The 63,372-nt window shown below is 34.3% G+C and overlaps 4 protein-coding genes across 9 annotated transcripts; 2 read left to right on the top strand and 2 right to left on the bottom strand.

Annotated features, from left to right (window-relative positions):
- The first annotated feature begins 14,489 nt into the window (after positions 1-14,489).
- On the top strand, positions 14,490-20,904 carry LOC107483640 (type I inositol polyphosphate 5-phosphatase 2-like). 2 transcript variants are annotated; one of them, XM_016104253.3, is made up of 11 exons: positions 14,490-14,655; positions 14,778-14,901; positions 14,975-15,076; positions 15,540-15,627; positions 15,720-15,824; positions 16,430-17,228; positions 18,223-18,407; positions 18,986-19,094; positions 19,293-19,441; positions 19,877-20,131; positions 20,495-20,904. In XM_016104253.3, the coding sequence occupies exons 1-10, from the start codon at positions 14,626-14,628 to the stop codon at positions 20,091-20,093; spliced, it is 1,908 nt and encodes a 635-aa protein (XP_015959739.1). In that variant the 5' UTR covers positions 14,490-14,625; the 3' UTR covers positions 20,094-20,131; positions 20,495-20,904. The 2 variants fall into 2 exon arrangements, with proteins under 2 accessions (XP_015959739.1, XP_015959745.1); XM_016104259.3 differs by having other exon boundaries at positions 20,480-20,904.
- A 751-nt stretch (positions 20,905-21,655) lies between these two features.
- LOC107483663 (nifU-like protein 4, mitochondrial) lies at positions 21,656-25,572 on the bottom strand. The gene is made up of 7 exons (XM_016104274.2): positions 25,310-25,572; positions 23,797-24,104; positions 23,556-23,717; positions 23,301-23,476; positions 22,593-22,696; positions 22,354-22,465; positions 21,656-21,943 (listed from the first exon to the last, which is right to left on the bottom strand). Exons 2-7 carry the CDS (start codon positions 23,996-23,998, stop codon positions 21,875-21,877), a joined length of 825 nt encoding a protein of 274 aa, XP_015959760.1. The 5' UTR covers positions 23,999-24,104; positions 25,310-25,572; the 3' UTR covers positions 21,656-21,874.
- A 10,796-nt stretch (positions 25,573-36,368) lies between these two features.
- On the top strand, positions 36,369-41,234 carry LOC127744911 (uncharacterized). 5 transcript variants are annotated; one of them, XR_008006178.1, is made up of 9 exons: positions 36,369-36,622; positions 37,096-37,159; positions 37,296-37,349; positions 37,557-37,667; positions 37,774-37,875; positions 38,255-38,333; positions 39,319-39,469; positions 39,874-40,042; positions 40,987-41,234. XR_008006178.1 is itself a non-coding variant. In XM_052257762.1 (3 exons), exons 1-3 carry the CDS (start codon positions 39,364-39,366, stop codon positions 41,044-41,046), a joined length of 330 nt encoding a protein of 109 aa, XP_052113722.1. In that variant the 5' UTR covers positions 38,340-39,363; the 3' UTR covers positions 41,047-41,234. The 5 variants fall into 5 exon arrangements, 1 of the variants encoding a protein (XP_052113722.1); XR_008006177.1 differs by having other exon boundaries at positions 37,296-37,667; positions 39,340-39,469; XR_008006176.1 differs by having other exon boundaries at positions 37,296-37,667.
- A 14,773-nt stretch (positions 41,235-56,007) lies between these two features.
- Positions 56,008-62,589, bottom strand: LOC107483631 (protein NRT1/ PTR FAMILY 7.3). The gene is made up of 5 exons (XM_016104246.3): positions 62,426-62,589; positions 62,059-62,179; positions 58,198-58,415; positions 57,457-58,019; positions 56,008-57,284 (listed from the first exon to the last, which is right to left on the bottom strand). Exons 1-5 carry the CDS (start codon positions 62,450-62,452, stop codon positions 56,414-56,416), a joined length of 1,800 nt encoding a protein of 599 aa, XP_015959732.1. The 5' UTR covers positions 62,453-62,589; the 3' UTR covers positions 56,008-56,413.
- Between the last annotated feature and the right edge of the window lie 783 nt (positions 62,590-63,372).

Raw genomic sequence — 63,372 nt, 5'->3', positions numbered from 1 at the left:
GGGGCGTTAGTGACAGATGCAAAAGAATCACTGGATTCTATTCCAACCTGATTGAGAACCGACAGATGATTAGCCGTGCCGTGACAGGGTGCGTTGAACATTTCCACTGAGAGGATGGGAGGTAGCCACTGACAACGGTGAAACCCTTGCTTAAGCTTGCCATGGAAAGGAGTAAGAAGGATTGGATGAAGACAGTAGGAAAGCAGAGAGACGGAAGGGAAGGCATCTTCATACGCTTATCTGAAATTCCTACCAATGAATTACATAAGTATCTCTATCCTTATCTTTATGTTTTATTCGTTTATCACCATACCCATTTGAGTTTGCCTGACTAAGATTTACAAGGTGACCATAGCTTGCTTCATACCAACAATCTCTGTGGGATCGACCCTTACTCGCGTAAGGTTTATTACTTGGACGACCCAGTACACTTGCTGGTTAGTTGTGCGAAGTTGTAGTGATCACAATTTTGTCCACCACGTTGCATGTCACTTTTAAGTTGTTGTGATTACTGTGAAAGTGATCAGGGACTGAGGTATCGATTGCAGTTGGTTTCGGACTGAGAAAAAAGAGTTCTGTTGATGCGCTTGGTTTATAATTTCGGCTTGTCGAGGTAGGGGCTTTTTATAAAAAACTAATTTATTTTAAAGTGGAATTGTTATAAATTGATATGATGAGCGAAATACTTTTTTGATGATTATGTAAGTCTTATGAATTGTCTAATTTGTCTTGGATGAATATGGTTGTTTGTTTGATTGAAATAATGTCTAGTTTTGTTAAAATGGAGATTTCTTATTGGTTTGATTTGAAATGATTTTTATATTTAAAATGATTTTAAAGAAATGAGGTCGGTTGTTTCCCCTAAAGTATTGAGGCTCTGCTGAGGAATTTTATGATCAAATCCTAATTCAGAAAGAATGATTTGAGTCTTTCAGAAGAGATTTGGAAATTAGCATGGTTTTGAAATTGTTTGGAAGTTTTGAAAAGATGTTGTGGAAAATGGCTCTATTTTGAAAAGAAAAATTGACTTGAGAAAAGTGGTTCTTGGCAAGATGTGAACTGAATACGTTTGTTATTTGAAAGTAAATGGGTCAAGAATGATTATTGAAATAAGAGTTTGAGCCTGATTGATTGTGAAAACTACTGAGATTGTTGATAAGTCGCTTGCGTCTGGCAAGGACGGTGGTTAATCCCACTTACGTGTAGATGTGAGGTCGGAGGCAGAGTATCCTGCTCACATCCTTTCGGATCACAGGAGAGTGCCTGGCACTATATCCATGGGGGTTTCCGTAGCTATATTCGTGAAGGCGACATTCCCATGGGAATGTATCAGGTTGGCAGTTGAACCGACAATGTGATATCATAGCCAGTAGGACAGACATTCATCATATACATCTATGTGACATTGTTTGGGTGTGTATATTGTAATTGGTTTGCCTATGTGAATAATTATGTTTAACTGCTAATTGCTATATTTGATGTAATTACTTTGATTGTGTTTGAACAACTTTACTTGTGTTTGTGTCTGAAATTGTTTGGATTGTGGTGTTTTGGATGCTGATTGAGTTGCTTGGGTCTGAGGCCATGACTGGTATGTTTGAGGTCTAGTTCTGTATAAAGTATCTGACTGGTTCAGCATAGACTTAATGAACCTATGCTTGAAACAGGATGATCATTTATACTGCGTACGTAACTTCTTTTATGGTTATGGTCTAGTAAAGTATGAAAAATCAAAATCTTATAGCATAGACTTAATTGAACCCATGCTTGGGACATATTGGTCGTTCATACTCTCTAGGAAAACTTTAAAGATTTTACAAGAACGGAAAAAGATTTTTGATTTTGAGGAATTAACCAAGTCTTCCTTAAAAAGGATTTCTGGATTTTGAATGTGAACCCTTGTTTTTTTGGAAAGGCACATAAAACGAGCAATGATCTCTGTATTTTAAAATAGTTTTATTTTTACGTATCTTATTATAGAAATCCTGTAACCCTATAGTGAGAACCAGTGTAAAATCTGGTCAAACCGTAATTCATTAAATAATAAATTAAATAGGAGTGAATATGGTTAGAAAATTTACCAATTGAAATTTGATAATTTAAATATGATATTTAGACTCAGTGAATTTTTCTGAGTCGAAAAACATAGTTTTCTACATAAAAATGCGCACTGAAAAATTGACCGGCAGTACCAGCTGCGATCTGTTCGGTACTGTGGTTGAGAAAATTAATTAAAAGTGAATAATTTTAAGAAATAAGATTTTATAATTTTGGAATCTAGAAATATTTAAAATACGATTTAAAACTCTAATCTTAAAGGTTTTGGCCCAAAATTGGGCCAACGGGTTAAACCAAGTAAACCGTGTAACACCCTACCACACAGAGTCTTACGCTTAAGGCATAAAACAGAGGTGACGAGGTATTACGACCTCTAAATATAAAATTTAGTACGTATAGTATTGCAAAAATGTTTATAACTAGGAGCCTTGAAGAAAAAGGGAGAAAATCAAAACCGTTAAATCGAAAAGCGCAACACTTCGATCGATAACGTAAACGAACGTATAAGGAGTAAGCTAATGAGAAGAGATATACAAAAGAGTGCCAAAATACATATATCAAGGCTCGGAACTCGGTTTGCGAAGATAACCGGTTGGAGCATATAAAGTATACATACATATATAAGGAACTTCCCAACCTCTAAGAGGAATCAATACAAAATATATATACAGTGGATAATGTGAGTATCTAAGCAAAATACATCAACCAAAATAAAATTCCAAGATACTAAGGATCTTCGCCAAGATAGAAGCCTCCAGAGTGCCTCAGCGAGGAGCCTCACGTCCTGCATCTGGAAATCACAAAATCTGCATGGATAAGAACCAGAGGTTCTCAGCACGGTAACAGTGCCCAAATATCTAACATGTAATGTCTTAGGAAAGCCGAAGGCAATCCTAGAACTTCCAGATATAATCAAAGCATATAAATACAACTAAACCATAGGAAAAATGAAATCAGGTGACTAGCTTAAGGATCTTCAGACTAACTATATATCCCCTTTTCAAATCCTACAAACCTCCCAACCGCCAACAATAACAGAGATGCAAGCACAAGTAAATCAAGCAAGGAATGCACAAGTAAGAAACAGATAAGACAATTAAGCAATTAGCGAGTAATGATGCAATCAATTAGGCAATTCAGACAATTCACATATAATGCATATGATGCATGCCTGTCCTAGTGGCTGATGAGTCTCTTCTGTCGGTTATAAAGCCAGCCCAACAAGTCCTGGTAGCTAACCATTGGACTGTCCTTCTATTGTGCATCCCTAAATCGAGTTATCTCATAACACAAACATCATATATATACATATATCCAACACCCTCACTGGTGTATATTTACAGGGGCGAGCTCATCTGGAACTTTCACAGTGTCCGGCCACACTTACGACATACGGTCAGTAGAGTATCGAGTTTTCACCTGGAGCACGTGGTGGCTAGACACTACTTTCACCCAAGAAAACTCGTATCTCAGATAGGTGGAGTGCAACAATCATAATAATCAACAATTTAGCATATATGCATTTAATCACAGCCATACATTAACATTTATCTCAGCCATTCAGCTCACAATTCATAATTCTATACTCAGCCATAATCATCATCCCACACGGCCATTCGGCTTATATCACACTCAGCCATTTGACTCATATCATATACAGCACCCTACCATCCTCCTCAACAACTTATCACATCATCTTTCATCATATTCATCATATCTTATCACAACATCCCTTTTCTTCCCCCACAAGTTACCCTCTTCCCTAGCTTTCCCTTAATCACTAGGAATTTATATCAACTCAAGGTTTAAGGGATGAAATTGGGGGTTTATAAGCGTGAAATAGCATCTCGTAAGGTTACGAGCTTGTTGGAAATGTGAAGAGCTTGAAAACAAAAGCTTTAAAAGAGAACCGGGTCGCGTGCGTACGTACAGGGGTGTGCATGCGCATGCCCAGAAGTATTTTTAAAAAGTGTGCGTACGCACAGGTCTGTACATATGCACAAAAAGCAAAATCTCCAGGGTTAAGTGCGTGCACAAGCTGTGCTAGCGCCACCACCAGCATGCCATTCCCAATGTATGCATACGCACGGGGACGTGCGTACGCACAGCTTGCAAGACTTCCTTGGCCATGTGTGCGCACAGAGCGTGCTAGCGCTCCCAGCAGCAGCCCCATTTCCATGTGTGCATACGCACGGGGCTGTGCGTACGTACAGGCTCCAAAATTTCAAGGGTTGTGTGTGCGCACAAGGCTATGCGTGCACATACAACCCAGAAATCATAAATTCTGCAGAAGTTGCAGAATTCAAATTTTTGGCCCAAACTTCCAACAATCATATCTTCTTTCCCAAAATTCAGATTTTAACCAAATTTAAGCTATTTTAAAGCTTATGAAATTATCTTTCAATTGATATAAAAATCATCAAATTTCGAAAATAATTGCTCAAGATATGATCCGTTGAAGTTCATCAAAATCCCACTTTTACCAAAACTTATAAACTCCCCATTTTAACACATAAACACTTACCAACTCTCATGTAAAACCATTCAAAACTCCACCACTTCAACATCAAACATTTCCAATTCTCATTTAATCAACAATCCACAATTCTTCAACATTTATCCCAAATCTCAACTCAATGATCCAATTCACAATCAACAATTATATCACAATTCTCAATCAAACATTCAAATTTATCAATCACCATATATACATGCATATATCAATCTCACCCATTCAACTCATGTTCATCAACAAGAGTCTCACCATTATCATCTATTAAACATATCAACTCACATCACATATAACTTTCACATGTTGTACTAACAATTACTATCATTCACAATCACCCAACCACTACTCAAATACTCATCTCAACCCAATTTATTCAATAACTACATCAACATTTCATAATTCAATAAATTTATACACAACAACATAATTCATTTTAATCTGTCAACAACATTAATAATTTAACTCCTATCTTAGGTCTCTAGTCTAAGTTTCACACCACATTACATTTTAGATATAGAAAATCGAAACCATACCTTGACCGATTTTTGTTCCACTCGGAAAACTCTCAAATTCAACTTCTAAGGTCTCCAAAACCTCACAAACAAATCTCCAAGCACAAAAGTTCCTTTCCAAGCTTTCCAAAACCACCAATCAAGCTCCAAAACACATATATACAATGCCTAAGCCACAATATCACACCCAAACACAATAACTCAATCACTAAATCACAAAATTCCAAGTCTTTAGCTTAGGGTTGAGAATCTCACCTTACCCAAGGACCAAGACAGCTAGAACAAGCATTCTCTTCAAGCTAATTTGAGCCTATAACATCCAAACTCAAAAATCTCAACACTTTACCCAAAAAATTTTTAAAATGAGGGCTGAAAATTCTAAGAGTAAACTATAACTTACCTCAAGATTGCTTGGATGGATTTTGTAGAGCTCGACACCGCGGTTGCATGGCCGCAAACGGTGCGTCAATCGGAGCTCCGGATCAAAAGTTATGATCAATTGAATATGGAACAAAGGTTTTGGAACTTCTCCCCTTTCCCTTTCTTAATTTCAGCGTGTTTGTTGTGTTTTGAGGGGCGAGAGAGCTGAGCTTCATTATTGAATGAGGCTTGGCTGGCCCTTAGGCCCAACTTGGGTTCGGTTGGCCCGGTTCGGCCCGTTCGACCCAATTTTGGGCCGATTTCTTTAAATTAGTGTTAAAATTCTCATTTTAAATTTCTCTTTCACATTAAACCATAAAAATCTCATTTTTTCTTTTCTAAAATATATTTTAATTTATGGGTTAATTAGCCATTAATTAACCGGATTTTACAAACCGGGCCCAAGTGGATCCAAGCCCACACTATATCAGAACTCATTTCAGTACAAAACAACCCATTTCTCCCTTTTTGGAGAGAGAAACACGCTGAAATGGTGAATAGAGGAGGAAGAGAGAAACCCTAGCCACCATCAACTTCAAACCATCATAACTTTCTCGCGGGAACTTTGATTAACAAGCCATTTGCGGCCACACATTTCTCTTTCCATCCTCTACAATTCTATCTATGTTTTGTGGTGAGTATTTCATTCTTCTCTGCCCAGTTTTAATTTTTTCCCTCTAAAAATGTGATTGACTATAGGTGTTGAGTGATTTTATGATTTTGGTTGTTTAGGAGTGCTCTAGTATGAGCCATTGGTGAGTTCCATCAACCAATTTTATGGGTTAAGATAAGGAACCCTCTACTCCTTATGATTTATCAATTTCATGAACTCTAGGTTGATTAAAGTGTGAAAATTGATTATGTTAGAGTATTGGGTGATTTTGGTGTAAAATTGGAAGACTGATATTGCTTGTGGGGCCTTGGGAAGGCTTGGAGCTAAGGGTTGGTAGAGACTTCCAAGAAGAAGCTCAATTATTTTGGCTACAAGAGGTACGGCTTAAGTTTCATTTAAGTACTGTGTGATATGATGTGAATTCCTAAGTTAGGTGCTCCTATGATTAAGCTTGAATGGTACGATTGATTAGTATTATATGTGTAATGGATGATATTGATATTGGATAAGGATTGTAGAATTGTATATTTGGTAGAATTGATGTGTATAGATGATGTGCTTGGTAATTTATGAAATTGGATGATAATTTAATGGTGATGCATGATGGTTGTGTGTGGAAAATTGAGTATTTGAGTGATGACAATGCTTTTATGAGATTATGTATTGGATTGGTATATTGGGTCCGAGGCCGTGAATCTTGGGCCAGAGGCTGGAAAGAGGTAAGAAAGGTAAGTTGATGTGTGTATTGTGTGATGATATTAGAGATTGGATCGATTTTAAATATTGAGTGTGTGAATAATTGGTTTGATTTTTGAATAATAAGGTTTGAGGAATTGAGGTGTGGAATTTGATAGTTTTGGGTGAAATTGTGTAGATGAGGTAGGTTTGGTTTTGGTTGAGTGTAATTATTTGAATATGGTTGGGTTGTAGTCATTTGGATGAGTGAAAATGAATTTGGCTTATAAACATTGGAATAATTGGTGATTTCTGTTTCTGGGTAAAAACTGATTTTTGACTAACTTCGGCGGTCCGTACTCAGTTTTCGGAGTTAGGAATTCTTCAAAATCAAATTTTTATGAAAGTTTATTCAACGATCTTTCCAACGGTTAAGAAATGGTTAAAAAAGGAATTTTGTAGAAGAAGTTATGTGGGTCGGAAGTTTGGGGTTTGAAAATGTAATCTTGCACGCGTCACTCACGATTTTCACCAAATCACGCGTGCGCCTAGCCGACTCGTACGCGTCACTGTATTGATGCAGGTGCCCAGTAGAAAATCCAGAGAGTTGTGCTGGTACTGTGCTGGTTTTGTGCGAGGAGCACAAAACACACCCATGCGTACGCGTGGCTGATGTGCACACATCACTCTGCTTTTCCACCTTCCCAGGCGTGCGCATGGGCGATGCTTACGTGTCACCCGCCTTTCTCCACTTCCCATGCGTGCACGTGGGCGATGCGCACACGTGACCCTATTTTCAACAAGAGTTGATTTTTGAGTTTTTAAAACCAAATTTCAGAATTCTAAGCCTCCATTTTCATCCTCTAAGTCCTAAATCTTTATAGTATGCCTAGTAATAAAAAGAAGCTAGAACATGTGGTAACTTGTGGATGAAGTAAAGTGAGAACCAATGATGAATGATGAGTAATGATGATTGTGTGAGTTGCTAAGGATGATGTTGGGAGTGCTGTGTATGCCATGAGCCGAAGGGCTATGTTTGTTAGTGAATTATGGATGGTTGTGTATTATGTTGTGAGCCAGATGGCTGTGATAAAAATTGACTTATGGTGGAGTATGTATATACATATGATTGAATGAGATAGATGTGCCGGGTAAGAGGCGGTGGAAATGACCACTCGCTCCAGGTATATGATTAAGAAGTGTAGAGATGTCTAGAATGTTTGGGAAATGAATTAATGAATTAATGATTATGAAGGAAGTGGAATAATAATGAAAATGAACTTGAATTTGATTGTGATAGGCATCCGGGTAAGACGCAGTGGTGTCATCCACTTGCTGCGGGTAAGAGACAAGGACATCGGGTAAGATGCAGTGATGTTTTCCACTTGCTCCGAGCATGAATTTTGAATGAATTGATGTATGAAAATAAATTGCAATGATAATGAAAATGTGTTTCTGAATGTGACATCGGGTAAGATTCAGTGGTGTTATCCACTTGCTCTGGAAGAGTTTGAGGCTTCGGGTAAGATGCAAGGGCTGTGTTCTGTCGTCGCTTGCTTCGGGTCGAGAACTATAACATCGCCTGGGTAAGAGGCAGTGGTGAGGTCGTCCCCTGCTTCGGGTACGCGGGTAAAATGCAAGGGTTGCGGCGCTGTCCCACTTACTCTGTGTTTGTTGTTCCGTCCACGGTTAGCTATCAGGACCTGTCGGATTAGCTTTGTAACTGACAGATGAGACTCATCGGCCATAGGACAAGCATGCATCATCTGCATATGTTTGATACTGTTTGGGTTTGCTTAATTACTTTGATTTGCCTAATTGTACATGTTTCCTGATTATTTGCTAATTATCTTACTTGCTTTACCTGTGCATTACTTGCCCGTATTATTTGTGTTTGTATAAGAGTTGAATTACTTGAGGGATGATTCTATTCTTGGATTATTTTGTTGGAAGGTAGTGAAAGTATGAAGGATATTGGGTTAGAGATAGAATGCCCTATGATAGTTGGCAAGTTATGGATTAGTGAGGACCTAGGATGAATAATTGATGAAAGGAAGTTAAAACTCTTAGTGAGTTTGTATTATAGCGCATTATATTTATTTGGTACTTTTACCGTACTGGAAACCCATGGGTCGGGGGTTCTCATTCCATATATATCTCTTATTTTTCAGATGCAGGTCCAGGTGCTCAAAAGTGAGCTACGGTTCATCTGAGAGATGGCGAAGGTCTTTATATTCTCTACTTATATTTTTCTTAGAATCTATCCACCTTTATTTTGAAAAGCTTATATTACGAATTGAACTCTTTTGAACTTGCCTATAGAGGCTCTTATGTATCTTTTGGGAGAGATTAGAAAATACTGTTGTCAACTACTTTCATACTGTACCCTAGACGGCCTAAACTTTGTGGGTGACGACTAGTGGCTATTTACTTATGTTATATATCTATATATTGTCCTTCTCTTATTCTCCTTTATGACTTTATCCTTATATCGCTTTCGACTTCACGCTTTATTTTTTGTTGTCGATACGTGAGTGATATGACTTCGCAATTTTATTTTTGCTCTTTTCAGCCTTCTCGATTAATACTCCTTTCAATTTTTTTTGTAATTATGTATTAAAAATCCACTTGAGAGTCGTACCACCTTATTATCATTGATTTATGACTCGAGCATAAGGATTTGAATATTAGGGTGTTACAACTAGCGAGGACGATGTTCTCACTCCCCTACAGGTTTTTTTTCCTTTTTAGGATATGGACGACAAAGTTTCAGAAGAGTTATTTCATTCTCTGTTTATTTGATATTTTTGTATTATCTTAACTATTATATGTTTTCAACAAAAAAAGTATTTTTGAAAAAGTTTATGCGGTTTTAAGTTTTAAATAGACTCCTATTTTAGTATTAAATATGTTTAGAGTCATAATACCCAAGCTATCAGAGTGGCGCAGGCGAAAGCGTGATATTCTAATAGTGAGAATGTTACATAAGGCGACCACAATTGCTTATGAAAAATAAGTGCAAGGCGACAACAATACCAAGCAATAATTAGGTAAGCTGATTTTAGAGTCTCACATTACTCCCTAATTCTCAATAAACTTTATTGAATTCCATCTTTTGTATTGTAAGTGTACCAACAAAAATTCATCCACTAACTAAAATTTCCTTTATTTTTATTATTATGTAGTCTTATTCTTGCTCCTTTACCTGATTAGAAGACCAATCAAATAAAAAATTTCAGACATTTTTTTTAAGTAAAAGTGAAAACCATAGATCATAGATATATTTTTATCACAAAGAAGCAAAACAATCTTTTTTTTTTTCAAGAAGTATAAATGTGACTATTTTTTATTTTAAGCATGAGGTGGTGTTGGAAGTGGGTATTGCAATCGTAGGATGTTAGGGGAATAATCAACAAGATGGTGAATGTGATGGTGGAAGACAAAGAGAAGTTGTGAGGACGAGTTAGGTAAAGAACGGGTAATTTAAAAATTCTAAATAATTTTTTATGATTTTGATAGTTTTGTCAATTAAAATTTATCTTTTATGAATATATCATTAATTTCGTTTTTCATATGTAGATTTATCAATATCTGAATCCTTCTTAGCTAAAAATAATTATTTATTTTTAAAAAATATATTTTTTATTTCTATTTTATTCTATTTTTTTTAGTCGGCCTAATTATTAGCTGCAAGCCTGCAACATTAGTTTAGGGATGTGATTTTCTAAGAGAGATATATATAAGACCATCTCTAATAGAAAACTTATTCCAATTCTTATTTATGTTTCACGTGACAAATTATCATTGGATATTATAAGTCTCTCTGAAAAAGAATTTTCTCTCTTCAAAGTATGAGTAAAAACGTTACTTCTTTTTTTTCTAACAGTTGAAACTGTATTGTGCAAAAAAAACAAAAAAACAAAAAAAAACTTGAAGAATTCATGCGTTAGAAGTGCTCTAAAAGAAGCCTTTTGTTTTTTTTTTTTTTTTGTCGTAATAAAAACGAAGCTCTATCTTTAGTTTTAATGATTGAATCCTGTGAAATTACTTAATTATTAGGAAATTATCAATCACTTGTTAACTATAAGATTTGTTTTAATCATTTGTCCCAATCTTACGATACATGCTTTCCACATGTTCATGATAAGATTTACAAGCAATGATTCCTTATTTCTCACTTTATGTAGTTTTTACCAAAATAATTTAACATTATTTTATTTGTTCAGTTTAGTTATCAAAGATTGAAATAATATTCAAACCCACGAGGGCTAGAGGAGTATATATCTTCCTGTCCATCGGGTATCTATTCCCCACCAAGGTGCTTCTCTATTTGACAAAAAAAAATGTAAATATTAGTTAGATTAATGGATGGTTTCTTCTTTCTTCTTTTTTTTTCTTGACAGTTGAAAACTCAGAACTGTTATATTCACATATAGTGCGCTGGGCCTACATCCAATGGTATGACTCAACTTTTAGTTTTGTGGGTCAATTTTTATTTTATTTTAAAGCCTGGTTTGTCAACTTCTAAACCTGAAATTGCTTGAAAAAAAGGTGTAGAGAAGAAGAAAAGAAAATATTATGTTAATATGAACCGGCTAACCAATGGTTATACAGCTGTACTTAGCATAGTGAATCTTAATCACTACACACTCACTGGTTAGTTGCCTATTTGAGGTAAGCGCACACATTTATTAAATGTCTTAAGGTCTCAACTATGTTTTCTTTAATATATACTATATATAAGAGAAACATTTTTCAATATTCAAGCTATAGTATTTCGAGTCCCTACCAAAAAAGTTAGTTGAATGGATTTCGTATCCATACTCAATGCTTAAATTTTAATATATTATTTTAAAAAGAAAATTGCTTAACTAGAGATCTGAATTGATGTTTTATTTAATACGCTTAATATATAATTATTAAGTAAATTATATAGTCTCTATTTTATTTTATTTTGTTTGTTCATTCTCCATTTTATTCTAATTTTCAAATTTGAATTGATATCTCAAATAGATACTATCTTACGTATGAAATGAGTAAAAAAGTATGGTTGCATGGAAGAAGATTATCCTTCTTTAATTGAAGGTTTAATCATTATCTTATAATAATTAAAAACTTTTAAAATGGTGAACCAATTATTTCACCTACCTATGAAAACCTACAAATTAAGGGAAAATAAAATAAAATAAAATAAATCAGTATACTTAACGATAAATATGACCCAAAAAAATACGTATATATCTATAGATTAATAGAAGGATCCTAATTGTAATGAAAACCTTCCTAATTGTGGGGCCAATAGCAATATCTTGGCAGTGGTTATATGATATTTTCTTTTTTGGGTGCCATTCGTCATCAGTTTTAGTGTCTGCTGATGCATTAGCTTTCTCATTTTTGTGGCACTGGTGAATCTGCTACTCTAGCATATACCATTAATACTATAATATGCTATTATTAATTTATTATGTGCAATAAGCAATATTGTTCTCATAACTAAAATTAAAACCCCAATTGCATGCGTTCCTTTATATTAGCTAGTTATTCAATTGAATATTGACAAAATAAATAAACAATATATAATTAGCGTAATTTGCAGAAAGTTTCTTTCTATATGAATAATGCTATATTGCACAACTATTAGTCTATTACTGTAGATAATAATTTTTGTGCATTCATAAAAAGCATCCAAGTTGGATTCAGATGAAAATCATAAAAGTTTGGGGTCGAAAGGGATAAAATATTAAATTCAAAATTCAACCCAAAACACACACTAAGTATTCTGTTACAGTTGGCAAGGATTTTTAACGTGCACCAATTGAACACACAACAAAATTTTGGTTTCTTTTATTTTACAAATGATGCCCCAAACATATTTTAATTAGCATCTCATCAATTTGTTGTTGTGGTGGCTTTTCTTGTTTATTTTACCCTCTCATTTGTTCTTCTTAAAAAATAATAATATTATTTCTATATTTTTCAATTAGTTTCTTGTCGATTATGTACAACATCTATCATATTCTTAAAAAACTTGTCAGTTGCAATTACCAATAGATTCAAGGAGAGCAAGCAGTAACTTTGGTCTCTCAAAATTTTAAAGAATTATTTTTATATGAGATATATGGTTGATCAAATAAAAAAATTTTATTTGGTTAAATAGTTTTATATGTAAATATTTTTAAATATATGATAGATTTAAGTTTTAATTTTTTTATTAATATTTTTACTTAACCAATTTAATATTGTACACTTTAATTTCTATACTTTTTTTCAAATTAATTTCTATATACTTATTTTTATATCTATTTTTAATAATATTAAAAAATTAACTATTTAACATTAACATTATTAAATAAAAAATTTACAGTGAATTATATTGTTATGTTTTGATGTATTTTAGATTTTTTTTTCTTATAAAAAATACTAAATTTTTTCTAAACTTGTATTATTGAAAGGAAAAATTTTTACTTTATTTTTTTTATAATAACTTATTTCAAATTTTTCTTTTAGATTTGTATCTTATATTTTATAAGAATACTAGTATGTTTGAGATAATTAATAGTTTATGAATTGTTTTCAAATTTTTGAAATTTCTAAAAGAATTAATTTTAATTAAAAAGATATATGATAATTTTTTAACTAAACACACCATAAAATTATTAATGTTTTATAATTTTATAGATTATTATTAATATTGTTGTGTCTATTTTATATAACTGTCATGACAAAAATAAAATTACTGAAAAAAATTTACTTTTATGTAATGAAAAATATAACACAAAAAAATAATTAAAGAGTTCTTATAAAATTCGAGTCCTACGTATTAAAATTCTTAAATCCGACCCTGGTTGCTAGTTACAAAATTTAACAACTACGAACAGTGGAATGGATTTTGAAATTTTTTTACTACAACTATATATTAACTATAACAGGTCTCGAAATCAATGGTTCATATCCTTACCAACCACCCCGACCAAATCCTACATATATTATATTTTTTTAAGATAGAAAAACTTGAACCCGCAATTTTTTAAGTGAGTATAGAGAGACTATGCCTTTGAACGAGTATAGCTCATTGGCGAATATATATTCTTGTTTACTAACGAAATGCTCTTCGTATCCTTATTTTTCTTGCCTTTTTTCTCAAATCACCTTTCCCCTGGTCCAAGATTTTTAAAATTTGTACTCTACTCCACTTGGGCATCTTTTGCAAATACCCAAAAATAATCCACCGTAAGTTGTTCTGCAATACTATTAGTCTACTACGCTACAGTTCTGTTTACTGGTTGGCTCAATGGTGTAGAATTCAGTTGCTATATATATATATGTGTGTGTGTGTTTTTCTTGAAAATGACATTTATTGGTGTTGGCCTCTTCTAAATCTTCTCCTGAAATTTCATTTTAGAATATTTTATTATTATAAGAAAATGTTCAAGTGCTGTGAGGACCAGTAATATTCCCTTTTTTTATTTGAATTGTTAATGTTATGCAAGTTGCGGTTGTGGATGTTTTGCTGATATAGTCACACTTTTATTCCGTCCTTTTCTGTTTGGTCCTAAATAGGGATCTTCCTTCTATTGGACACTTTTTAAAAAATAAAAAAAGAAGAAAAACTCCAAGTTTGTTTTGTTAATTGTTACAATCGGAGAAGACATTAGACATCCCTATTTAAATGTTCAGCAACCGAATAATTTAAATAATTAACATCAATAACAATAATGTATAACAAATTAAGTAACTAATGTGATGAGTGAGTGAATGGTTCCATATATTTAAGAACTTGAACTTTGAAAGTTTTGCACAGTAGTACATTAGTTCTATTGAATTGACCTGAGGCAATGAAATCAAAGAGAGGAAAACGCTCAGAGGTAAGTAATGTGTAACAACTAATAACTAAGCCTTTTATACAATAACTTGCCTCTGAAGCTTACTATATATATCTTCAACTCTATGTTTGGTGAAGAATATTCCTAATTTCATTTCATTGCAGGCCTTTTGGCCTTCAATTGTGATGAAGAAATGGCTAAATATAAAGCCACAGGTATATGATTTTAGTGAAGATGAAGTAGACACTGAAACTGAAACTGAAACTGAAACTGAGAGTGAAGATGATGGTAAGATTTTTGGTTTTAATATATTCTTTTTTTTCCGCCTTTGTTTGTAATTTTTTGACTTTCATGAATCCAGCTTGCTCTCTTAAAAATTCAAGACATCGTCTGCGTCATCATCATGAAGAAGATAATCCACTTAGAAGAACACAATCCAGATTCCCAACTCAAACAGTACCAGGTATTACTTAATTCCCATGCAGTAATCCAGTTCTTTAAGAGATTTAAGAAAAGAATGTTTAAAAAAAGAATTAAAAAAACTGTTTTCTAACTATTTTTAAAGTTGTGTTCTTGTGTTCTCTTTTCTGTTATTAGTTGCAGCTGCTTAATTATGAAATTTAGAATATAATAAATATGTCATCATCTTCTTATGGCTTGCATAGCTTTAATTTGTTCTCACTTTTTTGGTAGACATTGAAAAAGAAAAGATATGTTCTTATTTGGAATCAAATTTGCCTAACTATGGAGCTGAAATATTCTTTTCCAAAATAAAGGAAATTGAAACACTTAAAAATGTCAAACAAAGCAAGAAGTGGAGAAAGTCAAAGAAAGTTTCCAAGCCAAGTAGTTGAATAATTTTCTGAACTCAAGTGAATTACTTACTTCCTTTGATACTGAAGAGTTCAGTGCTATTTGTAATTCAGATGCATCTTGTAAGGGATACAAGCCGAAACATCGAAGAGGAAAATCTGAAACGTTGCGTGCACAATACATAAACACAAAGGAAGTGAGGTTTGGTCATTAATTATCTGGTTATGTAGCATATTATGTAGATGAAGGAAATGTTTAATAAAATAATAATAAAAATTATTATTGTTTTGCAGGATAACAGTTGGAACTTGGAATGTTGCTGGAAGACTTCCATCTAAGGATCTTGAGATTGAAGACTGGCTTTGTAGTGAAGAACCAGCAGATATCTACATCATTGGGTGTGTGTTCTATCAATTTGCCTGATAATTTTGTTATTTACTTTCTACTTTCTTTGTGTTTTTCTCTCCAAACTGTTTGCCTTTTCACATTAATGACATTTCTACCTTTTTATATTTAGGATCACTCAAGAAACTTTTGGGAGAATCTTATATACCGTGATCTAATCTGATTGTTCACATAGCTCTGTGTTACAAGTTTATTACATAGTTTCAATTACTTTTTTCATGTTATAGTTCATAGAGTTTTGTTTCTGTTGAACTGTATCAATTAATTTCAATGATATTTATCACCTATTTATTCAATCAGTATATCTTATTTGCAAAGTATCTTTATCTGCTGAATCTTTTCACTGATTAGCACACAAAGGATTTAATCATGCAAAACTTCACCCTGGAATCCTGTAAATTTGTTCTTCAATGGATGCTTGAGTTTTTCATTCTAAGGTTCATAAGAATGGATTTAGTGAAGAAAAAATATATGCTTAGCATGCATTTACCAAATATCTATCTGTATCCTTATGCTAAACTAAGCCTACTTCATACACTTACACTATGAGTTTCCATTTTAAAATTGGTCTTCTAATTGGTGTTCTGTATTTTTACAGTTTCCAAGAGGTAGTTCCGTTAAATGCCGGAAATGTACTGGGAGCAGAGGACAATACACCGATCCGGAAATGGGAAGCAATCATTAGAAGAACTCTGAACAAAACTTCTGAATGTGAAAGTGAAGACAAAAGCCTCAGTGGCCCTCATTCTCCTGTACTAAGAACCTGTTCTGCTCCTGATGTTCTAGCAGACAGTATAGACACTAATCCATTAGATATGATGGACGAAGCGTACGGCAGAGCTTTCGATAATGATGATCTAGAACATGAGGAAGTGAACAACATACTCGGTATAGGGAAGAACTTACAGTTGAGAAGAGTATATGGTGTTGATATTAAGACTACGTTAGATTGGCCAGAACGTCCACTAGATGCAACTCCCATTGTTGATTCTGGCCCCAAGTTGCGAAGAGTACTAAGCAGCTCCGAATTGAACTGGAGGGGTAATGCTTTGGTGTATGGTGGTGGGATGACACGGTCACACCATAGTTCTGGAAACTTGAATTTGTTCTGGAAAGAGCAGAAGGTGGTGCCTGAAGAAGTAGTAACTGATCCCATTGCACATGTGTCTGACATGTTATCTGATGAGGAAGATGATACTTTTTCTGAATTGCCAAATGACAAGGATGATAATGGGCTAGGCACCATGAAATCGCATCCTGCTTATGTTCGAATCGTTAGCAAGCAGATGGTGGGGATCTATGTATCTGTCTGGGTGCAAAGGAAGTTAAGAAGACACATTAATAACTTGAAAGTTTCTCCGGTTGGAGTTGGTCTTATGGGCTACATGGGAAACAAGGTAATGGCTTAGTTCTACTTCCACATTGAATGTGAGTGAGTCACATCATTTATAAACATAGGTCGTAGGAATATTTTTTAGATGAGACATTAAGGCTCTTTTTGTTATCTGTTTCAAGACACAAAATACTGAGACGTTGGGAAAACAGAGAAAATTCAAAGTAAAACTTTCCTAAGACAGAAACATTTTGGTTCTTTATGTGCTTGTCTTTCTTTTTCAAGTTTGCTACTCCCTGGTGTCTATATTTTTGTCCTGAAACAGTTACATTGAAAACAGGACACAAAGAATAGAAACAAAAATTAATATTTTTGTATTTTGTTTGGTAGTGAATTGAATATAAGATAAAATAAATAATAAAAAATCTAATTTGTCTTTTTTTTCACACAAAATTTAGAATAAAAAATAAAATAATAAAAAATATAAGTATAAAAATTTGATAATGATAATAAAAAAAATGAAAAATAAGTTGTATATTCGTTTAGTGTCTTTGTGTCCTTCCTGTTAGAAAAGACACAAAATACACTAATTCAATATCCTAGGACACGTCTCTGTCCATGTCTCACCTGTCAAACACAATTTTATCATTTTTATGTCTCTGTGTCTATGTCTCATGTCCTGTTCTTATAAACAAGCACGGCCTAAGTGACATCATGACATTAAAACATTTCACTATAAATTATTGGCGAGGTGTGTTTAGATGTGTTCACAAAAGTCTACTATAGAGTTTCATGTCACTGTGAGTGCAAGAGTATGTAGACTCGTCACATTGCACCCCATCATGGTGTAGGGTGCTTGTTGCTCATTTATTAGTACACAATGTGAGAGGAACAACACATCCAGGTCATGATGTTCTACAACGTGATCAGTGGTTGTCCATATGCATTGCATATATGAAACCATGAAAAACTCACCATAGAATTGTATATGTACATTTACAACTCTGAATTTGCTTATTCTGACCTGATTGGTGCTGATAACATTGTTCCCGATGCAGGGATCTGTTTCAGTTAGTATGTCTCTCTTTCATTCGCGCCTATGTTTTGTTTGTTCCCATCTGACTTCAGGTCAGAAAGATGGGGCTGAGCAAAGACGAAATGCAGATGTTAATGAAATTCTGCGACGCACATGCTTCTCGTCTGTCCTTGATTCAGATCAACCCCAGACAATCCCATCTCATGAGTAAGTCTTATTTCATGCTGAAAGTAATTTGATAGAGTCACTTTGAGCTTCCAAAAAGCGAGAGACTATCACAAAATGTATGTTTGAGTAAAGGATTTTATGAATTGGGTTGTATGATAAAAGAATCACCATAACATAAGATTTAGTTATGTAACTCTGCCTATATATTATATAAATGCAGTCATCATGTTTTATAAAACTTGGCCATATGTCCTACAATCCATGCAAGTAAAGTCTAATTTGAATCCTATCTAAAAAATTAACAAGTGCGAGTTAAGCCACAAATGTAGATTAATTTAGGCAGCCTAACATATTGGAAGCATTAGTTGCTGGTTATATAACTTGAACTTGTGACCTCGAAATAACTCAATTGTTACTCCAAGGCTCCCCTTAAAATTCCTTTTCTGGATAGAAGAAAGAAAATAACTTATAGAAAGGACTTATGTAATATATATACTGTTAAACATAATAGATTATCTGTTGCTTCTAGTAAAGCTTTTTCAATTGAATAAATTCACATAAGTGAAAGCACGAGTATCGTGGAGTGGACTTCCTAATGAGTTGCTCCTTGCTAACAGTCAGATGTTCTGGTTTGGGGACCTAAATTATCGTATCAACATGTTAGATGCCGAGGTTCGAAAGCTAGTAGCTCTGAAGAAATGGGATGAATTGATGAATTATGATCAGGTGAGAATTTGATTTCCAGAATAGACTAGATTCTTTGTCTCTAATGTGTGTTTTCTTAACTTTTATCAAAGAATCAATGCTTAGAAATATGGATGGTAGCTTCATCCATTAAGAGCTACATACTTGGAGTTACTAAAAGGATTGGAAGTTTTAACAGATAAAATGAATTTATTACTAATTCCCGCTCCTCATTTGCAGCTAAGCAATGAGTTACATAGTGGACATGTATTTGAAGGATGGAAAGAAGGACTGATAAATTTCCCACCAACTTACAAGTATGAATTCAATTCTGATAAATATGTTGGAGAGAACCCAAAAGAAGGGGAAAAGAAGAGATCTCCAGCATGGTAAGTCAAGACCACGATCTCAAACCTGTAAATCTCTAATTGGTGCATGCATTAACATTATAAATTGATAATATCTAGTAAAAAAAAATAATAATAAATATAAATTTATAATAGTTATTTCACCAAAAATACTTGTGGAGCATTAAATGGTTGTAAATGTTTCTTAAACAAGTATTAAATGTGCTTAGAGTTTGATTCTGAGAATAGGACACAAATACAAAGATAAAGTGACAAAGGCAAGACATAAATTTTTGTCTTATTTTCATGTCCCTACTTCAGAGAAGTACATAGAATACACAACTTTTATTGGCATGTCTCAATATTTGTATCCTATGATACATCCCCCTTGCTAAACATTGAGATGAAAGTACTCTTCCTATTTCCCATTAGGACAAAGTAAGATGCATTTAGTGACTGTGGGGTAAAATTATGCAGGTGTGATCGTATATTGTGGCAAGGAAAAGGAATAAGGCAACTTGAATATAGGCGTGCAGAAAATAAGCTTTCAGATCATAGACCTGTTAGTTCAATCTTCTCTGTCGATGTTGAAGTCTTTGACCAACGCAAGCTACAACGAGCTCTGAATTTCACATGTGCTGTAGTCCACCCAGAGGTTTTTCTTCCAAATGATGATGGCTTGCAATTTTACTAGATACACATTAAAGATGCAGAAATACAATATATATATTGGTAAGTAAGAAAATCCACAAAAAAGAATAGCATTCTATCAATTCACAAAGGTGCACTTCATTTATTGACTGGTTCACTAAAATTCTCTCTGGATGAAAATGTTTTTGGTAAAAGTCAAAAGATCATTCTCTTGAAGTTATCTTTAGTAATAAAATCCAAGTATTTAAACCTTTGAAATGAGAAGATTCCAATATAACTCTCTCTATTCTCTCGTTTGTCACTGCCATGTTTTGTTCCTGAAGATCCTTAAATGAATGATATATTTTGACACCTTGAATCAATATGTGACATACCAGAAGGAATAGTCACAATGAAAGAGAGAATTGAGGAAACTAACTTCTTGGTCAGTTGACAACATTGTAGGTGAACATGCTATCTGTTTGAATGACTTCGCTAGCTTCCATGTGCTGTAACAACTTCAACTGGTTTACGTTGGTGTAGCGTGCTAAAATGTTTGTTATCTTTGAAGTCTTATTGACAAGGAGAAACAGCTGATAAGTGGTAACCTGTTTGTAAATTTAGCTTCAACATGTAACAATCAAGGCTCATAATTCTCAAATTTATGTGCTGCTGGAAGCCTCCTTTTTAAAGGGTCAGTCATTTTGGGAAATATGAATCGAAATCATCAGTTTTCAGATAGAAATAAGATACAAACAACAGACAAATGTATATAGGCATACAATAGATTTCATGTTGGACTTCCTCTTTTTCCTTTTTAAATGTGTTTTTTCATATCTGGTATACAACTACAGTGTTATCCAATTTTGATCTCATTAGTTTGTATGTCCAACAAGAACAAATTTTCACTTTTGATTAAGGTTCCTATCTCATTATGTAAAGATTAGAGTATCAACATAACATTCCTCATAGGCAAGAACCATGAAGAGTGAAAAACAAACAGCATAGGCCAAGAGTACCATTTCAATCTCAAGCAATGCTATTTAATGGTGCTGAAGATAGTGATATATAATAATAAATTTAATATAATAAAATTTATAAAATACAATCGAAAAATGAAATAGCAAAAACAATAGAAAGCAACATTTCCAACTTTTTAATTAATAATGAAATCATGTTTTTAAAAAATTGGTTAGCACCTATAATATATTCAAATTAAATCCTATTTAAGTATTTATAATAAAATTTCATATATCAACAAACGTGAATTATGTTTTAAATATAAATTCATGTTAAACTAAACTTAAAAATTGATAATCAAGAAATTAAACATTATTCAAATTGGTCACCTGAAACAAAACTAAGTTGCGATACGTGACATTTACAATCATACAGAAGAAACAGAAGTATAAATAGGTAGATTAAATATGGAATTCAAGCAAGATTAACAACCAAAAGATAGAAACTGGATGTTATTACTTATTACATTACATGAGTGGTACCTGTTAATCTGTTATGCAATTTATTCAACCGTCTTAGGCACTAGTCAGGCATAAAGTAGGACATCGACTAATAAAGTAATAATACTACAATACCTAAGCACTTGAACACTATTTACAACCTTGATTGTGTGAATCGAGAGAAACCAAAATTATGATATCAATATATAATGTGTGTGAACATATAAGTAAAGAATGCATTGTAATTTATCAATGGACTTAATTTAAAAGGAAGCCCAATAATTATTGGAAGCAGATCAATTTGGGGAATTATTTCTGTGTGCACACTGAAGACTCTGCTGAGCTCGCAATCTATCTAAAAAAACTAAATGTCGAACAAGTTCTACTACTCCATTTGTCCACTTACTGCTGCTTCCTCATCCTCAGCATCTAGTTCTTGTTGAACACCTTTGACCTGTAAAGCAAGCAACATTTGGAAAAATTTTTCATGAAATCCATTCCATTAATGTTGCTTTGATAAAATATCCAATAATCGATGCCAATTTCAATACACTAGATAACAAGCTTAAAAATAAAAAAGAAATATTGATCAAACATTTCTGGAAAAAAAGAGCTATGATCCCTATGATAGTTAAATCCAAATTTCGCAGTCTGAATGTGAAAAATAATGACAAGGAAATCAAGTTTTGTAACTGTCGCATTACGAATTCTAGTTTCTAAGCTTACAACAAAACGAAGCTGCTGCATTTTTTTATTAAACTAGATGAGCCAAAACAAAATTTGTTTCAAAGCATAAGCATAATCCACAAGGAAACAAGAACAGTATTAATTTTAGCACAAGAAGATATCCTAGAACTTGTTTACCTCAGGTACATAATGCATCAACATATTTTCAATGCCGGATTTCAGAGTCACCGACGAACTTGGGCACCCACTACATGCTCCTTGCATCCTAAGTTTTACTATTCCAGTATCACTAGAGAAAAACAGAAACACAAATTAACTCAGTACAAATATAATTCCATAGTGCCCGTAGTTGCATGCTCTTCCAAAAGGTTTCATCGACATGCTTCAAGACCAAAATAAGAAACTAAAGAACTTACGGATCAAAACCTCGATATTCAATGTCCCCACCATCATCTTGCACAGCCGGCCGAATACGAGTCTCCAACAATTCCTTGATCATTGCAACGGTTTCCGAATCATCCTATACAAAAGGCATGCATGCTACCTTTTAGTTTAGGCCTCTCAAATATGGTTGAGTAGATACTCAAATGTACTTCAGGGTTAAGACATATTTCATGCTCCAAGACACTTAAATACAAGTGGGAATACGCCACATTAGTGGGGAAATGGTGACTTTACATCAAAACCCAAGAACAAAAAAAGAAAGGTACAAGAACAAGACACTCCTATATCATGTTTTCTTCCAGTTGGCACAACACAATAGAAATTACAAGAATGGAAAACGATGTCTACCTTAGCAAAATGTTTGATGACTAAAGTGATTAACCAAACTTAGTAGCAACTCACACATGACACCATCTCAAAGCAAAAGTCATTATATTGCTGATATAAATCTAGCATGAGTACTTATTAAACCGAATGAAACAACGGATTCAGTGACAAACACATGACGTACATTCACGTTGGTTAGCAAAAGCCAAAGACCTCATAAACTAATGACAAAGAAGCATGGTTCACATTTGCTAAAATGACAAAACATACGTAATGAGTGGCGTAATCATTAATACAAAACAACATAAGCATTTGAATCAACTAGAAAAAGAACATGGATGCATAATATTTACATCTTGAATAGCTGTATCCATGGCTGCAGCAGCTTTAGAGTCCAAAAACAACGGCTGCCCAGAGGAATAGAAGTCCATAATGGCCGCAAATATCTCAGGCTTCAGGAACTCCCAAGAAGCTTCCTCCGACTTCGTCACAGTAACAAAATCAGACCCGAAGAAAACCCTAGTAATCCCTGCAACACAACCACAAACACGGATTCACCAAAATGCAAGCTACAAAATGAAAATGAACTAGCGGACAAACAAAAATACCATCAATTCCAAAGAGTGACTTAGCGAGAGGCGAATTCATAGCCGAACGCATGTTTGGGAAGTCGGCGCTTCCAACTTCCATGACAGGCTTCTCGGGATAGAACATGAGAGACAAAGGATTCGGGGTAGGCTGCGTTTGGATGAACATGTTCCTCCTTTGCCCTGTTACAATGCACAGTTTGAACTGAAACAAACATAGAATAACAACTGAAAAAAGCGCAATGCGGAAGAAGAAGAAGACCTTCGAATCCAAAGAGGGTGGAAGATTTGAGTGATGGTAGTGGAGAGGCGGAGGGATAGAAGGCATTGCGGTAGTGGCTGTGAAACGACGCCATCGTCCGCATGGGATGAATAACGAAAACGTCGTCGTTCTTAGTCATGGGTTTGGGCGTTCGGTGGGGAAGTCGTGCTCGTGCTACTAATCGGAAAAAGCTTCTCGTCATTAGTTCCCGTCTCTTCTGACGATGGAGGAGGTGGGAGCTGAGGTTATTCACTTGTTCTTTTATGTTACGCGGTGTCACAAAAACGCAACCACTTCGTTGCAAGGTTCTGAAAACCAAACCGATCATGAAACCGTTCTAATTATTGGTTTATTAATTTAGTGGTCTAATCGATTCAATTGTGATTTAACTGAAAAAACATTTTATATTAAAATAATAAATAAATTCTAAATAAACACTTTAAAATATAATTATAATCTAATATAAACTTTAAAATATCTTCTAAATATTGAAGCTTTTGCTTTCAAAGTTTGCTATAAGAGAAACCAAAATCCTTTCTTCATCCTATAAATGTTTGCTGCAATGACATTGATCAATAAAGTAATTACATCCAAAAAAATATCAAACCATTTTTAACTTTGGTTTAAATTTGTCCAAGCAACAAAGAAAAAGAATCAAGGTTTCCTCATCAAAAAAAAAGAATGAAGGTTCCTCCAAGTAGCAGCTATACAATCCATATCATTTAACACAAACTAGAAGTTCAGAAACCTCATTCTTCCATAGCTACAGGCTCAAAGCTATTGCCACCTAATTCTAACCTGCCACCTAACATACCACAAATTTCTAATCAAGAGAGGTGTTTCCATTCTCACAACAAAATTGTATTCACTTGAAGATACTCAAAAGAAATCAGGAAAAGCAAAAGGATTTCACAATAACCCAGAGCTAAACTTGACACTTTAATGCTCCTTCGTCATGTTACTCAATAAATCAGCAAAGCAGTCACAATCCAAGCACATGTAAATCACAAAATAGTCAAACAGACACAAGTCAGCAACACATCACTAATCAACCATCACAAGACATTCAAAATCAATAATTAATAAATTAAAATCACGATACAAAAACAGCAGCACAGAGCTTCAAAATAATCAATAATCAATAAAAAACAGCAGAACCAGAGTAAACCAACAATCAAATAATCATTCAACAAATATTAACGACACAACCAGTCAAACCAGACCTTCGAAAGATAGAAACAGAGCGTAAAAAATAAAAAAAATGATGAACAAGTGAAGAACAAATGAACAAGTGAGCACCGAGCTAATAAGTAATCAGTAATGAACCAGAGCTAATCACTAATCAATAAAGGCAAAGACCATTATGCCGACAACAGAAGTAAAGGAGCAAATATAAGCTTTCATCCCAATTGGCTTTGTGTTCGGGAGACATGGGAAAAGGCTCGTTTCCAGCAATGATCCTTATCGCAATCAATTATTCATCAATTATTATTACAAAGAAAAAAATACATACCTAGGGCTAGAAGCTGGAAGCCTGGAAAAAAGCAGAGCTGGCGGGGATATTGGCTGGCAAGAGGCAAGACAGTGGCTGACAGGGTGGAAGTATAGAACAGAGCTGGCGCCGCGACCGAAAGTGGTGCTGGCAGTGGTTTCGGCTTTCGAAGATCAACAGACCTGGCTGCGCGATAGAAAGTGGCTGCGCGAACAGAGCTGGCTGACGTTGGCTTGACGGAAGTTGCGACTGTCCAGCCGTCCAGGTGAGTACTGCTTCGCGTTCTGGAGAGTGGAGACGAGAGGGGTAATGGTTAGGGAAGTTAAGGAGTTAGAGTTCAGCAACCAAAATGCAGCCGTTTTTGACACAATTTAAAAACCGGCTGAGTCATGGTTCAGTTTGACTGACCGATCTGAAAGTCCAATAACAGTTTTTCAATCTGACGGTTTTAACTTCTGTCTGAAGCATAATTGGTAGCGGTTCACGGTTCGATCGGTTCGACTGACCAATTCGAACCGGTTTTCAAAATCTTGCTTCGTAGACGAGATAAGTTTTAAATTGGTAATACATTGACGATCAGATTTTCTATCGATAAAGAAATTTAAAAATATAATCGCATTGTAAGTATAGCTTCTAAACCAACAGAGAATCCTTTCGTACAAAAATTTTGTTTGTCACTTAAGCAAAACCAATAAAAATAAATAACCGAAATATTCAAACCTCGAGTCGTCTTCTCAAGGAATTGCAGGGAAGTATGATTTATTATTGGTTATGAAAAAATATATATTTTATTTTGGGTTTTTGAAATAAGGAACAAGTAATTTAAATGACAAGAAAAATAAATTAATAATTAAGAAAACTCTTGGCAAGGTATGAAAATTAGAAGTCCTATCCTAGTTATCCTTATCAATTGTGATGAGAATTGCTCGTTGCTCCCACTTAGTCAACCTCTAACTATGAAGGTAAGTCAAGTGGATAAATCAATATGAATCCTCAAGTCCTAGTCAATTCCCAAAGAAAGACTAGAGTTAGTGAAATTCAAGTCAATTAGCAACTCCCAATTATCAATCAACAAAAGAGTTTGATAACTCAAGAGTCTCTAATTACTCAACCAAAGCCAAGAATATAGAAAGCTAAATAAAAATCATATATCTGAAATACCTCGAATTATATTAAATAGAAAGTTAGATTGAACATAGGAATCCATAAACCAAATTGGCAACATCAAGTAATCAACTAAAGTAATAGAATAAATAAAAGTAGAAGAAAACATAAAGTAAAGTAAAGGAATATTAAACCTGTAATTGAAAAGACGAAGAAATCCTAATCCTAAATCCTAATCCTAAGAGAGAGGAGAGAGCCTTTCTCTCTAAAAACTACATCTAAACCTAAAATTATGTATATGAGAAGTTATGTCTATTGAACGGATGCATCTCCCCACTTTATAGCCTCTAATCTGTGTTTTCTGGGTCGAGAACTGGGCCAGAAACAGCCCAGAAATTGCTGGTTACGAATTCAAACACGTTGATTTTTGCAAATGCGACGCGTCCGCGTGATGCACGCATTCGCGTCACTTATTCTCAGGGAAACTATGGCAAATTATATATCATTTCAAAACCCTGGATGTTAGCTTTCCAACACAACTGGAACCGCATCATTTGGACCTATATAGCTCAAGTTATGATCGTTTGAGTGCGAAGAGGTCAGGCTGGACAACTCAGCAATTCCTTCAATTTATGGTACCCCTTCCACTTTTGCATGCTTCCTTTCCATCCTCTAAGCCATTCCTGCCCTGTAATCTCTGAAAACACTTAGCACACATATCACGGCATCGAATGGTAATAAGAGGGGATTAAACATAGAAAATTTAGGGCCAAAGAAACATGTTTTCAATCATAGAACAAATTCTGGGAAGGAATTGTAAACCATGCAAATAATACAAATAAGTGTGAGACTAGTGGATAAAATCCACTCAATTAAGCACAAGATGTACCACGAAATAGTGGTGCATCAAATCTCTCCACACTTAAACAGTAACATGTCATCATGCTAAACTCAAGAGAAGCTATAAGAGTGAAAAGGAATGGTAAGACTTATGAAATGCAATGCAACCTATGTATATGAATGCAACTATATGCAAAATTTTTCTACCTACTTGGTTGAAAGCAAACAAATCCTTCAAGAACAAATATGAACTGGATTTCACTAATTCAAACCATAAAAATGAAGTACAAGTAAACTTGCAAAAGAAAATAGCTCATGAAAGCCGGGAACAAGGAATCGAGCATCGAACCCTCACTGGAAGTGTATACACTCTAATCACTCATGTTTTTAAGGTTCGATTCTCTCAATTATCTACTAACCTTGCTTTCTAAGGCTTGCTCTTCTTCTACCAATCAATAAAAGTTTAATGCACAAATACACAAATCAAGAGGTCTTTTAAGGGTTGTAATGGGGTTAGGGTCAAGGTAGGATTGTATTTAGTTAAGTGGACTAAAATCTGAATCCTTAATTAACTTAAACTTCTCATCTAACTTAGGATAATCCATGTAATCATAATATAAAGCCTAACTATCCATTAACCATGTTTTCCACATATTCATGTATCCGAATTTAAGTACAACTCATATGCATTGCTTTCACCATTTACTTTGGGGCATTTTGTCCCCTTTTTGTTATTTGCTCTTTTTCTTTTCTTTTTTTATTATTACTTTTTTATTTTTTTTCTTTTGCTTTTCTCAAGGCATATGATTAAGGTATTGAATGCATGAACATATTCTTAACATTCTTTCACATTTTCAGACAATTCTAACATACTCAATTCTCAAACCAAATGTTTCTGAACCCAATTTCCCCACACTTAAATCATAAGCACTCTCACTAGTCTAAGCTAACCAAGGATTCAAAGGACATTATTGTTTTCCGCTTAGAGTTAATGATGTGCTAAAGTAAAGAATAAAAGGGGTAAAATATGTTCAAATTGGTTTGTAAAGGATAATGAAAGGTTAAGGCCATATGGGTATGTAAGCTTAGTGAAACAAGGCCTCAATCACATAAGTGCATGCATACATTAAACAATGGAAATATAGAATCAAGCAAGATATAGATCACAATTTTAGAGAGAACAACACACACCAAAATAAAATATTGGTTGATAAGATGCAACCAATCAAATAGGCTCAAAATCTCACAGGTTTTGTGTGTTCGAGCTTGATGGTTTCAGTGGCTAAGAGAAGGGGGGGTTGAATCTTAGTCCCTTTTTCACTTCAGAATACTTACTGGTCTTTGAAACAACTTCTGGAGATTTATTTGATTTTTGTCTCGTCCTTAGCCACGTGACTTTTCTTTTTGTCTCGTCACTTGGCACGAGATATTTTGCGGTTTTATCTCCTATGCAGCAGAAATAGAAAATGGAGTAGAAGAGAAAGAGAATTACACCCAGATATATCCTGGTTCAGCTGCTAAGTGCAGTGCAGCCTACATCCAGTCTCCATCATAACAATGATGGAATTTCACTATAATCATCTTTGATCACATACACCAATTCTCCTTAGGAACTACCCTTCCTATCTGGGACAAGTCTAGAATTCTAAACCCAATCCTGAACTTGACTTGGTCACTACCAAGCTTTCAATTGTAAAGTGCTAACCCAACTTACAAGGACATTCCCACAGAATCATGAAACACAACACAGATGTACAAAGAAACTCTAAGGACATCTATGGCTTTTTCTTTTAATTTTGCACTCTCTGCCTTTTTCCGCTCTATGGATTTTTCATACAAATCTCGCTGTTTGCCTTTTTCCATGAGACTCAAGACATGACCAAATTAAATAGAAAAATACAAAACAGAATACATTGAAGGAGAAGAAAATCTGTTAGCTCAGGTAGCTCTGAGAACTCTGTGCCTTGCACTCTCACACTTTCTCCTTGAATCAAACCTTGACTGTTCACCCTTACTTATAGGGAGAAGCCTTCAAGATTGAAATCAAACAAACCAAGCTAAACTTCTTCTTCTTCAAAGCAGAACCGGTTCGGCCAGAGAGAGAAAAGAGATAACCCATGCAAAACCCAACATGTAATTACCTCTAGTCCTTCCTTGGTCACTAATCTTCATCAATCCGAGCCTTTCATCTTTTCTTGCTTTCCAAGATGAACTCCTAGCCCTTGATGCTTCATGATGATGATCACTTCATCTGCTCCTATCTTTACCTCTTCCATCACATAGCCACTGTAGCTACCTTCTGTGGTGGTTGAGTAAGATCAGAGACAATCCATCCTTCCAAAGATTTTCTCCTTGCTGGCCGAAATCTTCTTCAACCATTTTTGGTATGGAGAAGCCAAGATCTCATCACTAAATCTTACCAAAAGTGGTAAAAATCTTAGCCACAGCATACTTTTAGTTTTTTTTTTCTTGCCATCATTTTGATGGTCTTTAGGCGTGCTTCTTCTTCTCTATGGTAGCTTGCTATAGCTTCCATGGTTGCTGCTGTGATATGACCAAAAGTGAGAAGCAAGTAGAGAGAGAAGAGAAAAATTTGAAAAGCATTGAATTAGGAAAGAGAATGAGATTAAATGAAATGATTCTTCCCTTGCTGAGTAGTGTGTAGCATTAAGTGCTGCAATAAAATCAAATGCCTTTTTCTCTCTCATTGTTCCCATGCAATTAATGATAATTGAATGAATTTGGAATCCTTCACATGGTAAAAATTGAGATCCGTTGGAGGCATTTTTGCTTTCTCTCTCAATTGGTTTCGGACCAGGCAAGCAAAATAATTTGGGCTTGCATCAATAATAAGTAAAACTGGCCCATCTAATAAAACATTTCAGCCAACATTCATATGACAAAAATTGCATAAGGCTGAATTTTGATTTTATTAGGCTTAGGATCTCTTCTTTTCATTTCGACCCAAATTACCACAAATTGCTTCAGCCACTTAATTTATCATTTTTTATACCCAAGACTGAAGGTGAGATGCATATATAGGCTTGCAATATTTTCTTTTATTTTCGGCCCAATAGCAAATCTGCACACACAAAATTATTAATTAAGCAAGTACGAATTAAGATCAAATTAATAATTTTGTAATTAATTATTTTTAATAATATTTGTTCATCATCAAATTAAATTTTCAAACTCATCAATCTCCCCCTTGATGACAAACATTATTAAAAAATTGAAATGAAAAGAAATTAAAGATTTAGAGTATAGAATACTCCCTTTGAATATTTGAATTTCTCCCCCTTTCCAATTGTCACATGACTCCCCCTAAATATATGCTATTTTACCAAGGGAAGCTTTATACCTGTAACAATTTTCATCAAGCCTAAGGTAACAATGTTATTCAACATATATAATTTTGTAATGTTGAATGGCTTGATTTATGAGCAGAATTGAATGATAATCAAAACTCATTTATTATCAATAATTTGATTTTCTGCTCAAACCCATACAAAACAATTTGATGCAAACAAAAATTGATGTTTCCTGAAGTTGCTTTTCAAGCTATTTTGAAAATATTTTCCAATTAATAAATCAGAGCAAATTAATCATAGCAAGGAAAATATTTCTGATCAAGCATGATCATCTCAAATCATAGCAACTATGAAACTTTATATATCACGGCTTAAAGGAACTGCCAAAAATATTCCTTAATCCAAAACAGCAACATTTTACCAAGGAAACACAAATAGATCAAATGCATCACAAACACAGCAAATAATTTTCCAAGGTAAATCAACTAAATCACAAACATCAAGCAGCAGCAATCATGTTTACCAAGATAGAGCAGGTGCATTATAAACATATCATCACAACAAGACATTGAAACTTAAAACAAGGGAGATCATGAATCCTCACAAGGATTTCATCCCTATTTTGTTAATTTCAATTTTCCAGCACCATTTCTCCCCCTTTTGGCATCAAGAGGCACCTGCAAAAGATGACATAGAAAACAGAATATCCAAAATATACCCAAAGTATCCAGAGTGTATCACAGAGTTATAGGTCTAAAGTACCAAAATAACTACTACAGTATCAGATTGAGCCGAAACAAGCCAAATATCAACGAAAATAAAAGAGACACAGATTAATCATCAGATAGGTAAAACTCATATTCATCAGCCTCTTCGTCACTAGCAGCACCCAACTCCTCCTCAAAGCTTTGTAACATCAGACTCACCCTATCCTTGCACCTCATCCAAGCCCTTTCATTTTCATAGGCTAGCTTGCGAGCCGCCTTATGGGACTGTACCATTAGCTCCGACATGTTTGAGAATTCAGTGAGAATTTCTTTGATTGATTCTGTTGCCTTGGAGGATTCAGGCCGACTCTCAAAGTCACTATCCGAAGCAACAGATTTTTTCCCCTTGGTTCCCTTCACAGCTCCTCCTCCTTTGATCATGGATACCTTATTTTCTACAACCTCATTCAAGAGATCAATTTTAAAATATTCAAAAATACTTGTTAAAAACATGCCATAAGGTAGATTCGTCTTTTTGGTGCTCTTAACTGATTCCCACATGTGTCTGATCATAAGGTAACCAAATGATATAGGAGTAGATGTAACAAGAGCAAAAAGTATGAGAGAGTAAAAAATTGTTACCCGGTGGCGTGAACCACTTTGTGCCATGAGAACATGAGATATGATTTTGTGAAGAAGAAGTGCCTTATCTGGACCAAGTTCCTTGAGAGTTGGAGTCGTGCCATCCATTCTGGAGAGACTTTCACAGGTTTGATTTAGAGCTATCTGGTAAGTGATCCCAACCTGATTGTCCCATTTTTCAGTCATGTAAGCTCGCGGCCCCTCATCTGTGTAGCCTAGGGTAGCGCTGATGGTCTCAGGACTCAGAGTCATGTATACCCTTTTTACATAAGAGTGAATGGTACCATCGATCAGTCTCATGTTAGCATAAAATTCACATACTAATCCAGGGTAAACATGTTTCTGAATATGGAGCAAAGGATTCTATTTCAGATTTTCAAACAGAGACAAGATGTTGATTCCTTTTGCTGTGAGTGACTCCAGGTTCACTAAGTATGTGGCACAGAAACGGCGTTTTTCCAATACTTCCTTGTGAAATTCATAGGAAGCACAAGAGTTGAATCTGGCTGGATCATAATGAGAGTGAGGCTTGTTGTATTTGTTCTTGAAGTCCAGAGACTCCAAGTTTTCAGGTTCCCGCGTGTTGTGTAATAGAAAACTCTTGGCTTTGTGAGAGCTCCGTCCAGGAGTGATCTTCTTTGGTGGTGACGAAGGCAGTGATGGCGGAGGTGAGGGAGATGATGAAGAGGTGGAATGAATGTGTATGTGAGTGTGAGTTTGAGGTGTGGAAGATTTTTGAGATGAGAGTGTTCTTTCACCTTTTCTAGGGGCGTTTTTCTTTTTCATGATAAAGAAAATGGAGAAGTGGAAGAGGAAGAGTTGAAGAGAACCAAATTGAGTGAGGGAGGAGGGAGGTTAGGGATGCAATAAATGTGGAGTGGAGAGAGAATTGGAGGGAGTTTAATGACCATTAATGGGCGGTTATTAACCAAGGAAGTTTCTCTTTTATTTGAAATAAACTGAAAATGGTTTCCTAGAATCAAGGGATTAGATGAAAGAGAAAGATTTGATTTGACAATAACCACTTCCAACAAGATTTGATGAGACAACAAAGAGATATTGTGATTTACACAAAGAGAAACTAACAAAACGGTCAGGGTGGGGTCAAAGGAATTTGGTGGAGCCAATAAGAATTTATTTCTGTGTTGTCTCCCCCTTGATCACAGCCCTCTCAGCACACTCTGATTTTTATCTCCTCCATTCCTACGAGACAAAACTGAGCATAATCAGAAATTTCACAAGTTATCAATAGAACTTAAATCAATCATTCCCAAGCTTTTTCTTAAAGAGCAGAATCTGTCTTCACAGAGGGGTTTTGTAAAAATGTCAGCAAGTTGGTCTTCATATTTTACAAATTGAATATCAATAGTACCCTTTTGCACATGTTCTCTAATGAAATGATATTTAATTTCAATGTGTTTGGTTCTTGAGTGCAGAATAGGATTTTTTGAAATGTTTATAGCACTCATATTATCACAAAATAAGGGTATACTATTTGATCTTTAATTTGTAATCTTCCAACTGTGCTTTTAACCAAATTAATTGAAAACAACATATAGATGCAGAAATATATTCAGCTTCAGCTGTGGATAGGGCCACGGTTGCTTGTTTTTTGCTTGACCACATATTGAGTGATCTCCCAAGGAAGCAACACATGCCACATGTGCTCCTTCTATCCACCCTATCTCCCGCATAATCTGCATCACAACACTCTACTGCACAAAAGTCATCAGATTTAGGATACCACAAGCCATAATCACTAGTTCCCTTAATGTATCTAATGATGCGCTTAACGGCTGAAAGATGGGATTCTTTTGGGTGAGATTGAAATCTTGAGCATACACCCACACTTTGAATAATATCCGGTCTAGAGGAGGTAAGATACATGAGTGAACCAATCATTCCTCTATACCTTGTTTCATCCACATCTTTCCCATTATCATCCTTTTCAAGTTTAGTGTTAGGAAGCATTGGTGTTCCCATTGGTTTAGAGTTTTCTAGGCCAAATTTCTTGATTAGTTCTAGTGCATACTTTCCTTGGTGAATAAATGTACCACTAGCTAGGAGTTTGTTTAATTTGGAGGCCAAGAAAGAAAGTTAGCTCTCCCATTAAACTCATTTCAAACTCACTAGTCATGAGTTTTCCAAACTCTTCTCACAAGGACTCATTGGCCGATCCAAACATAATGTCATCCACATAAACTTCAATTAGAAGAATATCATCATTAGATGCTTTAATAAACAAAGTAGTGTCGGTGGTACCCCTTTGAAATTGATTTTCCAACAAGAAGGCACTAAACCTTTCATACCAAGCTCTTGAAGCTTGTCTAAGGCCATAAAGAGCCTTAGAGAGTTTGAAAACATGGTTTGGAAATTCTTTGTCTTCAAAATCGGGGGGTTGAGCCACATACACTTCTCTATCAATAAAGCCATTAAGGAAAGCACATTTAACATCCATTTGAAACATTTTGAAGCCCTTATGGGTAGCATAGGCAAGAAGCAACCTAATTGCTTCCATTCTAGCTACCAGAGCAAAAGACTCATCAAAATCTATACCCTCTTCTTGATCGTAACCTTGGGCCACTAATCTAGCCTTGTTACGAACAACTTGTCCATCCTCACCAAGTTTATTTTTAAAAACCCACTTAGTACCCATTACATTCTTACCATCCGAATGAGGTACTAGTGTCCAAACCTCATTCTTGTTGAATTGAGCAAGCTCTTCTTGCATGGCTTTGACCCATGATGGATCTTCAAGAGCTTGTTTCACATTGTTGGGCTCCTTTTGTGACAAGAGTGCAAAATTACTTTGTTTAGATTACCTTTTGGTTGAGGATTGATAAACCTCATTTGTAGGGTTTATCTTGTGCTTGATTTAGGGGATTTTATAACCTTTTACCCACATTTATCTATTGAAATAGCATGGTTTTATAACTTCTCCTTTAATTGTGCTTAAGAGTGAAAACATGCTTTTTAGGTTTTAAAATAGCTAAATTTAATTCACCTTGATTCCATTAGATGCCTTGATGTGTTTGTTAAGAGATTTCAATTTAGGAGGCAAAGATTGGATCAAGGGAATGAAGGAAAAGCATGTAAAAATGGAGAACTCATGAAGGAATGTAGGAATCGCAAAAGCTGTCAAGCCGACCTCTTTGCGCTTAATCGACCATAACTTGAGCTACAGAGATCCAAATGATGCGGTTCCAGTTGGGTTGGAAAGCTAACATCGGGGCTTCAAAACGATATAAGATTTTCCATAGTTGCATCATGCATATGGGCGCGCACGCGCACGGTACGTGGACGCGCCGATGGTGGCACATGATCCACTTAATGCAACTCGTGGCCAGCGATTTTAGAAGCCTTGTGGGCCCAATCCAACTCATTTCTGATACTATTTAAGCCAAAGATTGAAGGGGAATCAACATACTAGTCATCATTAGTCATAGTTTAGTTTTAGAAGTAGTTAGAAGTAGTTTCTAGAGAGAGAAGCTCTCACTTCTCTCTAGGATTATGATTAAGATTAGGTTTAGTTCTTATATCTAGGTTTTTATTCACTCTTTCTTCTACTTCTACTCTTCAATTCTTTGTTGTTACATTCATTCTTCTTCCATTCTTTTGTTGTAATCTCTTTTATGTTGTTTTTGTGTTTTGTTGTAGATCTACTTTTGTTTCTTCTACTCTCTTTCAATTCAATCAAGGTAATTCATAATAAATGTGTTTCTTTTAATTGTTGTTGTTAATTCTTTTCAATAATTGTTGTCAATTTGCTTTGCTTTTCTTTTGTACCTTCCAAGTATTTGATGAAATGCTTGGTTGGATTTTAGTGTAGGTTTTGTTCCTCTTGGCCTAGGTAGATAATTAGTGACTCTTGAGTTATCTAATTCCTTTGTTGATTGATAATTAGAAGTTGCTAATTGATTTGAATGCCTCTAAAGCTAGTCTTTCCTTTAGGAGTTGATTAGGACTTGAGGAATTAAATTGATTCATCCACTTGACTTTTCCTCCATGGTTAGAGGTTAACTAAGTGAGAGCAATGAATAATTTGTTGTCACAATTGAGGAGGATAACTAGGATAGGACTTTTAATTCTCATATCTTGCCAAGAGCTTTGTTAGTTGTTAGTTTATTTTTCTTGCCATTTATAATTCTTGTCTAAAATCTCAAAAATCCCAAAATAACTCATAATCAATAACAAGAACACTTTATTGTAATTCCTAGGGAGAACGATCCGAGGTTCAATACTTCGGTTTATAAATTTAGGGGCACTACTAGAATTTAGACATTTACTAACATTTTTAAAGTAACACTTTTTAAAATGTTAGTTATTCTAATAAAAATATATTGTTAGCAACACTTGTAAAATAAATGTTAGCAAAATACACTTTTTTGAAAAAAAAGAAAATAAAAATCAGGTACAAACGTTACCAAATATATAAAGGGGCGAGTATTTTCATTTTCTCCCCGTTTTACGCATCGTTCTCACTCTCACTCTCGAAGCTGCACCTCTGGTTCCTCCTCAATCATCTCTTGTTCCGTCTCTTCAAGCTCTTGCTCCGCCTAATCGATCTCACGGTTTGCGAATCGAAACCACAATCGCGTGTTCTCACTCTCACTCCAGCTCGCGTTGTCTCGCCTCTGGTTCATCCTCTCACACCGTCGTTTTGCCTCTGGTTCATCCTCTCGTGCCGTCGTCTCCTCACCGGTTCCATCAGCTGCTCGTCCCACAGCCTGGTGAGTTCTAGTTCTCTTGTTCAGTTAGTATCTTTCTCCTTCAATCCTCTTTAATCTTTACGTAATAATTAATTTGATGTATAACTATTAGTTGATTTAGGTTTTTAATTGGTTATTTAGTAGTTAGGTTTTGAATTTAGGTTTTGATTAAGTTGTTTATTTGCTGATTAAGCTGTTAAAAACCATATATTATTAGGTTTTCATATCCTCTGTTTTCTATTTGCTTTTTCTTACTAAACTTGGATTCTAATTTCTAATTTCTGTTTTGTTTGATATTGCCAATTGAAAAAACTCAAATATTGATTCCATCATTTCTAGGCCCGATGAAATTGTTGTATAGAATGTAATTAATTTGACACAAAATAAGATTTAGTTTGTTAAAAAGATTCCGTATCCAAAATTCCAAATTATTTGACTTATAATACTTCTAACTCAAGCATATTAACACATTTACATTATCATATTATACATAGGCCCTTGAAAAGTGTCAACTTGGTGATGAAGTTAGAAGAAAAGAAGGAAAGTTGGACTCTCCAGGTTTGCATTCTATTTTTCTTGAATCAATAATTATATATCCTCCTAATTTATAACTAGGAAAATTTTGATTACTCTACATGAATTTAGTGATATAGTAACCTTTGAAGTTATTGCTAAGGCAAAATTGATGCTGCAGTTAGCGAAAATGGCGAGAACTGGAGCATGGGACAGAGGCAATTGGTGTGCCTTGGTAGGGTGCTTTTGAAGAAAATTTAGCCACTCCATGAATTGGAATTCTTATAAGCAGTTTACTACAAATTTATAATCATCCTCTTGGGCTTTCTACTTTACTGAACAATGAAACATTGTTACTTAAAGCCTTTGATAGAATATTAGAATGACTTCTTTTTTGTTAAGCTTTTGGTTGTGTTCTAATTTGTTTTCTTATGAGATGAAGTGTTTCAATGGTGATGCATGAGGGACAAAGTTTGCAGAGTGCTTTGTCTGTAAACAGCAAGGACACTTGAGTAAAAACTGCCCTCAAAATGCTCATGGTATCTATCCTAAGGTATTATTGTTTCTCTTTCTTGTTTGCCTTGTCAAATATATCATGATGTATTAGCCAAACACTTGAATCAACTGTCTAATCTATATTAAGTAATTGTTTATACTAGGATGGTTGTTGTAAAATATGTGGTGGCGTGACACATTTGGCAAGGGATGTCCCGAAAAAGGGAAGAAAACTCTTTTTGCTGCTAATGGGCCTGTTGATGGATGTAAGTCTATTCCTATATTCCTGGTTTTGATATCTAAAGTTTCATCTTTTGTTTAGTTTGTATGGGGTCCATATCTCCTTTGTTTGCATTTCCAAACATACATTTGATATTATTTATGTTTTGCTGCTATTTAGCTGCATTTAGATCCAGTATGCATGTAGAATAATGATTGACCTTAACCTCAAGTACATGCAAGTGGTGGAGGTGCACTGCTTTTGCTTGTTCATCACCTTATGATAGCTAAAAGAATTGCTGCTAAAAAAAATTAATGCTATTGATTGCTCTAAATCTAATTTATTCTCTTGTTGGGTGTTCTAAATTGATACTATGGAGCCATAGGATATCATGAAGTGGCTAATCAAATACTTGCCTCTGACAGTTGTATAAGAAAATGACGTTCTTCATCACTGAATTCCTCTAGCAGACATAATTGGGCTTTCTTCAACAGGATTTGCCAGGTATTTGAATGAGTTCTCTTCAGCTTATGAAGTCTTTATTTTACAAGTTCTCAGATTTACTCCATGTTTAATCTGGTCACCATCATTTTCTATATTAATTTTGAGATAAACAGAAATGTATGTGCCATAGCCCATGGGACATATGGCCTATGCATTGGTAATTGGGAGGAGGGGGTTCAAAGTGTGTGTATCACAAAATTATACTTTTTCATTTAAAAAACAATGATTGAATTTTTATGAACATGCTTAATTGTTGCTGGATTTATGAACATGAAGAAACAACTTCCCTTGAAAGGATGTGTTTAAAATCCAAATCTTAACAAGTCACATTACAAAATCACAATTGATTATTACAAGTTTTACATCTAAAATATAGTCTCTATATAATTTACAAGTTCAAGACAACCTTGATGTTCTTGTCGGTGACAGAAGCTTTCTTGGGCTTGGCATTGTTGAGGCATTTGGATTTTGGTATTTGAATATTCAAATTTTCAGTAGAAAAATTGGTAAGTTCACCCCCCAACACAACGCGCTTCCTCTTGAGGGGTTGATTCTCAGTGAGGTTTGCGGTCATGGCCCTCCTCTTTGCGGCGGCACGAGTTTCCATCTCTGAAGGTGGCTCTCTTTGAAGAAAGGGGACAGAGAAAAAGAGAGGGCAATAAGAATGAGTAAAGAAGAGAGGAAGAGGGTGCCAAGTTTGAAGGGAGGGATATTGAAAGAGACAATTGGGATTTACAGTATAATAAGGATGAAGCACGAAGAGTGCCATTTGATTTGAGTAAAAATTTCAAAACAGAGAAAGATAGAGAAGATTAATGAAAATGAAAAGGGGGTTTGAGAATTCAGAGTGCCGCTGCTGGTAAAAAATGAAAATGGGTTGAGGAAATTTCTGCACATTCATCAATGAAGTCTATGCAGTAGTTTTCATTTTGAATATCTTAAATTATGTTCATTGAAACTTTATCCTATATTTTCTGCATTGCAGATTGACTATTGCAGTGTGCAGGTGCTATGCGATCCTGTTCAACGCATGGTTTTCGACGAAATTCACGGCTATTCTTTGACTTCAATAAATCCCTTCCTCGATGATTCTAGCCCAAAGGATCATGCTTTTGTTGATGAATTCAGCTGCATAGGTACTTTTTTACTTAGTCTTGCAATGCTAATACTTTGATGAAGTGTAGCAAAAATACTACTTGATAAAGTAGTATATGTTTGAGCAACGTGAACACGACACATAAAATGGTCTTCGTGTCTGGTAAAGCTTGGTTTTATTTGCTAAGATCCCAAAATCTTCATGAATTTTTATTGATTAAGGATTTCTTTTTTTTTTTTGGTCAACAATTTAGTTAAATTAAATTTATTTTATAGAGACTGGTTAGTTCATTAAAAAATAGGTGCAGCAATTAAGCACCAGTGTTTTATGCTTAAAATTTTTATGCTTAAAATTTGAATTCCCATAATTGCTGGATTTATAGGAATTTTTATGTCGTGTTATTTTATATGGACCTTAACTAACAAACCAGTGTTTGGATTGCAGCAAAGATTCCAATTATCTTGTATTTGTCAAGGAAGAATCTGTTGGAAAACTTCCAATAAATTATAGGAGAAATGAGGTTTCCATAAAGTCAGTGACAATATTGGCTGAGGTTGAGTTTGGAAGGTGCATCACTCCGATCGTATATGTTACCAAGTTCACTGCAATCCCTGTAATGATTCTAATCTAGTTTTGTTTTAATTTTGTATTCCATCATGAAGCATGAGTGTTGAATAATAATTGTGGTTTTAATTTTGTATTTAATCATGCAAAAATATTGAAGAAATAGGAAAATTGACTTATTGGACCAATTTTAGTATTTAAATATTTTGGATTTAATTTTTAAAGTGGGGTGTAAAATATGTAATTGAAGAAAAAGATTTTAATTTAATATTTTGTGCATTTAAATGTTACTAAAGATTTATTATAATATTTTTTAATTGTTAGCAAAGAAAATCTTTTGTAACACTTATTAGAGCATTGCCATAGAATATCCATTGTAACATTTTTTAAAATATTATTAGAAAGACTTATTGTGACAATTTTTAATAATTACAAAAAATATTTATAGTAATATTTTTTTAAGTATTACAAAAAATATCTATTGTAATATTTTTTTAAGTGTTACTAAGAAAGGTCTATTATGACATTTTTCATAATATTACTATAGAAGATCTATTGTAACATTTTTATTAAATGTTATTAAATCTTTAGGAGAATGTTAGTAAAACTCTTTAGTAACATAGGGTATATTTAACATTTGTTAAAATGTTACTAATATACATAGGTAACATTTTAATATAATTTGATAACATTTTTTAAATGTTAGTAAAAGACAATTATGTAGTAGTGGGGTTTGTACTAGTGACAAACAAATTTTTGTATGAAAGGATTATTGTTGGTTTAGAAACTATACTTGTAACGAGAATTCATTTGTGAAATTCTAAACCGTCAAAAATTCAATCATCAAGGATCTTGTTGTTACACCTTGAGAGGGATCACCAATGATGAAGTCATGAGGATAACCCCTCGTGGACTTCCATTCTTTAGGCTTCCGGAGTGGTGTTGAGCTTTGATGAGCTTCTGTGGGTCTCACTATTTCAGTTTCTCTTGTAGGCTCAGGAGACAAAATGGAAATATTTCCTCCAATCTGACGTGACAAAATTGGACTATTAGATTCTTCATTTTGAGCAGACTTGGGATTTTCTTCATTGGTTTCTTTATTGACAACAATCTCACAATCTGTATCATCTTCAATTACAGCATTGGGAATCGAGTTAGAGTCACAAAAAGAAACATGTATGAATTTCTCTATGATCTTATGTTCTTTGAGATAAATCCTATAGGCCTTGCTATTGGTAGAATATCCAACAAACATTCCCTCATATGATTTTGGATAAAATTTACCAATATTTTTTTTGTTGTTTAGTACAAAACATTTGCATCCAAAAACATGAAAATACTTAAGATTTGGAGGGTTCTTTTCCATAGCTCATAAGGACTTTTTTTTAACCCTTTTCTAATAATGGTCTTATTCAAAATGTACCATGCTATATTTACAGCTTCAGCCCATAGGAATTTTGGAACCTCATTTTCACATAACATAGCCTTAGTCATCTCTTGAAGGCTTCTATTTCTTCTTTCAACAACTCCATTTTGTTGAGGTGTTCTAAGGCATGAAAAATTATGAGCAATTCCAAAGTCATCATAGAATTTTTCAAAGTCTTGGTTTTTAAATTCCTTTCCGTGATCACTTATCAAACGAGCTACTTTTAAATCTTTTTCATTTTGAATTTTCTTGCAAAGGGTTGAGAAAGCATGAAAAACATCATTTTTATGAGTAAAAAAAAGTACCCAACCGAATCTAGAGTAATCATCTACCACCACAAGACCATAGTATTTTCCTCCAACTTTGAGTTCTTGTTGAACCAAAAAGATCAATGTGTAACATTTCTAATGGCTTTTTAGTTGAGATTCCATCTTTTGGTTTAAAAGAGAATTTTACTTGTTTGCCCAATTGGCAAGCATCACAAGTAAGATCCTTATCAAAGTTGATATTTGGAATTTCTTTAACCAATTTTTTTTTGACTAGCTTAGAAATTTGGTACATGCTAGCATGACCTAACTTTCTATGCCATAACCATTTTTCAGATTCAAGAGATGTGAAACATGTTACATTTTATTCGTTCAAGTCCTCAAGAGTCAAACTATACACATTGTTGCATCTTTTAGCCTCAAATAAAATATCTCCAGTTTTTTCACAAACAACCAAACACACAAACTTTCTAAAAATAACTTCAAAACCTAGATCACACAATTGGCTTACACTAAGTAGATTACGTTTCAAACCATTTACAAGAACATCATTTATACAAGATGAAAAGCTTTTACCGACTTTTCCAATGGCCACTATCTTTCCTATTCCATCATTACCGAAAGTGACAAGTTCTCCATCATACTCATCAACCTTTATGAAAGAAGGTTGTCTTTTCGGTCATGTGCATAGAGTATCCGCTGTCCATGTACCACATATTTTTCTTTCGTTTGGATGCTAGGCACACCTACAAAACAAGCTCAAGTGACCTTAGGTATCCAAATCTTTTTGGATCCTTTCACGTTAAACTATCTCTTATGTCCTAGTCCATTATAATAAAAAATAATTTATCATCAATCATCCTTTCACCAAAAAAATATTGAATGGGAAAGTGACCATTTCGGTTGCATAATCTACAAAACCTTGGAGTTGCTATTTTGTTAAAGTGGTTGGGTTTTGAAACCTTGTGTCATTAGAAGATGAAGCTATATTTTCAAAGAAAGGTTTCTCAATAGTTTTAAAATTTTTGTAAAACCCAAGCCAGCTTTATCAAAAAGAGGTCTTTGACTAGCCAAAATTTAATTTAAATTTTCAGAACTTTGTGTGAACTTGGCTAAGTCATTTTTAAGGTTTTTGACATTTTTCATCAACTCTTCATTTTCTTTAAAATATTTTACATATGCAACAACAGAATGGTTACTTTTACAGCTTCTAAGTTGGGTTTTTAACTGCTTATTTTCTTCAACAAGTTCACAAGCAGTTTCGGCCTCCCTTAGTTTTTCTTTGAAAAAACTGTTTTCAGCTTTAAGGATGGTGATTTGTTGTTGAAGATCTTGATTATCAAGAAAAAAACATCTTATTTTTTTAGAAAGGTGGTCTATCATAAGATGAAGATCTTCAGTGTTTGGATTATGAAAGACTACCTGTTCAATGTTATCTGCCATGAGACATGGTTGTGACTTGGTCTCAGACTCTTCATCACTCTCTGAGTCATTTTTCAAGTCCTCCCATGATGCCATCAGCCCCCTTTTTTTTTTCCCTCTTTTTGGCTTCTCTTCTTTCTTCAATTTAGGGCAATCTAACTTGAAATGCCTGATTTTTTTACAGTTGTAGTATGTCATCTTGATGAGATCTTTTCTTTGTTTCCTAAAGCTGCTTCCTTTGCCTCTCTCCTTGGACTTCATCATTTTTCTGAATTTCTTGGCAAACAACACAAACACATTTTCAGAAGAATTATCACTGGATTCATCATCCAGGGGGTTAGTCACAGATGTAAAAATAATTCCTTTCTTTTTTGAATCTTTTTTCAAATAGGTATTTTCAAAAGCAAGTAAGTTTCCTCTCAAATCATCATATGTCATGGAATCTAAACTACTGCTCTCAGAAATGATTAAGGCTTTTGTTTCCCATTCTTTTGTAAGACATCTTAGAACTCTCCTCACAAGCACAAAATCAGAATGCGTTATTCCCATAGCATCCAAGTCAACAATGATGATGTTGAAATGTTGGAACAGTTCATCAATAGATTCTCCTTCCTTTATTGCAAACATTTCATACTCTCTGTTCAACATGTCTATCCGGGTCTTCTTCACTATTGTGGTTCCTTCATGGGTGATTTGAAGTTTGTCCCAGATTTTCTTTGCCGTTGTGCATCGTGATACCCGTCGGTATTCCTCGAAGCTGATAGCACAGTTGAGTAAGTTGACAGCCTTGGCATTGAGTTCCACTTTTTTTCTATCTTCTTCAGTACAGCTTGCTTCGGGTTTGAGAGAGACTACTTCTTCAGCACTTGTGGTGGTTAGGAATTAGGGGCCTTTCAGGATAAACTTTCATAGTCTGTAATCCACTGCTTGCACAAAGATCTTTATTCTCTCCTTCCAATAGGTATAGTTTTTTTCATTGAAAAGAGGAGGTCTGTTGCTTGACTGTCCTCTGTAAGGTTGTAGGATACCAGATTTGAGCTACTGCTTTCTGTCATCTGGATCTTTTCTCCAAATTGCAAAGCTTGATCTCTTTGAGACCAAGCTCTGATACCAATTGATGGTTTCAGTGGCTAAGATAAGGGGGTTGAATCTTAGCCTCTTTTTTACTTCAGAACACTTGCTGGTCTTTGAAACAACTTCTGGAGATTTATTTGATTTTTGTCTCGTCCCTAGCCACGAGACTTTTCTTTTTGTCTCGTCACTTGGCACGAGATATTTTGCGGTTTTATCTCCTGTGCAGCAGAAACAGAAAATAGAGTAGAAGAGAAAGAGAATTACACCCAGATATATCTTGGTTCAGCTGCTAAGTACAGTGCAGTCTACATCTAGTCTCCATCACAACAGTGATGGAATTTCACTATAATCATCTTTGATTACATACACCAATTCTCCTTAGGAACTACCCTTCCTATATGGGACAAGTCCAGAATTCTAAACCCAATTCTGAACTTGACTTGGTCACTGCCAAGTTTTCAACTGTAAAGTGCTAACCCAACTTACAAGGGGATTCCCACAGAATCATGAAACACAACACAGATGTACAAAGAAACTCTAAGGACATCTATGGCTTTTTCTTTTAATTTTGCACTCTCTGTCTTTTTTCGCTCTATGGCTTTTTCATACAAACCTCATTGTCTGTCTTTTTTCATAAGACTCAAGACATGACAAAATTAAACAGAAAAATACAAAACAGAATACATTGAAAGAAGAAAATCTGTTAGCTCAGGTAGCTCTAAGAACTCTGTGTCTTGCACTCTCACACTTTCTCCTTGAATAAAACACTGACTGTTCACCCTTACTTATAGGGAGAAGCCTTCAAGGTTGAAATAAAACAAACCAAGCTAAACTTCTTCTTCTTCAAAGCAGAACCGGTTCGGCCAGAGAGAGAAAAGAGATAACCCATGCAAAACCCAACATGCAATTACCTCTAGTCCTTCCTTGGTCACCAATCTTCATCAATTCGAGCCCTTCATCTTTTCTTGCTTTCCAAGATGAATTTCTGGCCCTTGATACTACATGATGATGATATCTTCATCTGCTTCTATCTCTGCCTCTTCCATCACGTAGCCACTGTAGCTACCTTCTGTGGTGGTTGAGCAAGATCAGAGACAAGCCATCCTTCCAAAGATTTTCTCCTTGCTGGCCGAAATCTTCTTCAACCATTTTTGGTATGGAGAAACCAATATCTCATCATCAAATCTTACCAAAAGTGGTGAAAATCTTAGCCACATCATACTTTTAGTTTTCTTTTTCTTGCCATCATTTTGATGGTCTTTAGGCGTGCTTCTTCTTCTCTATGGTAGCTTGCCATAAATTCCATGGTTGCTGCTGTGATATGACCGAAAGTGAGAAGCAAGTAGAGAGAGAAGAGAGAAATTTGAAAAGCATTGAATTAGGAAAGAGAATGAGATTAAATGAAATGATTCTTCTCTTGCTGAGTAGTGTGTAGCATTAAGTGTTACAATCAAATCAAATGCCTTTTTCTCTCTCATTGTTCCCATGCAATTAATGATAATTAAATGAATTTGAAATCCATCACATGGTAAAAATTGAGATTCGTTGGAGGCATTTTTGCTTTCTCTCTCAATTGGTTTTGGACCAGGCAAGCAAAATAATTTGGGCTTGCATTAATAATAAGTAAAACTGGCCCATCTAATAAAACATTTCAGCCAACATTCATATGACAAAAATTGCATAAGGCTGAATTTTGATTTTATTAGGCTTAGGATCTCTTCTTTTCATTTCGGCCCAAATAACCACAAATTATTTCAGCCACTTAATTTATCATTTTTTATACCCAAGGCTGAAGGTGAGATGCATATGTGGGCTTGCAACATTTTTTTTAGGGGTAAGTACTGTTTTGGTCCCTAAAATTTAGGGTCAGAATCGAAATCGTCCCTCTTCTAATTTTGGATTTAAAATCATCCTTAATGTTTTTTTTTGTATTAAAATCATCCTTTTTATTAAATTTTTTAATTTAATTTTGCTGCTGCTCGCGTTGCTGCCGTCAGACCCTGTCGCCGCCGTTCGTGGTTCAGTCGCCGCCACCATCGCGCCGTTTGGGTCGTGCCATCTTGAGCAGAACCACGAGGAGAGATGGATCGCGAGTGAGGGGGGTTACGGGCTTGGAGCCGCCGCGCCTTCATCACCACCACATCCTCGCCGCGCTGTCGCCGTCGTCCTCACCACGCTATCGGGGGGTGAAGAGAGAAAGAAGGGGGAGAACCAGGGAGGTCACCGCCGTGACCCCCTCGTCGTCGTCGGCTTCCGATTCGCTGTTGCTCGCCGCCTCTACTTCTTGCTTCGATTTCTGTTTCTGCTTCTTCTTCTGCTTCTTTTGCTTCTTGAATTGTTGAATCTTTGATTTGTTGAATCATTGTTGGATTTGAGTTGTTGGTTTTCTTGATTTCTGAATTTCTTGATTTCTGAATTGTTGTTTGCTGTTGATGGAAGAAGTTTGTTAATTGATCTTTGTTTGTTGTTTGTTGTTGTGGTGGTGGTGGTGGTGGTGTTGGTGTTGGTGTTGGTGTTGGTTGGTGGCGGTGGCAGTGGCGGTGGCGGTGGCGGTGGCGGTGGTGGTGGAGGAGGTAATTGTATTGGTAGTGGTGAGGGTATTTTTGTCCAAAAAAAGTTATAAGGACGATTTTAATAAAAAAACAACATTAAGGATGATTTTAAATCCAAAATTAGAAGAGGGACGATTTCGATTCTGGCCCTAAACTTTAGGGACCAAAACAGTACTTACCCTTTTTTTATTTTCGGCCCAATAGCAAATCTACACACACAAAATTATTAATTAAGCAAGTATGAATTAAGATCAAATTAATAATTTTGTAATTAATTATTTTTAATAATGTTTGTTCATCATCAAATTAAATTAGAGTTTTTCAAACTCATCAGACCTCTAAATCATGTTCCAAAATAAAATTTTTTCAAACAAGTTTAACAAAAAAGTTTTTAATTTAAATTAGTGAAATGCTATAAAAAGTTTTCTTGAAAAAGAAAATATTACTTCAACCAAGTGGTAAAATATACACAAAATCAAGAAAATATACAATCAAACATGCAAATGCAACAACTAATTTAACAAAAAAAATTTAAACATTGGTGTTGAGACAAGAAGGTACTAACCCACGAGATTGGTATCGACCTCTCCACACTTAAAGATTACGCCGTCCTCGGTGCATGCTAAGATGTGCAAGTGGACAGGGGTTGTGGTTCCTCAGCTGGTGCTCTTTTTGTTCCTTTCCTTGCTAGTGGTTTGGGAGTAGCTTTCTCTTTACCTGTCTTGGTGGCCATCCTGAAAAGGGAAAAAGTAAGTAACTTTAAAACTAAGGGTTAGAGCAAGAAAGAGGATGGACAAGTGATAATCAATGCACGGTAAAGAAGGATGTCGTTAACACATAGTCGCGACTACATGTGAAAAGTTCATCAATGGAAATATAGCAAGTGCATGTGATGGCAAGTATATGCAAGATATTTATTGGTATGCTGTTAAAGGCATGAGTAACATAGATCAAGCATTAAATGCCCAATTTGATTATCAAGTCTTTTAAACTAACAATCTGTTTGTATTGACAATTATATTCAGTTAATAATATATAAAAAGGGGTTTTGTGAAAAATAGGCATTAAAATAGTAGAATAGAATAATTTAAAAAGAATGCACAATGCCATACAGGCTTTTTCACAAACACTTAGCATGCGTGGTAAATATGTTATTGAAAATATTAAATTGAACATGCAAGTGACCCTAAAAATAATTAATAATTGTTAAACAATTCCTAATTAATCCACAAGCAATTATATATGAGAAAACAATTACCCAAATAAATTTTTAACACCAATAAAAATAATGCAAAAAGAAAGAAAGAAAAAGAATACATAGATAATGAAAGTAAAAAGAAAAGAAGAAGAAAACATAAATAAAAATAAAAATAATAATGAAAAGGTAAAAAGGGGAAGAAGAAAGTAAAAAGTAAGAAGGAATTAAGGAGAAAGAAGGGAAAAGAAATAAATAAGAAGTGAGAAGAAAAAAATTAGGATTGGGGAAGAAAAGATAAGATAACTGGGCTGATCTGGATAAGCTGTGCGTCACAAGTGATGCGGATGTGTGGAGCACGCGATCACGTGGTAGGTGATAAGTTCAGGTGACGCGGACGCGTGGGTCACGCGCACGCGTGACCTGATTTCGCTATTGGCGCGAGTGTAGCCTCGCGTACGCACAACTCTCTGTTCTAAACGCGCATTGCCAAAAATTTGGATGACGCGTGCACGTGGGTGACGCAGATGCGTGAATGGCCTCTATTTAAATAATGACACGGACGCGTGAGACATGCGTTCGCATAATGGGGTTTGTGCTTCCAGCATAACTCCAACCCCATTCCATCATAACGTTCTGCCATATACCTCTTTACGTCGATTTTGTAGGGTCACGTGTGCGCGTGGGTGACGCACACGCGTGGGGAGGCTATTTTCCAAAATGACACGGGCGCGTCAGCAACGCTTTCGCGTGGGCATGCTTGTGTCTAAGGCATGCCTCCAGCCATGCTTTCGCGTGACTCTCTGCTTCTTTTCTTCTCGTGTCCAAGGCACCTATGACGCGGACACGTCGGCGACGCTAGCATGTCGTGTGCGATTTTTTTTATGTAGTATGCAAAATGCAGAATGCAGAATGCAGATGACTATGCAGAAATTATGAATGAACACGAATGAAAATAAAATAAAATAAAGCTAAGAACAAAAAGGAAAGAATATACCATGGTGGGTTGTCTCCCGCCTAGTACTTTTAGTTAAAGTCCTTAAGTTGGACATTTGGTGAGTCCCTTGTTATGATGGCTTGTGCTTGAACTCATCCAGGAATCCCCACCAGTGTTTGTAATTCCAATAGCCTCTGGGATCCCACACTAGTTGCATAAAGCCTTCAAGCAAGCTAAAGTAAGTGACAAGGCCCCAAGAGTGATGATTGTTGGAATGAATTTCGGGGGTCGCAAACCTTGCTTTTGCACCCGTCTTCTTTTTGAGCAATATTGTTCCATCCGGGTGGCAAGCAGTCTGAATTCTCTCTGAAGCGGCCAAACAACATCCTAGACCCATTCAATTGAGCTCTACACTAACCTTTGCATTTTAACTTGGATCATACAACCATATTGAACCTTGCATGACAACTCCAACCACTAACTATCCTCCTCTTACTCTTAATGCCACAAAGAGCTCTAAGTTGACCATATGTCTCTAGTAGCCCATATTCAAGTGGGAAAGTAAAGGTTAAGGATAAGAATCTTTCCCACTTGAATGTTGTGTTGGACGGTAATGGCCTAGGGAGAGGTGTTTCTAATGAACTTGCAAGCTCCACTCCCTTGTGCTCTTCTTTGACAACTTCCACCTCTTTGGAAGCTTCTTCAATTTCAACCTCTTCCTCTTAGTAGCTTTCTTCCGATTTCATTTCTTCTTCATTGTTTACCAAGGGCATGGGAGGTTGTGCTTCTTCTTCTTCTTTAATCTCCATGTCAAGTCCAATGGGAGAGGATTCAAATGTAGATAAAAATTCATCAATGATTGAATTCATCTCTTGATCATCCCCTTCAAAGTCTTCAACCATGATATGCCTTGGAGGTTGTACACCCTCCTCAACATCAAATTCAAACTCCTTAGAAGGGGGCTCTGTGACTTGATTTTCCCATGGAGGTTCTGCATCTCCTAAGTCTTCGACCACTTCTTCCTCTTTAACGATTACAGCTTCCTCCAATTGTTCCAATACAAAGTCAGGCTGCTCATTGTCCACCGGAGTTTCTAGCTTCTCTTTCATGCTGCGTTCTTCAGTAGATTCTCCATATAAAGCCATGGGGGTTCCTTGAGTGTCTGAACATCGAAAAGCTAATCGATTTACTACCTCGGTTAAGGCAGTGGCAAATTCTAGTGCATCCCTTTTCATCTTCGCTTGCCCTTGAAGAAGACCACGAAGGATGTCATCCATTAGAGATTGGGGTGGATATGAGGGTTCATTATTTGGGAGGAAGGGTTCATGATAAGAGGGTGGTTCCTCACTCTCCATCTTTTCTACTTGTTGCACCACACACTTCGATTCCTTGTTCTCAAATTGAGATTCTTTAGCCATGAGAGCTTCGGGTGCCATTCATCTTACCGCTCGGTCCAATTGACGAAGGGTTGCTTGAAATTGATCCACTGTTTCCTTGAGATGATCCCTTGATTCTTGTTCTGCTTGGATATCATAAGTAGGACCATAAGGCTCTTGGATTGATGGATATGGATGTGGTATATATGGAGGTGGTGGTTCTTGGGAGTAATTGAGTTGGAATTGGGGTGGATCTATGTATGGTTCATATGGCTCAAAGGGTGGTTGATATGATGGATATGGATTAGGATCATATGGGGGTGTTTGGTGGTAAGGGGGCTTGTGATTATGGTGGTTCAAAGCTATGTTGAGGAGGGGGTTCATGGGCGTATGGTGGTGGTTTTTGATAATCAAAAGAGCGCTTACCATAGCCATTATCTTGATATGCTTCTTGGAATGGCTCTTGGTCATAGTATGTTGGCGGAGGCTGTTGCTAAGAGGTTGATCAAATCCCTGTGGCTCCTCCCACCTTTGATTCTCCCATCCTTGATGCATGTTCTTATTGTAATCTCCTCTTCCTGCATCATGATTATAACCAAACTCATAGCCAAAGGGGTGAGAGTTCATAGTAGTAAGAGAAAATAAAAACAAAGCTAATAAAAATAAGCAACAAAGTCCTAAAACAAACAAAAACTAACAAACAAGCAAAAAAAGAAAATATTTACAATAACCAATAATAAGGCACACTTTTGCGATTCCCCGGTAACGGCGCCATTTTGACGATCGAATTTTCTATCAGTAAAGAAATTTAAAAATATAATCGCGTTGTAAGTATAGCTTCTAAACCAACAGAGAATCCTTTCGTACAAAAATTTTGTTTGTCACTTTAGCAAACCCAATAAAAATAAATAACCGAAGTATTCAAACCTCGGGTCGTCTTCTCAAGAAATTGCAGGGAGGTATGATTTATTATTGGTTATGGAAAAAGATATATTTTATTTTGGGTTTTTGAAATAAGGAACAAGTAATTTAAATGACAAGAAAAATAAATTAATAATTAAGAAAACTCATGGCAAGGTATGAAAATTAGAAGTCATATCCTAGTTATCCTTATCAATTGTGATGAGAATTGCTCGTTGCTCCCACTTAGTGAACCTCTAACTATGAAGGTAAGTCAAGTGGATAAATCAATATGAATCCTCAAGTCCTAGTCAATTTCCAAAGAAAGACTAGAGTTATTGGAATAAAAGTCAATTAGCAACTTCCAATTATCAATCAATAAAAGAGTTTGATAACTCAAAAGTCTCTAATTACTCAACCAAAGCCAAGAATATAGAAAGCTAAATAAAAATCATATATCTGAAATATCTCAAATTATATTAAATAGAAAGTTAAATTGAACATAGGAATCCATAAACCAAATTGGCAACATCAAGTAATCAACTAAAGTAATAGAATAAATAAAAGTAGAAGAAAACAAAAAGTAAAGTAAAGGAATATTAAACCTAGAATTGAAAAGATGAAGAAATCCTAATCCTAAATCCTAATCCTAAGAGAGAGGAGAGAGCCTCTCTCTCTCTAAAAACTACATCTAAACCTAAAGTTATGTATATGAGAAGTTGTGTCTGTTGAATGGATGTATTCCCCCACTTTATCGCCTCTAATATGTGTTTTTTGGGTCGAGAACTGGGCAGAAACAGCCCAGAAATCGCTGGTTGCGAATTCAAACACGCTGATTTTCACAAATGCGATGCATCTGCGTGATGCACGCGTTTGCGTCACTTATCCTTAGGGAAAATATAATAAATTATATATCATTTTGAAGCCCCGGATGTTAGCTTTCCAACGCAACTGGAACCGCATCATTTGGACCTTTGTAGCTCAAGTTATGACCATTTGAGTGCAAAGAGGTCAGGCTGGACAGCTCAGCAATTCCTTCAATTTCTTGTATCCCTTCCACTTTTGCATGCTTCCTTTCCATCCTCTAAGCCATTCCTGCCCTGTAATCTCTGAAAACACTTAACATACATATCACGACATCGAATGGTAATAAGAGGGGATTAAACATAGAAAATTTAGGGTCAAAAAAACATTTTTTCAATCATAGAATAAATTTTGGGAAGGAATTGTAAAACCATTCAAATAATATGAATATTATATTTAAAAATCTTATATTCAAATTGAAAAATTAAATATTTTATTAATTGATAAAATTGAATAAAATAAGTAAAAACAAAATACAGAAATGATAAAAAAATTTACTAAAAATGTATTTATTTTATTCCACATTTTATACTATTCTAAAAAAAGAAAGATTCTAATCTAATATAGAAATAAGATAAAAGCAGGTAGCGGGAGTTTCTGAAATTAATAGTTATTCAATTCAGTCCTCGAAATTATATTATGGGATTTATAGTAATCTTTTAGACAATTTCCGTTCATTACTAGTCATCAGAAAATTGAAGTGGAGTAATTTCTGCCACGTTGACTCCAAAAACGACGTCGTATTATTTTTGGCGCGTGTTTTGGCCAAAATGATGTTGAGTGGTGTATTATTCTGTCCATGACGTTAAAACCCCCCAATTTCTACCTTTCTGGTCTTCTTCTTCTCCTACACGTTAATGGCTCTGCTATAACACGATGTTGGTAATATTTTCCTCATGGAAAAACTGAATCGTCTCTGATCCATTGAGCACAATTGTCGTCGTCGCTACTGTGTTGGGTTGTTGACCTGCATTGTCTCTGTTAAGGAAAGGATTTGGAAAAAAAAATCAATTTTGATATTCTCTGTTATTTCTTCAGTTCCATGAGTCCATCTTTTTTAGCCGTTAAATCTGGTGTTGTTTGTTGTTTTTGTTAGGACATGTGTGTTTATTTATCTGAATTGTGTTGATTTTGCACTCTCCACTTTTTTGTTATTGTTGCTATGCCAAGTTCTCCTCCATCTAAGAATTGAACTGCCAAATTATCATAATTTCCATATCCTATATAATGTTGAAATACATTTATCTACTGTTGAAATTATTATTATCTACCCTTATTCTTGTGCAATGCATTTATCTATTGTTAAAATTATTATTATTATCTTAATTTGCATATTCTATCTAGTGGCTAGTTAATATTTGATTTTTCCTAATAATTTGAAATTATTTATTCCTCATTCAGCCATCGGTTCATCACAGATTTTCTGATTGATTTATTATCTAAATTCTTAGTATGTTATTATTACTGTTATATGCATAGTTGTCAGAACTAAATCGGTGATCGAACTAGTCAAGTTACTGAATCACTGAGTCACTGGTTGAACCGGTTGACTTGGTACTATGTAAATAAAAAATAAAAATAGTAAAAAATTTAAAATTATAATTTAAAATACATATTTTTACTATTATTTTAAGAATATCAAGCTATTCTTATAATGATTTTTAAATAAAAATATAATTATTTAAGAATAAGTGAATTTATAACTAAATTAAAAATAAATTAGATAGAAGTAAATTATTTGATAAAAGATATATATATATATTATAATTTGCATGAGTATTAACGAAAATCATTACAACCTGGTGGTTGTGTATAGGCTTACTTTTCTCCAAGAGGGGAGGGGTTTGAACCACATTTTTAACATTTTGTTAAAATTTAACTTCTAACCAGTTCGGTTGGACCGAACTTTATCGAATTCGACCGGTTTTTATCAATTCACACCGGTTTGACCGGTTCACACCGATTTTCTACCTTGTGCTGTCTAAAGATCGGACCAGACTGGTAGAAGATTCAGTTCACTAATTTTTCAGTTGAACTGGCCGGTCCGGTCCGATTTTAATAACAGTGGTTATATGAAACTAAAACATTGTTCAAAAACAAATTCTTATATGACAACCAAAAACTTTAGGTGGTGTTATGTCAGTTCAAAACAATTTCTGCTACTGTCTTGTGTGACAGAATTTCTTATCAGTTTGAACGTTATTGTTTTATTGAAAACATAAGCAAATTATATCAAGATGGTGGTGTTATGGCAATTTAAAAGCATATTTTTTGCCAAATTCTAACAGAAAAAAACTAGAGATGTACAGTTCTTTTGAGATATTCAGAAATATAACAAGTAGGTTGTGTAATTTAAAAGTTCTTATGATTTTTGATAATGTCAATCAATTAGAGGAACTAGAGAAATTGATTATAAATTCACTTTGTACAAGAAATAGAGTAATCATAACCACTAGAAATGTGCATATTCTATCTGAATTTGGAGTGGATGCAATTTACAAAGAATATGCTTTCTGAATTGAATATGCATGTCTAATAGCAATACTAGACGTCTATGGAAAGACCCCAAGATACTTTTCATTTGCATATCTTTTTAGAAATAATTGAAAGAGTTAAGACACTTTTTTCTTTAAATTAAATAGATAAATTTTTTATACAACATGCTAAGTTGCTAATATAATCATGATAATAATCTCTTATTACAGTGTCTCCCCTTGTTGAAAAAGATGAAGTTGAGTGATTCAAATATCTTGAGGAGATGTCAAACATTGAAATGCTTCCAAATTTTGAGTGGCTAGATCTTGCAGAATGCACAAACTTATTATTATTCCACTCATAATTCGATATCATAGAAAGCATGCATTTTTGAGTTTGAAAAAATGTTGCAGTATGGTCAACATTGATCTTATCAGTAATTGCTTGATTTTTGCAAACTTAGTGGTTTAGTCCAAATTACTTGTTTGTGATTTAGAGTAATGGGAGAGGGAGGATTTTCAATCATTTTTGTAATATTATATGGTTGTGAATGGTTTGAGACATTGAGTTATGGAATCCATTATTTTATCTAGACTTTAAAGCATGTGGAACTAAATATTAAGATGTCATGTTTTCAATCAAATCATTCAATGAAAATTGATAGTAAGTACAAAAGTAGGGTTTTGAAATTTGGGAATAGAAGAGAAGGTAATAGAAGGGAAGAGAAGAAAAGAGAAGAGAAGAAAAATTTAGAGAGTAGGGTGATTTGGGGACCAAATTGCTACAAAAAAGTTTACTAATCCACGTCAACTAACTGGTACTTGACCAGCATGTCAAAGACGAAACCACATTAGCTTTCTAATGGTGTCTATTGATGAAAAATGCTTGAAGAATGACTCTGGGTCTCGGAGTGCAACTTTAGGGATGAATATGTGTAATTATTAACTTTAGAGACTACTTTAAGGCTCGAGTGCAACTTCAAAAACCACTTTGAGACTTAAATCTTACTAATATACTGACCGACGGTAAAATAAGGTATCCAAACTTGGCTGTCAATAAGATCGTCGGTATTCAAAAAAGCAAAAAACAAAAATTAAAGAAATAGAAAAAGAAAAAATGCAAAAAAAAAACTTAAAATTATTCAAAATAAAAAAGAATAAGATATAATAGAAATTTAATTTTAAACCATATATTTTTATTATTTATTCATGAATTGCATACTCTAAAATAATTCATTGTATTATTGAAAAATGTTATCCATTAACTGAAGTATATTTTACGACAAATTATGCATTTATCAAAAACACCCTTGTTAGAAGTTAATAAATTAATTAGAAGTTATAGTAAAACCTTTGTAAAAAATATCTCTGTTTCCTCTTCCTAGCTTCCCATGATTGTAGGCGTCGTTCATGAAATGGACTTTCATACACCATGTGCATAATTGTTTGTGTTAGTTTTGTGAATGTAGGACTAATTACATAACATATATGAACATGAGGAATTTACAACCATTCTCCAACATGTAAATTTAAAAAATAAAATAAAATTGACATTCATTCACTTTTTGTTAGCAATCACACTTAACAAATAAGAAAGCAAGGAAGCTCAAAGTGGCCCTAAAACTATCATTGCCTCTTCAAAGTTAAGTTTTGCACAACTAAGGTTCTGCAAGAACATAAACCAAAAACCTTTAGTTGGGGTAGCAAAACCAAGAAGTACATTTGTAAGAGGCTCGGGTAAAAGGGCTCCACTCCACTTACTATATAACCAGCCAAAACTTTCTCCCTCCCATGTCTAAGTTACTTTGACTGGTTACTTTCTTTCTCTTATTTATATATATTTCTTATCTATTAAATTGCGTTTGGATACTGTCATAAGAGTTTCTGTAGTTGTGTTTTATAGACAGAATCCAAACATAGATTGCCCATGGGATTCACACTTTGCAACTTGTATGGTGATCATCATCTTCATCCTTCCCTTCCAATTGTATACTTTTGAACCATTTGGCACAGGCAATATAAGCGATCAAGTCTATGGATGTTAAAGCGGCGAGGAGAAAGTAAAACCTATCTAAGTGACCTCTATTAAGGTTTCCAGGGATCCACCCTGGCATGTGATCCTCAGTTGAGACCTTCATAACCATGCTAACTAGTAAGCAACTCACATAGTTCCCTAATGAGATTGATGTCATGCAAAGTGCACTTCCAAAGCTCTTTAATCCATCTGGGGTTTGAGCATTGAAGAACTCTAGTTGCCCTACATACATGAAAACCTCTGAAGCTCCTATAAGAGCATACTGAGGAATTTGCCAGAAGATGCTTAGAGAGCTTGAGCCACTACAATGGAGACATCCTTGGTTTGCATACTTAAGCCTATAGCATTCGACTATTCCGGCCGAAACCATCGCCATTATGGCTATAACAAGACCAACTCCCATTCTTTGAAGCTCTGTAAGTCCCTTGGAGCTTGTCTTTTTCAATTTCCCGACAAGCGGATCGAGCACTCGACGGTAGAAGAAAATGAAGACAGCTACACTAAGGATGTCAAAACTGGACATGCTTGCTGGGGGTATTTTGAAATGGGAGATTGTTGTTTTCATGGCAGCCCCTTGCTCCACAAAGAGAGATGCCATTTGTGTGAAAACCACTGAGTATATAATGGTACAGAGCCAAATTGGAAGAAGCCTTAGTATGCACTTCACTTCTTCAACTTGAGTTATAGGACAAAGGTGCCAAGGGTTGTTGATGCCTCCTTTTTTGTCCTCTAGATCTCTTGAAGAAATAAATGCTGCCCTATCCAGAAACCTACAAAATATGACAAATTGGTTTACAATTCAATGTAAAAGAGTTTAGAATGTTCATAAATCTACTCATGAATAAACGATAACTTTGTATCAAGTAACTGTGAATAAAATTAGTTTTGTTTATTGATGGTTAAATTTGTAATCTTTTTAAAATTTCATAAATAGGTTCTTACTTGAATCCATGGGTGTGAAGAATCCTTCTATTGCCATTGTTGGGAGATTCCTTTTCATCCAAGACATACAAGTCATCTCCATTTGGTGTCATTTGAACTCCACACTTCCTTGAGGCCGCCACAAGGACTTGGCAAAACCTGGAAAGAGGGTTGCCGCAAGGCTTAAAGTGTCGATATCTGGGCGTGCCCACTAGAAACAAGAGCAGGGCAGCAAAGGCAGACCCTGCAGATGTCCAAAATCCGAGTGTCCACAATCCTTCATCTTCAAAGTAGCCCAGAATTGTGTTTGAGAAGAGGGAACCAAGGTTCAAAGCCAAGTAGAAGTAGCTAAAGAAGGCCACTTTTGAGTAACCTTCCTTTGAGTGGTCTTCATCAAATTGATCAGCCCCAAATGTTGCAATGTTTGGTTGGTATCCTCCATTTCCTAGAGCAATGAGATAGATTGAGAGGTAGAACATCCCCATCTCCATGCTTGAATGTTTCCCACATACAACTGTCTCATTTCCACAATCTTTAGGTCTAATCAAGAATAGGTACGATGATAGAGATAAGGATATTAGACCCTGTCATATGAAACCATCACATTGTTTAGTAAGTTAAGGAAGTAATTGATTAGAATTAAACACGGGTATTTACGAGTTTCAGTGTTTCTTGTTTTAAGAAACATAAAGTGAAACATTTAAAGACTAAAAATGAGTTACTCTAACCTCAAAAAAAGGTTGAGAGAATATAATTACTTACCATGACAAAGATGACCTGAAAGATGGCACAAGTTTTGTATCTTCCCCAATAAGAATCACTAAGAAAAGCCCCAACAAGAGAGAAGATATAAACAGTGCCAGTCCACTTGCTCACACTATTAGCAGCATCAGCATTATTCTGCCCCATCACCCTTGTTAGGAACAGAACCAAGTTCACTCCGATCCCAAAGAATGCTAAAGTTGCCAAACCTTGATTCACTGTTTCGTCGACAAAGAAGAAGAAAACAGTTAGTACCAATACACTAATTAATAACATGCAACCTTAGCTTAGCTTGTTACGTGCATCATGCTCCAATAATACACACTCTTCTGTCTAATATTAACCAAAATTTGTTCATGCCTAATTACATAATTAGAGAATTTGATAATACACCTGGACTTTTCAGCGTCTTTGAATTAAGTAATGTATTTTACTAGTTACATATTAATTAAGAAAGTAAACAAAGTTTGTTTAGCACATTCTACAAATATGCATGGCCAAATCAATCAGGATTACTACTACTAATAACAACATCTCTTAATTGAAGGGTTTTTTTGGTATTGGCACTTTTTATGTGCTATATATTTTTTTATTTTATTTTATTTTTAGAGAAAAAAATTGATAGAAGATATTAATATTTCAAGTATAAAGAGTGCATGAAGTTAGTCCTATGTAAAAAAAAATTAAAGAACTTATAAAATAAGAGATTCATTAATTTGACATTTTAAAATTTTGAGTTAGATGTAATATTTTTTCATTTTATATTTTTTCATATGATTTTTTTCAAAGTCTCTCTGGCGGCTGATTGCAAATCCATAAAGTGTTACCAGTGGTTTGCCACTAATAGCTTTCCCAGGAGAAATAATGTTTCGAATTTTAGGAAAAACAAATCTTCTTTAATTTGCGAAGTGACAGTGGTTTCCAAATCGGTATTACAAGCCTACCTTCTCTACTTGCTATATATTTATTTAATTTTACTTACAGAAACATAAACCTCAATCTGCATAATCATTTGGATTTCATTTAATGAATCACTCACTTTCTACAACGACATATCTATAGAGCCTAAGATGCCTTTCGTTCCTCACCACAAAAATAACGTTTATTTACTTCAAAATATTATGTTGCATACTAAAAATTAACAACTAAATTTGTTTATACATAATATAGTTAGTATATATATATCATGATATTAATCTTGTGAGATTTCAATTGGTTTAAAAGAGCCAAAAGTTTGATTAATTTAATAAATTTTAATATTTTCAGAACTAATTGATATAAATTACAAATCTTATATAATTTTTTTTCTTTTTTTTGGAAATGTGTTACAAATCTTTCAAGTTTCAACTAATCAAATTTATGTTGAAAAAAAAATTCCAGGCATATGTGAAAATCTTAAAAAAACTAAATTGGTATATACGATAAGAGTCATTATAGGACCAATTTATAGCTTTTCCAAACAAAAAATCTTTTGTTGGACTCTTTTCAGGATATTTTTTTGAAGGGCATGTATCCAAATACAGATTTCAGACGTACACATGCACGCATCCTACACGTTCCTGCACTTTTCCTCAGAAATAAACCAATTGGTGGAGATTTTTATTCTTATTTTTTAAAAATATAATAAGATATACATTTTTTCAAAAAAATTATTAAATAAGAAAATTGTTAACTATTTTTCATAATTTAATTTTATTCTCCAAAAATGATTTTAAGTATCTTAAATTGATTGTTTTAATATTTAAGTTTCCTTCAGCTACTACTACTTATGAGTATATTTACAATAAATTTTCAGAAAATAAATATCAAATTATTAAAATTATTTGCATATAAATCTTCACATAATATAATATATTAGTCATACAAAGTATATTATTAAAACGATAGTGACCTACCGTTTTTCCTTTACCTTTAATACATCCTATTTTCAAAGAGAGCCACAAAGAAATAATCAACAATCAATTAAGAAGCAACAATTACAACCCTCCTACTACAATATCATTATGTCATCTCATTTTCTTTGCATTAAAGATTGAAATTTACTCTTAAACTGAACACACTGTAGTCCATATATATATATATATATGATAGCATGATCAACATTGGTCATGCATGCACTTAAGTGGATCTCATGCCACGTGGCGACAGCACACGTCATGCAAGATTCTCCCAATAATTACGTGTCAGGAACGCTTCCTCTCAATTGCATGCTATAACTTCCTCTCTCCCATTTCACACACACACAAACACTCTTCCTTTGGAAACCTTTGTGGTTGTCGCTATTTTTTTCCATAGTCATTATTTAGAAGCATCTCTATAGTCTATCCTTTCTTTTTGTTTTTTACTCTCTCTTTCTCGATCGGATGGATCAACAACTAAGGTTTTGCTTTGGGCAAAAAGTAAATAAATAAATAAGAAAAATTAATGCTAAACAAACTCATTACAGTAACAATAACTCTCAATTTCAGCCAACATTATAATATATTATTAAACAAACTCATTACAAAATTTAACAAAAATAACTTTTTGTTCAATTTGAATTCTGTATAATTTTTTAATTAAATTTTGAATATTTTTATTTTTTAAAATTTTTGAATATTTTTTTACGTTGAATGTTGATTTCAATACTAATTGTGGGACGTTAGTTTTAATACTTTCTCAAATAAAAATTATCAATAATAACCCTTGAATCAAAAGAGGTGAACCAAATATACACGGGATATATATAGTTTAAGAACATATAAAACTTGTTGTTTAGTAAAAATAATATGGCTGGTTACTACTAATTACATTTTAAAAATATTTATGGGAGGAAGGAAAAGATATACAAAATAGCATTTTCAAAAAAGTTGTCATATAGTATATTCTCATAATACATAAAATATTATCTCAACAAAATCATATTATTAGAAACTAAAACATAAACCCAACCCACCCATTTAACTTGATGGTGCTTTCTATTTTCCATTTTAAAGAAGTTTTGGTTATGGTGTTTTTGTGAAGGGAAATAGAGCACGTTGTCGTTTATAATTTTGTGCTACGTACACCAAAAGAGGGGTTTGGTTGTTTTGTAGTGGATCAGTAAGGCAGCTTTTGGAGTAAGTTCCTTATATTGGTGCTGATAAGCTATCTTGAATATATGGTCTTTATAGGAAAAACGCATTAAAATAAGCATCAATATTATTTTGTGATACACAGCAAGGTGCTTCATCAAACTTCTACGCCTCCAACTGCTACTACATACTCACCACCTCTTATCGTCATTTATTAATTATACCCACACGTATCTCACACACACAACCTAAAAACTAAGGGTGACTACTTCTATGAAAACACTTTTCTGTAATATTAGGAAGAATTTATTTTATAATAATTCAATCAAATATATTTTAATTAAATATATTAAATTATCTTACAATTTATAGCATTATTCTCTTTACATGAAATGTGAAATAATTACGCTAAACTAAAACATGCACTATATAACATGCATTATAATGTAATGGCGGTAATATAGTAAGCTGATGGCGCACTAAGCGGAAAGAAATTTAATAAAAAAAAATGCTTATCTTTTAATATTATTTTAAGAAAATTTGATTTAAAATTTTTTAAAAAATGGTAAATTAATTATTCATATTAATATAAGTAGTGCATTAACTAACTAACTAAACGGTAAGATAAGGGGAAAAAATGAATTGAAATCAACTCTAATAATGTTATATAAAAAATTAGAAAACACAATTAAAAAACAAAAAAGAAAGAAAAAAAGGTGCATAATTGTGTTGTATAATGATGAAAAGGAGTTGTTTAATTTATATAAGATTATTGAATGGAATTGTGTTGGGGAGCAGAGGAATTTACAGAGTATGATAGTTCCAGCAACCCATGTTCCAGATTTGGATCTGATAGCAGGGCGTCCATTCCAATCAACACTCCCATCAAGTGTCACCTCTTCTTCTTCTCCTTCCTCTTTCAAATTCCTCTGAAATAATTAAATACTTATTAATTAAGTTAATCATTCAATAATCATGTATCAAATGTTGATTAGTAATAATATAATAGAATGAAGGGCACGATGGGGTCATGAGAATATGCATGCAGGCTTATTAAGTAAAGTATGATTATAGGAACACTTGTTTAGGGACATTTTTAACATCAAAAGTCCTTGAGAAACAAGGGCATGAAGGAATGAATTAACAGAATGATAAGTAATAAGATAGACACTGACCTGTTTGTAGAGTTCTAAGCAATCCATTGTTATATATATGGATGAATGATTGATAGCGTAGTTAGATTATCAAAGAAAGTGATGAAGGTGGGGATGCAGGGGAAAGAGAGAAATGAGAAGAATGCAATGAATGAAAGCAGAGAGGGTGAGAAGTGGTGAATAAATAGAGGGACAAAGGGGGTGCCATCCACGGTGCAAATTTAACACTGCTACTATTGTAGGGACATCATTCTCACGTGTCCTATAACCTACTCCAAATATTCCATAAAACTTTATTTTTTATTATTAGAATATACATTGAAGTATAAAATATATATTAAAAATATTTAAATTATATACAAATTCACTGATAACTGATTTTGATATATACTTAATATTTTATATATAAATACATAATAATTGATTTAGTGATTAATTTTTAGTATAAATATAATATTTTTTAAAAAAATATCTGACTGCTATTCTTTTAATCGGCTTAATTTCTCTAATTTCTTGACACAATTTAAAACAAGAAAATTTGAGAATTAATTTTTTTTAATCTTCTTTATTTACTATTTTATTGTTGATTATTGATTAAATAAAATTTAATTTTCTAAACAAAATCAAATTTGAAAACAAGAATTTGATAATAAAAAAGTTTAGATAACGGTATGCTGTTGCCCTCCTCCTTCGAACCCAAAATCTTTGGTAGTATAAACTTGAGAGTATACTTGCCTAATTTTTTGTTAACTTATGTTTAAAAGAAAAAGAAAAAAAAAAGAATAAAGAAATCATGCTTGATGGTAATATATGCAGTGAAGACATCCACGTATTCTGATTTTTTGTTGTGTTTTGAAGTGATTACGATTTTCCTATATTACAGTCATCACTCTAATAAATATAGTGGGTAAGGATCCAGCTTGGATTATGATTATCAATCCGATTCTTTTTTAATTTATATATACACA

This window comes from Arachis duranensis, chromosome 1, assembly GCF_000817695.3.
Source record: "Arachis duranensis cultivar V14167 chromosome 1, aradu.V14167.gnm2.J7QH, whole genome shotgun sequence".
Taxonomy (NCBI): Eukaryota; Viridiplantae; Streptophyta; class Magnoliopsida; order Fabales; family Fabaceae; genus Arachis; species Arachis duranensis.
The sequence above is the reverse complement of the archived record's forward strand: the minus strand, read 5'-3'. Positions and strand labels throughout refer to the sequence as shown.

Coding starts and splice junctions, on each gene's coding strand:
- LOC107483640 (XM_016104253.3), top strand. CDS start 14,626: ATGAAATCAAAGAGAGGAAAACGCTCAGAG. Junction 15,628..15,719: donor ATAAACACAAAGGAAGTGAG/GTTTGGTCATTA, acceptor ATTGTTTTGCAG/GATAACAGTTGGAACTTGGA. Junction 19,095..19,292: donor AATTGATGAATTATGATCAG/GTGAGAATTTGA, acceptor CCTCATTTGCAG/CTAAGCAATGAGTTACATAG.
- LOC107483663 (XM_016104274.2), bottom strand. CDS start 23,998: ATGACGAGAAGCTTTTTCCGATTAGTAGCACGAGCACGACTTCCCCAC. Junction 23,718..23,796: donor CACCCTCTTTGGATTCGAAG/GTCTTCTTCTTC, acceptor GCATTGTAACAG/GGCAAAGGAGGAACATGTTC. Junction 22,697..23,300: donor TGGATACAGCTATTCAAGAT/GTAAATATTATG, acceptor CCTTTTGTATAG/GATGATTCGGAAACCGTTGC.
- LOC127744911 (XM_052257762.1), top strand. CDS start 39,364: ATGGTTTTCGACGAAATTCACGGCTATTCTTTGACTTCAATAAATCCC. Junction 39,470..39,878: donor TGATGAATTCAGCTGCATAG/GTACTTTTTTAC, acceptor ATTGCAGCAAAG/ATTCCAATTATCTTGTATTT. Junction 40,043..40,986: donor CCAAGTTCACTGCAATCCCT/GTAATGATTCTA, acceptor TTTCTCTTGTAG/GCTCAGGAGACAAAATGGAA.
- LOC107483631 (XM_016104246.3), bottom strand. CDS start 62,452: ATGGATTGCTTAGAACTCTACAAACAG. Junction 62,180..62,425: donor GCTTAGAACTCTACAAACAG/GTCAGTGTCTAT, acceptor TAATTATTTCAG/AGGAATTTGAAAGAGGAAGG. Junction 58,416..62,058: donor TGCTGGAACTATCATACTCT/GTAAATTCCTCT, acceptor TCGACGAAACAG/TGAATCAAGGTTTGGCAACT.